General features: G+C 42.8%; 2 protein-coding genes and 2 long non-coding RNA genes across 4 annotated transcripts; 3 read left to right on the plus strand and 1 right to left on the minus strand.

Moving 5' to 3' along the window:
- The first annotated feature begins 9889 nt into the window (after nt 1-9889).
- LOC115182861 (tripartite motif-containing protein 16-like) lies at nt 9890-20062 on the plus strand. The gene is made up of 6 exons (XM_029744265.1): nt 9890-10752; nt 11185-11280; nt 17974-18207; nt 18915-19074; nt 19200-19259; nt 19491-20062. Exons 1-6 carry the CDS (start codon nt 10156-10158, stop codon nt 20009-20011), a joined length of 1668 nt encoding a protein of 555 aa, XP_029600125.1. The 5' UTR covers nt 9890-10155; the 3' UTR covers nt 20012-20062.
- Nucleotides 14986-16551, plus strand: LOC115182864 (uncharacterized). The gene is made up of 2 exons (XR_003873904.1): nt 14986-15407; nt 16282-16551. It is a non-coding gene; the product is annotated as an uncharacterized LOC115182864 (long non-coding RNA).
- A 7870-nt stretch (nt 20063-27932) lies between the features above and the next one.
- On the minus strand, nt 27933-30904 carry LOC115182862 (haptoglobin-like). Its single transcript, XM_029744266.1, has 4 exons — nt 30756-30904; nt 30315-30427; nt 28883-29151; nt 27933-28697 (listed from the first exon to the last, which is right to left on the minus strand). The coding sequence occupies exons 1-4, from the start codon at nt 30758-30760 to the stop codon at nt 28134-28136; spliced, it is 951 nt and encodes a 316-aa protein (XP_029600126.1). The 5' UTR covers nt 30761-30904; the 3' UTR covers nt 27933-28133.
- A 14707-nt stretch (nt 30905-45611) lies between these two features.
- On the plus strand, nt 45612-51288 carry LOC115182863 (uncharacterized). The gene is made up of 2 exons (XR_003873903.1): nt 45612-45650; nt 50213-51288. It is a non-coding gene; the product is annotated as an uncharacterized LOC115182863 (long non-coding RNA).
- Nucleotides 51289-72089: the final 20801 nt, after the last annotated feature.

A 72089-nucleotide genomic window follows, 5' to 3' on the forward strand; every position in this document is an offset into this window, starting at 1 on the left:
CCACAGGTTCTAGAACAGCTTCTATCCCAGTTCTATCTGCCTGTTAAATCAGTTTCTGGACCACAGGTTCTAGAACAGCTTCTATCCCAGTTCTATCTGCCTGTTAAATCAGTTTCTGGACCACAGGTTCTAGAACAGCTTCTATCCCAGTTCTATCTGCCTGTTAAATCAGTTTCTGGACCACAGGTTCTAGAACAGCTTCTATCCCAGGTCTATCTGCTTGTTAAATCATAAACCTAAACTGTTGTCATCAGACTATTACATCATGACTGAACCTTTTGGTTCCTTTTCTGATCTTTTACCACTTTGCATTTTTTATGATATATTTTACTGTTTGTGTTTGTACCACAGGAGGTTGGTGGGACCTTATTTAGGGAGGACAGGCTTGTAATGGCTGGAGTGGAATAAGTGGAATGGTATCAAACACGTGGTTTCCATGTGTTCCATTTCATTCACTCTGTTCCAGACATTATTATGAGCCGTCCTCCCCTCAGCAGCCTCCTCTGGTATGTACTGTCCTGTATGTGAGAGAGATCCAACAAGGAATTACAATGTATGTATTACTTTTAATACCTGCAAATGGCAAATAAACTACTGGAACTCCTTATGAATGTCTGCAGCCGACAAGAGGTGAAAATATTACCGGAATATTCTGCAAAATGTTGATGAAGACGTTACTCAATCGACCCAAAACAACATGCAGTCTTTCCACAAGACTCCCATGAAGTTATAGTGTGACGTTATGAGTCGACGTTAAAGTAACATTCTCACAACATACTGCACTTGTTTTATCCTGTTTTAGATGTATCCTCTGTGTAAACATTTAAACTCTTACAATAACACCGTTAAAATACCAATGTGATCATTTCTTGTCTTTTATGTTGGAAAAACAAATTGTACAATTATATGTGGACATACGCTCCATAGTTATACAAGTATACATGGATATATTGTACTTTTCATAATAAAACATACTTGAAACAAGAAAAAGCATGTTAATTGTGAAAACAGTTTAGTTATTGGTTTTACATCGTCTCTGTCAGGTTGAAGTTAACCTGCGACTGGTTACATGAAACAAATATGAACTGAAATACAAATAATTAAATATGTACAACAGAGTGTTGTGATGCAGGGTTACTATAGCAACAGAGTGTTGTGATGCAGGGTCACTATAGCAACAGAGTGTTGTGATGCAGGGTTACTATAGCAACAGAGTGTTGTGATGCAGGGTTACTATAGCAACAGAGTGTTGTGATGCAGGGTTACTATAGCAACAGAGTGTTGTGATGCAGGGTCACTATAGCAACAGAGTGTTGTGATGCAGGGTTACTATAGCAACAGAGTGTTGTGATGCAGGGTCACTATAGCAACAGAGTGTTGTGATGCAGGGTTACTATAGCAACAGAGTGTTGTGATGCAGGGTTACTATAGCAACAGAGTGTTGTGATGCAGGGTCACTATAGCAACAGAGTGTTGTGATGCAGGGTTACTATAGCAACAGAGTGTTGTGATGCAGGGTTACTATAGCAACAGAGTGTTGTGATGCAGGGTCACTATAGCAACAGAGTGTTGTGATGCGGGGTTACTATAGCAACAGAGTGTTGTGATGCAGGGTCACTATAGCAACAGAGTGTTGTGATGCGGGGTTACTATAGCAACAGAGTGTTGTGATGCAGGGTCACTATAGCAACAGAGTGTTGTGATGCGGGGTTACTATAGCAACAGAGTGTTGTGATGCAGGGTCACTATAGCAACAGAGTGTTGTGATGCAGGGTTACTATAGCAACAGAGTGTTGTGATGCAGGGTCACTATAGCAACAGAGTGTTGTGATGCAGGGTTACTATAGCAACAGAGTGTTGTGATGCAGGGTCACTATAGCAACAGAGTGTTGTGATGCAGGGTCACTATAGCAACAGAGTGTTGTGATGCAGGGTTACTATAGCAACAGGGTGTTGTGATGCAGGGTTACTATAGCAACAGAGTGTTGTGATGCGGGGTTACTATAGCAACAGGGTGTTGTGATGCATGGTTAATATAGCAACAGTGTTGTGATGCGGGGTTACTATAGCAACAGGGTGTTGTGATGCAGGGTTACTATAGCAACAGTGTTGTGATGCGGGGTTACTATAGCAACAGGGTGTTGTGATGCAGGGTTACTATAGCAACAGAGTGTTGTGATGCAGGGTTACTATCTCTGCTCTCTCTGCTCTCTCTCTACTCTCTGCTCTCTCTCTGCTCCCTGCTCTCTCTCTGCTCTCTCTCAGCCTGCTCCCTGCTCTCTCTCTGCTCTCTCTGCACTCTCTCTGCTCTCTGCTTTTCCTGCTCTCTATGCTCTCTGTTCTCTCTGCTCTCTCGTCTCTCTGCTCTCTCTCTCTCTCTTTTCTCTGCTGCTCTCTCTTTTCTCTGCTCTCTCTGCTCTCTCTCTGCCCTCCCTGCTCTCTCTCTGCTCTTTCTGCTCTCTCTCTCTGCTCTCTCTCTGCTCTCTCTCTCTCTCTGCTCTCTGCTCTCTCTCAGCCTGCTCCCTGCTCTCTCTCTGCTCTTTCTGCTCTCTCTCTCTGCTCTCTGCTCTGCTGCTCTCTCTCTGCTCTCTCTCTCTCTGCTCTGCTGCTCTCTCTTTTTCTCTGCTCTCTCTGCTCTCTCTGCTCTCTCTCTCTGCTCTCTCTCTCTGCTCTCTCTCTCTGCTCTCTGCTCTCTCTCTGCTCTCTAAGCCTGCTCTCTGCTCTCTCAGCGTGCTCTCTGCTCTCTCTCTCTTCTCTCTCTCTGCTCTCTGCTCTGCTGCTCTCTCTCTGCTCTTTCTGCTCTCTCTCTCTCTACTCTCTCTCTGCTCTCTTCTCACTCACTGCTCTCTGCTCTCTCTCTCTATTCTCTCTCTCTGTTTTCTGCTCTCTCTCTCTGCTCTCTCAGCCTGCTCCCTCTCTCTGCGCTATCTCTCCCTCTGCTCTCTCTGTTCTCTGCGCTCTCTCTCCCTCTGCTCTCTCTGTTCTCTGCTCTCTGCTCTCCCTCTGCTCTCTCTGCTCTCTGTTCTCTGCTCTCTCTGCTCTCTCTGCTCTCTCTCTCCCTCTGCTCTCTCTGCTCTCTCTCTCACTGCTCTCTCCCTCTGCTCTCTCTCTCTGCTTTCCCTGCACTCTCTCTCTCTGCTCTTTGCTTTCCCTGCTCTCTCTGCTCTCTCAGCCTGCTCTCTCTCTCTCTTCTCTCTGTTCTCTGCTCTCTCTGCTCTCTCAGCCTGCTCTCTGTTCTCTGCTCTCTCTGTTCTCTGCTCTCTCAGCCTGCTCCCTCTCTCTCTTCTCTCTCTTCTCTGCTCTCTCTGCTCTCTCTGCTCTCTCTCTCTGCTCTCTCTGCTCTCTCTGCTCTCTCTGCTCTCTCTCTGTTCTCTGCTCTCTCTCTTTCTGCTCTCTCCCTCTCTGCTTTCGTGTTTTTGGTTATGCCAGATTAAGTGATATGACATGCTATCCTATAAAATCCTTTCTCTGTAATTAATATCACCTGATTAGCTAATCATGTAAATGTAATTAACTAGAAAGTCGGGACACCACGGAAGAGTGTTTATAGAGCCATTATCTTCCGAATAAACTCTTAACCTGATGGGGATAGGGGGAAGTATTTGCACGGCCGGATAAAAAACATACCCGATTTAATTTGGTTACTACTCCTGCACAGTAACTAGAATATGCATATAATTAGATTTGGATAGAAAACACTCTAAAGTTTCTAAAACTGTTTTAATGGTGTCTGTGAGTATAACAAAACTCATATGGCAGTCAAAACCCTGAGACAAATCCTAACAGGAAGTGGAAATCTGATGTGTGGAATCACTTTCAAGCCTTTGCCATTGAAACTCACAGGGACTTATTAATCATTTAGCACTTCCTAAGGCTTCCACTAGATGTCAACAGTCTTTACAAAGTGGTTTGAGTCTTCTATGGTAGAAACTGACCCAAAGAGAGGCTTGGGAAGTTGGTCACAGGGGGAGGGCTATTACTACTATGACGTCGGCGCCCATGGGAACCCTTTTGTTCCGAAATGTTTAGTAAGACAATGCAATCGTCCGCCTTGAATATTATTGAAGCTCTGGTTGAAAAAGGCCCTAAAGATTTATGTTATACAACGTTTGACATGTTTGAACGAACGTAAATATATATTTTTTGCACATTCGTGACGACATGTCCCGCGCGCTTCAGTGCATTATGAGTAGCCTTTGGAACGCGCTAACAAGAAGGAACTATTGGGACATAAATTATTAACTTTTTCGAACAAAACTACATTTGTTGTGGACCTGGGATTCCTGGAAGTGCCTTCTGATGAAGATAATCAAAAGGTAAGGGAATATTTACAATAGTATATTTGATTTTAGATGGTTCCAAGATGGCGCTAACCTGTATCACCTAGCCTATTTTTCTGAGCATATCACGTTGTTTATTGCAAAGTGTGATTTCCCAGTAAAGTTATTTTTAAATTTGGCAATGCGGTGCCAAATGGCCAAGAGGAGAAGACTGAGGGACACATGATGGAGGCAATGTCTGAAACCTATCGTCTTCACTCTTTTGAGTACCGGACTCCGGTTGCTTGGATGGATAGTCATGCTGTAGAGCGTGACCATTCTGGACTTCCTCCAGATGGTACCTAAGGGTGGTATTCTGCTGCATGGCAGAGTCCACTTGAGTACTTAGAGTACTGATTTTGGACACGTGAGTGTCGCACTTGCTCCTTTCGGCTATAAAAAATGATACAGCTGTCTTTCATAAGATCAAACTGAACTAACTGCTATCTTGAAATGTTGAAAAAGTGTTTTTAAATAGGCATCCTATCATTTGAAAATTAGTCGAAAGGCTAAGTGATTCTCCTCCTGACAAGAAGTTGACAGTCTTCAAACATAGTGCAAAAAAAGTGGGCATGAACATAGAATATTTTTGGGTCAAAAAAAATAATATACAGCTGTCTTTAGTGAGATCAAACTGAACTAACTGCTATCTTGAAATGTTGAAAAAGTGTTTTTAAATAGCTCAGTCTTATCACTCAATATGAGTCAAAATCTGTCACTTCCAGGAGTGCTCATTTTGTCAAAAATGAAAAAAATAACCCAACTCAAACATCTGCTACCTTGAAATGTCCAAAAAAGGTATTTAAATGGGCCTACCAGACATCTTCTGGAGAGAAGAAGGCTCGATCTTCTCTCAAGAAGGACAATCTTCATACCATAAGATAGTTCTTCTTGAGAGAAGATAATGAGACGGTCGGGTAGAGAAGACCAGACAAATGGTCCACCCACACAGACCTTGTGGTGAAGAAATCAGAACAGCACCTCTTCAACCTCCGGAGGCTGAAACCACAGTGTCGCAACCACAGGGCTCTCCAGAGGGTGGTGCGTTCTGCCCAACATATCACCGGGGGCAAAGTGCCTGCCCTCCAGGACATCTACAGCACCTGGTGTCACAGGAAGGTCAAGAAGATCATCAAGGACCTCAGCCACCCAGAGGACCTCAGCCACCCAGAGGACCTCAGCCACCCAGAGGACCTCAGCCACCCAGAGGACCTCAGCCACCCAGAGGACCTCAGCCACCCAGAGGACCTCAGCCACCAGAGGACCTCAGCCACCAGAGGACCTCAGCCACCCAGAGGACCTCAGCCACCCAGAGGACCTCAGCCACCAGAGGACCTCAGCCACCAGAGGACCTCAGCCACCAGAGGACCTCAGCCACCAGAGGACCTCAGCCACCAGAGGACCTCAGCCACCAGAGGACCTCAGCCACCCAGAGGACCTCAGCCACCAGAGGACCTCAGCCACCAGAGGACCTCAGCCACCAGAGGACCTCAGCCGCTGGACACTTTAATAATGTTTACTGTTTTACCCACTTCATATGTATATACTGTATTCTAGTCCTGGTTCATCCTATATAACTACTACTGTCCACTTCATATGTATATACTGTATTCTAGTCCTGGTCCATCCTATATAACTACTGCTGTCCACTTCATATGTATATACTGTATTCTATATAACTACTGCTGTCTACTTCATATGTATATACTGTATTCTAGTCCTGGTTCATCCTATATAACTACTGCTGTCCACTTCATATGTATATACTGTATTCTATATAACTACTGCTGTCCACTTCATATGTATATACTGTATTCTAGTCCTGGTTCATCCTATATAACTACTGCTGTCTACTTCATATGTATATACTGTATTCTATATAACTACTACTGTCCACTTCATATGTATATACTGTATTCCAGTCATGGTTCATCCTATATAACTACTGCTGTCCACTTCATATGTATATACTGTATTCTAGTCCTGGTTCATCCTATATAACTACTACTGTCCACTTCATATGTATATACTGTATTCTATATAACTACTGCTGTCCACTTCATATGTATATACTGTATTCTAGTCCTGGTTCATCCTATATAACTACTGCTGTCCACTTCATATGTATATACTGTATTCCAGTCCTGGTTCATCCTATATAACTACTGCTGTCCACTTCATATGTATATACTGTATTCTAGTCATGGTTCATCCTATATAACTACTACTGTCCACTTCATATGAATATACTGTATTCTATATAACTACTACTGTCCACTTCATATGTATCTACTGTATTCTAGTCCTGGTTCATCCTATATAACTACTGCTGTCCACTTCATATGTATATACTGTATTCTAGTCATGGTTCATCCTATATAACTACTACTGTCCACTTCATATGAATATACTGTATTCTAGTCATGGTTCATCCTATATAACTACTGCTATCCACTTCATATGTATATACTGTATTCTAGTCATGGTTCATCCTTAAAACAAGTCAAAATGAGGCTCAGTAGTGTGTGTGGCCTCCACGTGCCTGTATGACCTCCCTACAACGCCTGGGCATGCTCCTGGTGAGGTGGCAGATGGTCTCCTGAGGGAACTCCTCCCAGACCTGGACTAAAGCATCTGACAACTCCTGGACAGTCTGTGGTGCAATGTGGCGTTGGTGGATGGAGCGAGACATGATGTCCCAGATGTGCTCAATTGGATTCAGGTCTGGGGAACGGCGGGCCAGTCCATAGCATCAATGCCTTCCTCTTGCAGGAACTGCTGACACACTCCAGCCACATGAGGTCTAGCATTGTCTTGCATTAGGAGGAACCCAGGGCCAACCGCACCAGCATATGGTCTCACAAGGGGTCTGAGGATCTCATCTCGGTACCTAATGGCAGTCAGGCTACCTCTGGCGAGCACATGGAGGGCTGTGCAACCCCCAAAGAAATGCCATCCCACACCATGACTGACCCACCGCCAAACCGGTCATGCTGGAGGATGTTGCAGGCAGCAGAACGTTCTCCACGGCGTCTCCAGACTGTCATGTCTGTCACGTGCTCAGTGTGAACCTGCTTTCATCTGTGAAGAGCACAGGGCGCCAGTGGCGAATTTGCCAATCTTGGTGTTCTCTGGCAAATGCCAAACGTCCTGCACGGTGTTGGGCTGTAAGCACAACCCCCACCTGTGGACGTCGGGCCCTCATACCACCCTCATGGAGTCTGTTTCTGACCGTTTGAGCAGACACATGCACATTTGTGGCCTGCTGGAGGTCATTTTGCAGGGCTCTGGCAGTGCTCCTCCTGCTCCTCCTTGCACAAAGGCGGAGGTAGCGGTCCTGCTGCTGGGTTGTTGCCCTCCTACGGCCTCCTCCATGTCTCCTGATGTACTGGCCTGTCTCCTGGTAGCGCCTCCATGCTCTGGACACTACGCTGACAGACACAGCAAACCTTCTTGCCACAGCTCGCATTGATGTGCCATCCTGGATGAGCTGCACTACCTGAGCCACTTGTGTGGGTTGTAGACTCCGTCTCATGCTACCACTAGAGTGAAAGCACCGCCAGCATTCAAAAGTGACCAAAACATCAGCCAGGAAGCATAGGAACTGAGAAGTGGTCTGTTGTTCCCACCTGCAGAACCACTCCTTTATTGGGGGTGTCTTGCTAATTGCCTATAATTTCCACCTGTTGTCTATTCCATTTGCACAACAGCATGTGAAATGTATTGTCAATCAGTGTTGCTTCCTAAGTGGACAGTTTGATTTCACAGAAGTGTGATTGACTTGGAGTTACATTGTGTTGTTTAAGTGTACCCTTTATTTTTTTGAGCAGTGTATATAAATATATACACACATATATATATACACACATATACACACAGTATATACTCACAGTATATATATTTATATTCCAGGACTCCAACATTGCTCATCCTAATATTTCTATATTTCTTAATTCCTTTACTTTTTACTGTCACGTCCTGACCAGTAATAGGGGTTATTTGTTATTGTAGTTTGTTCAGGACGTGGCAGGGGGGTGTTTGTTTTATGTGGTTCGGGCTATGTATTTAGGTAGAGGGGTGTTTGGTTTATGTGGTTCGGGCTATGTATTTAGGTAGAGGGGTGTTTGGTTTATGTGGTCCGGGCTATGTATTTAGGTAGAGGGGTGTTTGGTTTATGTGGTCCGGGCTATGTATTTAGGTAGAGGGGTGTTTGGTTTATGTGGTTCGGGCTATGTATTTAGGTAGAGGGGTGTTTGGTTTATGTGGTTCGGGCTATGTATTTAGGTAGAGGGGTGTTTGGTTTATGTGGTTCGGGCTATGTATTTAGGTAGAGGGGTGTTTGGTTTATGTGGTTCGGGCTATGTATTTAGGTAGAGGGGTGTTTGGTTTATGTGGTTCGGGCTATGTATTTAGGTAGAGGGGTGTTTGGTTTATGTGGTTCGGGCTATGTATTTAGGTAGAGGGGTGTTTGGTTTATGTGGTTCGGGCTATGTATTTAGGTAGAGGGGTGTTTGGTTTATGTGGTCCGGGGTTTGTTAGTCTATGTTCTATGTTAGTGTATTTCTATGTTCTGTCTTGTCTATTGTAGTTCTATGTTTAGTTAATTGGGGTTGGACCTTCAATTGGAGTCAGCTGGTTATCGTTGCCTCTGATTGAAGGTCCTATAATTAGGAGTTTGTTTTGTCATGGGGGTTTTGTGGCAGATTGTTGCTGTGTATAGCTTTGTGCCTTACTGGCCTGTTCTTTGTCCTTTAATAAAAGAAGATGAGTGTACATTTTCCCACTGCGTCTTGGTCTAAACCCTACGACACCAGTGACATTTACATTAGGGTGTATTGTTAGATACTACTGCACTGTTGGAACCAGGAACACAAGCATTTCACTACACCCACAATAACATCTGCTAAATATGTGTATGTGACCAATAACATTTTTATTTGATTGTATTTTTGAAAGTGTTACATAATTCTCAATCCGCTTTGCGTGGTGCCTAAAAACAGCACTTAGCCGTGTTACTGTATATTTGTGAAAGTGTTACATAATTCTCAATCCGCTTTGCGTGGTGCCTAAAAACAGCACTTAGCCGTGGTGCTGTATATTAACCATATACTGTCACCACTTCCACCGAAGTCGTTTCCTCTCCTCGTTCGGCGGTCGGCGTCACCGGTCTTCTAGTCATTGTCGATCCACTTTTTTAATTTTCCATTTGTTTTGTCTTGTTTTCTTACACATCTGGTTTCCATTTCCATCATGAATTGTTGTGTATTTAACCCTCTGTTCCCCCCATGTCCTTGTGTGGAATTGTTTGTTTGTAAGTGCTTGTACTCTGTTACTGGTGCGCATCGGGTTTTATTCCCATGTAGGTTCGTTTTGTATTAAACTGCTCCGGCTATTACCTATCTCTGCTCTCCTGCGTCTGACTTCACTGCCACCAGGTACGCAATCCTTACATATACCACACCTCCTCAGGCCTTATTGCTTATTAGAACACATACGTGTATTATAAGGCATTATAAAGGTCATTAAAATAATTATAATATGTACTTCATAGAAACTGTTACCCTTTATATTCTGATAACTCACATTTTAAGATTCATTATTTCATTTATTCCATGTTAAGGGCTCTAACCAAGGAACAAGACTATTTGTCTCCCTCTTGCTGTTGCATGCAGTTCCTCTCTCTCTTCCTCCCTCCCTCTAACCCCTCCCTCCCTCTAACCCCACCCCTCTGGCAGAACCAGGAAGTCCATCCCCCTTCACAAACTCTCTTCTGAGGAAACGAAACTGATCTGAGTCTCTGTGTCGTCTGTCTGTGTGAGAGTGAACAACTGTCCAAATGGCTCAACAGGGAGTTCTGCTGGACCAGGACCAGTTCTGTTGTTCTGTCTGTCTGGATCTACTGAAGGAACCAGTCGCCATCCCCTGTGGACACAGTTACTGTAGGAGCTGTATTGAGGGCTGCTGGGATCAGGATGTTCTGAAAGGGGTCTATAGCTGTCCTCAGTGCAGACAGACCTTCAGTCCGAGGCCTACGCTGAGTAAAAATAACATGTTGGCTGAGCTTGTGGAGAAACTGAGGAAGACAGGACTCCAGGCTGCTCCCCCTCCTGCTCTGTGCTATGCTGGACCTGGAGATGTGGCGTGTGATATCTGCACTGGGACCAGAAAGCAGAAAGCCATCATGTCCTGTCTGGCATGTCTGGCCTCTTACTGTGAGACTCACCTCCAATCTCACTACGAATCTCCTGCTTTCAAGAAGCACAAGCTGGTCAAAGCCACCGCACAACTACAGGAGAAGATCTGCTCTCATCATGACAAACTGCTGGAGGTTTACTGTCGTACCGATCAGCAGTGTATCTGTTATCAGTGTGTGATGGATGAACATAAAGGCCATGATACAGTGTCAGCTGCAGCAGAGAGGACTGAGAAACAGGTAAGACCAGAACAACTTGTTGGTGACTGTCTGATAAACAAAGAATTAAAGATACAGTAGGAACTAAGGCTGTTTGAATATGAGATCATTGAAATGAAATGGATCCTCAGCAGAACAAATATGAACACAAACCTTGAGTATATTGATATGTTAACCCAGATTCTCCAGATGTATCACCATTTTATAATGTCAAACACTATTATCATTCTGAATGGCCTTTTATGAGTCCAAAGTTCAGTCTCAACCTGTTGATACATGTAGTCCTACCATAAAAACTATAATCATTCACATAGCAACAAATAAATATCATTTAGTAAATGGACCATCCATTTTTTAGACCTTCCTCTCTATGGGCCCTATGTCACATTACTATACTATTGATCTACTGGACTAATAAAGCTTGATAGCTCATTGAAGAATGATTCTCCACAGAGGCAGCTGGGGATGAGTCAGCGGAAGGTCCAGCAGAGATTCCAGGAGAGAGAGAAGGAGCTGAAGAATCTCCAAAAAGCTGTGAAGTCTCTCAAGGTGAGTATTGTTGACCAGAGGAGACATACCATTTTACCTGTCTCCTCCAATCAGAGAGAGAGAGAGAGAGAAATAGCGGGGACATTCTCCAATCCCACTATCAGACTGCTTAATGGTACCGACGGGATATGAACCCAGGTCTACGGCTGGAGAAACCAACATCTTGACCATTACTTCACGAGGACATTCCCCATTGGGCCGATACTGATTTTGAAGTCCTAAGGGGGGCTACCTCATCACATAACCATGAGTAACCATGACTGACTCATGTCCCCTATACATTAACATGGAGCTCTCTCTCTCTCAATTCAATTCAAAGATCTTTATTGGCATGGGAAACATATCTTTACTATACCAAAGCAAGTGAGATAATAAACGATCATGAATGAACAGTAAACTTTACACAACATTTATTTTCAAAAGAATAGAGACATTTCAAATGTTATAATTCAAGAGCAAACAGAGAGAGCCGTGCGCCAGACTGAGTTCTGGAGGTGAAATGGAAATGAGGGAGAGTTAAGTGAGGTAGAAGGTGTGGAGAAGAGCTCAGAACCAGAGAAGTATTTGGTCATATGAGATTTGACTTCAGAAGAGTTCCAGGGTGTGTTGAGTGGTGGTGTCCCGTCCTCCCAGGTCGTTGGCCTGGTGCAGGAGCAGATAGGGTCAAAGTAGTGGAATGGGGGTAGTGGGTTTTTAATGAGTGTAGGGTTAGTTGGCCTGGTGCAGGAGCAGATAGGGTCAAAGTAGTGGAATGGGGGTAGTGGGTTTTAATGAGTGTAGGGTTAGTTGGCCGGGTGCAGGAGCAGATAGGGTCAAAGTAGTGGAATGGGGGTAGTGGGTTTTAATGAGTGTAGGGTTAGTTGGCCTGGTGCAGGAGCAGATAGGGTCAAAGTAGTGGAATGGGGGTAGTGGGTTTTAATGAGTGTAGGGTTAGTTGGCCTGGTGCAGGAGCAGATAGGGTCAAAGTAGTGGAATGGGGTAGTGGGTTTTAATGAGTGTAGGGTTAGTTGGCCTGGTGCAGGAGCAGATAGGGTCAAAGTAGTGGAATGGGGTAGTGGGTTTTAATGAGTGTAGGGTTAGTTGGCCTGGTGCAGGAGCAGATAGGGTCAAAGTAGTGGAATGGGGTAGTGGGTTTTAATGAGTGTAGGGTTAGTTGGCCTGGTGCAGGAGCAGATAGGGTCAAAGTAGTGGAATGGGGTAGTGGGTTTTAATGAGTGTAGGGTTAGTTGGCCTGGTGCAGGAGCAGATAGGGTCAAAGTAGTGGAATGGGGTAGTGGGTTTTAATGAGTGTAGGGTTAGTTGGCCTGGTGCAGGAGCAGATAGGGTCAAAGTAGTGGAATGGGGTAGTGGGTTTTAATGAGTGTAGGGTTAGTTGGCCTGGTGCAGGAGCAGATAGGGTCAAAGTAGTGGAATGGGGTAGTGGGTTTTAATGAGTGTAGGGTTAGTTGGCCTGGTGCAGGAGCAGATAGGGTCAAAGTAGTGGAATGGGGTAGTGGGTTTTAATGAGTGTAGGGTTAGTTGGCCTGGTGCAGGAGCAGATAGGGTCAAAGTAGTGGAATGGGGTAGTGGGTTTTTAATGAGTGTAGGGTTAGTTGGCCTGGTGCAGGAGCAGATAGGGTCAAAGTAGTGGAATGGGGTAGTGGGTTTTAATGAGTGTAGGGTTAGTTGGCCTGGTGCAGGAGCAGATAGGGTCAAAGTAGTGGAATGGGGTAGTGGGTTTTAATGAGTGTAGGGTTAGTTGGCCTGGTGCAGGAGCAGATAGGGTCAAAGTAGTGGAATGGGGTAGTGGGTTTTAATGAGTGTAGGGTTAGTTAGAAGTGTGTTTTTTAGTATTATCATAATTTCCCCTTTTCCCATTTTGTATCCCAAAATATCATGGATTTATATTATAGTCCAGTTGAGGCAGGTGAGATGCCTTTGGATATACGACGTAATAAATTGTCATTAGCTTATTGGGTTGAAAGGCTGTGAGGTTGAGCATCCCACTGCTACTGTTCTAGATGACTGTTGGGAATATACTAGTAGACAAGGCAGTGGTTTTGGTTGGACAGTTGGAAAGCTTGCTGATGAGAGTAGTTTCAGGGAGTTGGAGGTTGGCCCTTTCTGTGGTGATAGGGGATGTTCCTCCATGGTTACTCCCAGATCCTGTTGTTGATCTAACCTTGGTAGACAAAAGGAAATGATTGGGTCAGAAGTCAGTGATGAAGGGAAACTGGTTGACAATTACATTGGTAGAAGTTGTTATGCTTTTTTTACCTCTTTTCACAGATGGATCCAAGGTGCCAGATAGTGGGCACACAGGAGCAGGTGTTTACCTTCCTGAATGTGATGTGCAGATATGTAGAAGACTAACAGATGAACTGTCAGTGTACTCAGTTGAACTGTTGGTGATAATAGTTGTCCTCCAGTGGGTGGAGGACGTACAACCTGTTGGAATTATAGTATCCTCAGATTCTCTGTCTGTATTGAATAGTTTATCATCTGGTAAATCTATTAGGAGTGACCTACTATTGGAGGTATAGATGTTATTATGGAGAATTGAGAGAATGGGTCTAGTAGTGAGATTCTGCTGGGTCCCAGCACATTCAGGTGTGGAATGGAATGAAATTGTAGACTAGTTAGCTAAAATAACTTTAAAACAAGATATAATATATATTAATGTTCCACTGGGTAGATGTGAGGCCAAATGTGAGATCAGAGCCATTTTGATAGATGTGTGGCAGAAGAGATGGGAGTCTGAGCACAAGGGACGGCATTTATATGCCCTCCAAAGAAAGGTCGGTGGACCAAGGTTCAAAGGTCAGATTAGGAAGGAAGAGGTGGTGTTTACTTGATTGTGCTTAGGACATTGTACATTGAACTGGTCCTTCCATCTGGTTGGCAGCATGTGAATGGTTTGTGTCTGGAGGGTATTGCCAATGAAACGGTGGAGCATGTGTTGGTATATTGTTGTAAGGATGTTGAAGAGAGGGAAAGATTGAAGTGTAGGGTCATTGAGGTTGGACGGGGTTGGATGGGGGTTTGGAAGGGATTTGGGGGATGGGGGAGGGTCTATTAGAAGTTACTAGGGATCTTTTTTATTTTCTCAGAAGTACTGAGTTAGGTAGGAGGATTTAGAAATGGTGTAAACCGTGATTGAACACACTCCAGCACAGTAGGTGGCGCCATGCTCCTTTAACGTTGGTTTGAGGACCTCCATTATACCATAGAAGAAGAAGAAGTTGGTAATGTGAGGTTTTGTGGTTCGTGAAGAAGCAGCTATTCTTTTGCCTATTTTCCAAATGTATTTTCTCATGGTGGGAGGGTTTGTTTATTGGTTTCCGCTGTTTATCGGTTAGAGTTGAGGAGGGAGTAGGGTAGTTTGATGTCCTCAACCGAGTGGAGAAGAAACGCTGTCTCTTCAGGTGCGTTGTGGAGAATGGTGTGGAGGAATTATTGATCCTGGTCGGTGAACAGGTGGGAGAGGAACATATACACTCTGTATCCAGAATGGTGTGGAGGAATTATTGATCCTGGTCGGTGAACAGGTGGGAGAGGAACATATACACTCTGTATCCAGAATGGTGTGGAGGAATTATTGATCCTGGTCGGTGAACAGGTGGGAGAGGAACATATACACTCTGTATCCAGAATGGTGTGGAGGAATTATTGATCCTGGTCGGTGAACAGGTGGGAACATATACACTCTGTATCCAGAATGGTGTGGAGGAATTATTGATCCTGGTCGGTGAACAGGTGGGAGAGGAACATATACACTCTGTATCCAGAATGAACAAGGCGGGGGTTGTGGTAATGTAAAAGGTGAGTCTTGTTGCCCGGCTAGTTACCAGTATGATTTATGTGAGGGGGGGGGGGGTGTTGGTGCTGATTTCGACAAGAGTAGTGGTGTCTAATCTGCCTCCGTTTATTACCACCGAACAGATCCGTAAAGAGTTGGTTCGTTTTGCTAAATGTGGAAGTGTTTTTCTGAACGAAATTCAAGGTTAAACAGGGGAGGGGTGGTACACAGGGTTTGTTAGCACAGAGGAGCCCAGTGATATAATATTATATATATAATATTACTATATATCCCAGCTGTTTGCTGTGGTTTTGAAGTAATTCTCTTCCAGCCCGCGTTAACCTTGTAGGTTTACCTCAGGTAACTTATTATTAACTATCCTTGTAGGTTTACCTCAGGTAACTTATTATTAACTATCCTTGTAGGTTTACCTCAGGTAACTTATTATTAACTATCCTTGTAGGTTTACCTCAGGTAACTTATTATTAACTATCCTTGTAGGTTTACCTCAGGTAACTTATTATTAACTATCCTTGTAGGTTTACCTCAGGTAACTTATTATTAACTATCCTTGTAGGTTTACCTCAGGTAACTTATTATTAACTATCCTTGTAGGTTTACCTCAGGTAACTTATTATTAACTAACCTTGTAGGCTTACCTCAGGTAACTTATTATTAACTATCCTTGTAGGTTTACCTCAGGTAACTTATTATTAACTATCCTTGTAGGTTTACCTTAGGTAACTTATTATTAACTAACCTTGTAGGTTTACCTCAGGTAACTTTTTATTAACTATCCTTGTAGGTTTACCTCAGGTAACTTATTATGAACTATCCTTGTAGGTTTACCTCAGGTAACTTATTATTAACTATCCTTGTAGGTTTACCTCAGTTAACTTATTATTAACTATCCTTGTAGGTTTACCTCAGGTAACTTATTATTAACTAACCTTGTAGGTTTACCTCAGGTAACTTATTATTAACTATCCTTGTAGGTTTACCTCAGGTAACTTATTATTAACTATCCTTGTAGGTTTACCTCAGGTAACTTATTATTAACTATCCTTGTAGGTTTACCTCAGGTAACTTATTATTAACTAACCTTGTAGGTTTACCTCAGGTAACTTATTATTAACTATCCTTGTAGGTTTACCTCAGGTAACTTATTATTAACTATCCTTGTAGGTTTACCTCAGGTAACTGATTATTAACTAACCTTGTAGGTTTACCTCAGGTAACTTATTATTAACTAGGTTACAGCTACTTGGTGAGGAAGCTCACTGTTCACCTGGTTATAGATTGTAATAGCCGACATGGATGGTTGGCGCAAAGCCTTCAAACGTTAAACATGTTCTGGTCATGGTTAACTGTATATATTTATTTTTTTATATAAAAAAAGGTGTAAATTCTCAACAAATCGCATGTCCCTGTTCTCTTTTTCAAGATGTGGCCGATTTAAACAGTCAGAAGAAAGAATAAAAAGAAATAACCTTTTTTATTTGTGTCTAAATGGCTGCTGGGTAATATGATAATCGTTGTAATCTGTTGGTTCGTAGACATCAAATAGAGAGAATGCTGCGCAGGTTCACTGAGTTGTAAACCTAATGGATTGGTGGAGCTCATTGATTTGTAGCTCTGACTCAGTTGCTACCTCAGATTATGAGCCTATCAAGTGTGGTGAATGAGGTATGTAGTTCCCACAGAAGACCACAGGGAGGAGCAAGAGAGATATAAACCCATACAGTTTATCTCTTTAAATACCCTGAACCTAACAATCAATCAAATGTATTTATAAAGTCCTTTTTACATCAGCAGATGTCACAAGTACGAAGAAAAAAAAAATGTATGAAATGAAAATGAAATGTATGCATTCACTACTGTAAGTCGCTCTGGACAAGAGCGTCTGCTAAATGACTAAAATGTAAATGTAAAAATCTGTACAGAAACTCTAACCCTACGTATAACCTATTTTATCCTGAACCCTAATTCTAGGGTAGGGTAGCCTAGAACCCCTTTAGAAACTATTATAGTAATAATATTATGTTAGTAAATACCATTATAGTACTAAATAGGTTCTATTGTTATTTTTTAAATAAAACCTATGTATAGTACTTAGCATTTAACTGTTTTTATTTTATTATATTTATTATTTAGAGGAGTCTGTCTAAATAATGAAAAGTTAAGTTATTGCCAGACTTTTTAATGAAACCTTTATTTAACCAGGTAGGCTAGTTGAGAACAAGTCCTTTATTTAACCAGGTAGGCCAGTTGAGAACAAGTCCTTTATTTAACCAGGTGGGCTAGTTGAGAACAAGTTCTCATTTACAACTGCGACCTGGCCAAGATAAAGCAAAGCAGTTTGACACAAACAACAACACAGAGTTACACATGGAATAAACAAACGTACAGTCAATAACACAATAGAAAAGTCTATATACAGTTGTGCAAATAAGATAAAGGGGGTAAGTTAATAAATAGGCTGTGGTGGCGAAATAATTTAGCAATTAAACACTGGAGTGATAGATGTGCAGAAGATGAATTTGCAAGTAGAGATACTATTAACTAACTGCTATCTCTCTGTCCCTCCCTCTCTCTCTCTCTGTCCCTCTCTCTCTCTCTGTCCCTCTCTCCCTCTCTCTCTGTCCCTCTCTCTCTCTCTCTCTGTCCCTCTCTATCTCTCTCTCTGTCCCTCTCTATCTCTCTCTCTGTCCCTCTCTCTCTCTCTCTCTGTCCCTCTCTCTCTCTCTCTCTCTGTGTCCCTCTCTCTCTCTCTCTCTCTCTCTGTCCCTCTCTCTCTCTGTCCCTCTCTGTCCCTCTCTCTCTCTCTCTCTCTCTCTGTCCCTCTCTCTCTCTGTCCCTCTCTGTCCCTCTCTCTGTCCCTCTCTCTCTCTCTCTCTCTCTCTCTCTCTTAACAGCGCTCTGCACAGGCAGCAGTGGAGGACAGTGATCAGATCTTTACTGAGCTGATCCGCTCCATTGAGAGAAGGAGCTCTGAGGTGAAGGAGCTGATCAGAGCCCAAGAGAAGGCTCAAGTGAGTGAAGCTGAAGGAGTCCTGGAGCAACTGAAGCAGGAGATAGCTGAGCTGAGGAAGAGAAGCACTGAGCTGGAGCAGCTCTCACACACAGAGGATCACATCCATTTCCTCCAGGTAACTAAACTGTCTTGTTACATGTGATATGAAATTAACTTCATGTGAAACTATTGATCTCAATCATTATGTTGTCCTCTCTGTCCCTCTCTCTCTCTCTGTCCCTCTCTCTCTCTCTCTGTCCCTCTCTATCTCTCTGTCCCTCTCTCTCTCTCTGTCCCTCTCTCTCTCTCTCTCTCTCTGTCCCTCTCTCTCTCTCTCTCTGTCCCCTTTCTCTCTCTCTCTCTGTCCCTCTCTCTCTCTCTTCTCTGTCCCTCTATCCTCTCTCTCTGTCCCTCTCTCTCTCTCTCTGTCCCTCTCTCTCTCTCTCTCTCTCTGTACCTCTCTCTCTCTCTCTCTCTCTCTCTCTCTCTCTGTCCCTCTCTCTCTCTCTCTCCCTCTCTCTCTCTCTCTCTCTCTGTCCCTCTCTCTCTCTCCTCCTCTCTCTCTCTCTCTCTCTCTGTCCCTCCTCTCTCTCTCTGTCCCTCCTCTCTCTCTCTCTCTCTGTCCCTCCTCTCTCTCTCTCTCTGTCCCTCCTCTCTCTCTCTTTCCCTCTGTCCCTCTCTCTCTCTGTCCCTCTGTTCCTCTGTCTCTCTCTCTGTCTCTCTCTCTCTCTGTCCCTCTCTCTCTCTCTCTCTCTCTGTCTTTCTCTCTCTCTCTCTCTCCCTCTCTCTCTGTCTCTCTCTGTCTCTCTCTGTCTCTCTCTCTCTCTGTCTCTCTCTCTCCAGAGTTATCAGTCTCTCTCCAGTATCAGTGTATCTTCAGACTTACCCAGCATCGTTGTCCGTCCTCTTCAGTACTTTGGAGATGTGAGTGAGACTGTGTCTGAACTGAGAGAGAAACTAGAAGACTTCCTTAAAGGAGAATGGACCAAGATCTCCACTACAGGTGTGTTGAAAACAATCAGAACATCAACTTTAGACCATTGAAAGTTCCCTACTGGTCATATACATGTGGAATATGGTATGATGATAACATTCCCTCTCTCTGTCAATGTGTTTGTGTGTCTGTAGTGAATATAGTGGAGGTTGTTCTGCCTCCAGAGCCCAAGACCAGAGAACAGTTGTTACAATGTGAGTCTCTTTATAGTGAAGTAACTAACAGTCTCTTTTTACTGCCACTCCTAACAATCCCTCTAGAAATATATAACAATAGTAGATCTAATCAAAGACTGGGTATCTGTCTGACTCCTCATGTTTCTCTGGTTTGATCTCTGCTGTGCTCTAATCAAAGACAGGGTAGATACAGTATCTGACTTAACTTATTGTTCTGACTCCCCTCATTGGTCTCTGCTCTTCTCCCAGATTCCTGTCAGCTCACACTGGACCCAAACACAGCAGGCACACTCCTCTCTCTGTCTGAAGGGAACAGAAAGGTGACCTGTACAGACCAAGTCCAACCATATCCTGGTCATCCAGACAGATTCACCAACCAGTACCAGGTTCTGTGTAGAGAGGGTCTGACTGGGCGCTGTTACTGGGAGGTAGAGTGGAGTGGTGATGTTATTACAGCAGTCTCATATAAAGACATCAGCAGAACAGGGTCAGATAATAGATTTGGAGACAATAACAAGTCCTGGAGTTTATTGTGCTGTAGTGATGGTTATTATTGTTTCAGACACAATAATGTTGTGACTGAAGTATCAGGCCCTCAGTCCTCCAGAGTAGGAGTGTACCTGGATCACAAGGCAGGTACTCTGTCCTTCTACAGTGTCTCTGACACAGTGACCCTCCTCCACAGAGTCCAGACCACATTCACTCAGCCCCTCTATCCTGGGTTTTGGCTCTATAGTTATAATAGTACTGCTGAGCTGGTTAAACTGTAGTAGGGTCCACATAGATACTAGTCATGCTGGTGTAGTCTATAGCTGAGCTGGTTAAACTGTAGTAGGGTCCACATAGATACTAGTCATGCTGGTGTAGTCTATAGCTGAGCTGGTTAAACTGTAATAGGGTCCACATAGATACTAGTCATGCTGGTGTAGTCTATAGCTGAGCTGGTTAAACTGTAGTAGGGTCCACATAGATACTAGTCATGCTGGTGTAGTCTATAGCTGAGCTGGTTAAACTGTAATAGGGTCCACATAGATACTAGTCATGCTGGTGTAGTCTATAGCTGAGCTGGTTAAACTGTAGTAGGGTCCACATAGATACTAGTCATGCTGGTGTAGTCTATAGCTGAGCTGGTTAAACTGTAGTAGGGTCCACATAGATACTAGTCATGCTGGTGTAGTCTATAGCTGAGCTGGTTAAACTGTAGTAGGGTCCACATAGATACTAGTCACGCTGGTGTAGTCTATAGCTGAGCTGGTTAAACTGTTAAACTGTGTAGAGAGGGTCTGACTGGGCGCTGTTACTGGGAGGTAGAGAGGAGTGGGAGATGGGCTGTTATAGGAGTGACATATAAAGGAATCAACAGGAGAGGAGGGGGTAATGACTGTTGGCTTGGATACAATGACAAGTCCTGGAGTCTGTTCTGCTCTGACAACAGATACTCTGCCTGGCATAATAATAATCTCACTACCATAGACGTCCCCTCCTCCAGATCCCACAGAGTAGGAGTGTATCTGGACTGGCCAGCCGGCACTCTGTCCTTCTATAGAGCCTCCTCTGACACACTGACCCACCTGATCACATTCACCTCCACATTCACTGAGCCCCTCTATCCAGGGTTTAGGGTTGATTATGAATCCTCAGTGTCCCTGAAATAATAACTGGACACACACACACACACACACACACACACACACACACACACACACACACACACACACACACACAGGACACACACACACACACACACAGGACACACACACACACACACACACTGGACACACACACACACACACTGGACACACACACACACACACTGGACACACACACACACACACACACACACACACACACACACACACACACACACACTGGACACACACACACTGGACACACCACACACACACACACACACACACACACACACACCACACACACACACTGGACACACACACACACACACACACTGGACACACACACACACACACTGGACACACACACACACTGGACACACACACACACACACTGGACACACACACAAACACACACACACACACAAACACACACACACACACTGGACACACACACACACACACACACTGAACACACACTGAACACACACTGAACACACACACACACACTGAACACACACACACACACACACACTGAACACACACACACTCAACACACACACACACACAAACTGGACACAAAATGGACACACACACTCAACACACACCGGACACACAAACACACACACACACACACACACACACACACACTGGACACAAAATAGACACACACACTCTCAACACACACACTGAACAAACACACACAAACACATTCTGGACACACAAACACACACACACACACACACACACTAGACAAAAACATACACACACACACACATACACACACACACACTGGACACACACACACACTGGACACACACACACACACACACACACACACACACACACTGGGCACACACACACACACACACACACACACTGGTCAAACAAAAATACACACACACACACACACACACTGGACAAACAAAGTGGACAAACACACACACTGGACACACACACACACAAACACTGGATACACACAGACACACACACACTGGACACACACACTAGACAAACACACACACACACACACACACTGGACACACACACACACACTGGACACACACTGGACACACACACACACACACACACACTGGACACACACACACACACACACACACTGGACAAACACACACACACACACACTGGACAAACACACACACACACACACACACTGGACAAACACACACACACACACACACACACTGGACAAACACACACACACTGGACAAACACACACACTGGACAAACACACACACACACACACACACACACACACTGGACAAACACACACACACACACACTGGACAAACACACACACACACACACTGGACAAAACACACACACACACACACTGGACAAAACAAACACACACACACACACTGGACTCACACACACACACACTGGACACACACACACACACACACTGGACACACACACACACACACTGGACACACACACACACACACTGGACACACACACACACACACTGGACACACACACACACACTGGACACACACACACACACACTGGACAAACACACACACACACTGGACAAACACACACACACACTGGACAAACACAAACACACACACACACACACACACTGGACAAACACACACACACACACACACACACACACACACTGGACAAACACACACACACACACACACACACTAGACAAACAAACACACACACACTGGACTCACACACACACACACACACACACTGGACACACACACACACACACACACACACACACACACACACACACACACACACACACACACACACACACACACACACTGGACACACACACACACACACACACACACTGGACACACACAAACACACACACACACACACACACTGGACAAACACACACACACACTGGACAAACACACACACACACACACACACACACACACTGGACAAACACACACACACACACACACACTGGACAAACACACACGCTAGACAAACAAACACACACACACTGGACTCACACACACACACACACACACACACACACACACTGGACACACACACACACACACACACACACACACTGGACTCACACACACTGGACTCACACACACTGGACACACACACACACACACACACACACACACACACACACACACACAAACAGGACACATACACACACAGGACACACTCTCACACACACACATGCGCATCTTCCTATAATTGTGAGGACCTTGACCCATGACCTCTTACAATAACACCGTTAGTCTTTCCACAAGACTCCCATGACGTTATAGTGTGACGTTATGAGTCGACGTTAAAGTAACATTCTCACAACATACTGCACTTGTTTTATCCTGTTTTAGATGTATCCTCTGTTTAAACATTTAAACTCTTACAATAACACTGTTAAAATACCAATGTGATCATTTCTTGTCTTTTATGTTGGAAAAACAAATTGTACAATTATATTTGGACATACGCTCCATAGTTGTACAAGTATACATGGTTATACTGTACTTTTCATAATAAAACATACTTGAAACAAGAAAAAGCATGTTAATTGTGAAAACAGTTTAGTTATTGGTTTTACATCGTCTCTGTCAGGTTGACGTTAACCTGCGACTGGTTACATGAAACAAATATGAACTGAAATACAAATAATTAAATATGTACAACAGAGTGTTGTGATGCAGGGTTACTATAGCAACAGAGTGTTGTGATGCAGGGTCACTATAGCAACAGAGTGTTGTGATGCAGGGTTACTATAGCAACAGAGTGTTGTGATGCAGGGTTACTATAGCAACAGGGTGTTGTGATGCAGGGTTACTATAGCAACAGGGTGTTGTGATGCAGGGTTACTATAGCAACAGAGTGTTGTGATGCAGGGTTACTATAGCAACAGGGTGTTGTGATGCAGGGTTACTATAGCAACAGGGTGTTGTGATGCAGGGTTACTATAGCAACAGTGTTGTGATGCGGGGTTACTATAGCAACAGGGTGTTGTGATGCAGGGTTACTATAGCAACAGAGTGTTGTGATGCAGGGTTACTATAGCAACAGGGTGTTGTGATGCAGGGTTACTATAGCAACAGGGTGTTGTGATGCAGGGTTACTATAGCAACAGTGTTGTGATGCGGGGTTACTATAGCAACAGGGTGTTGTGATGCAGGGTTACTATAGCAACAGTGTTGTGATGCGGGGTTACTATAGCAACAGGGTGTTGTGATGCAGGGTTACTATAGCAACAGAGTGTTGTGATGCAGGGTTACTATCTCTGCTCTCTCTGCTCTCTCTCTACTCTCTGCTCTCTCTCTGCTCCCTGCTCTCTCTCTGCTCTCTCTCAGCCTGCTCCCTGCTCTCTCTCTGCTCTCTCTGCACTCTCTCTGCTCTCTGCTTTTCCTGCTCTCTATGCTCTCTGTTCTCTCTGCTCTCTCGTCTCTCTGCTCTCTCTCTCTCTCTTTTCTCTGCTGCTCTCTCTCTTTTCTCTGCTCTCTCTGCTCTCTCTCTGCCCTCCCTGCTCTCTCTCTGCTCTTTCTGCTCTCTCTCTCTGCTCTCTCTCTGCTCTCTCTCTCTCTCTGCTCTCTGCTCTCTCTCAGCCTGCTCCCTGCTCTCTCTCTGCTCTCTCTGCTCTCTCTCTCTCTCTCTCTCTGCTCTCTCTCAGCCTGCTCCCTGCTCTCTCTCTGCTCTCTCTGCACTCTCTCTGCTCTCTGCTTTTCCTGCTCTCTATGCTCTCTGTTCTCTCTGCTCTCTTGTCTCTCTGCTCTCTCTCTCTCTCTTTTCTCTGCTGCTCTCTCTCTTTTCTCTGCTCTCTCTGCTCTCTCTCTGCCCTCCCTGCTCTCTCTCTGCTCTTTCTGCTCTCTCTCTCTGCTCTCTCTCTGCTCTCTCTCTCTCTGCTCTCTGCTCTCTCTCAGCCTGCTCCCTGCTCTCTCTCTGCTCTTTCTGCTCTCTCTCTCTGCTCTCTGCTCTGCTGCTCTCTCTCTGCTCTCTCTCTCTCTGCTCTGCTGCTCTCTCTCTTTTCTCTGCTCTCTCTGCTCTCTCTCTCTGCTCTCTCTCTCTGCTCTCTCTCTGCTCTCTGCTCTCTCTCTGCTCTCTAAGCCTGCTCTCTGCTCTCTCAGCGTGCTCTCTGCTCTCTCTCTCTTCTCTCTCTCTGCTCTCTGCTCTGCTGCTCTCTCTCTGCTCTTTCTGCTCTCTCTCTCTGCTCTCTCTCTGCTCTCTTCTCACTCACTGCTCTCTGCTCTCTCTCTCTATTCTCTCTCTCTGTTTTCTGCTCTCTCTCTCTGCTCTCTCAGCCTGCTCCCTCTCTCTGCGCTCTCTCTCCCTCTGCTCTCTCTGTTCTCTGCGCTCTCTCTCCCTCTGCTCTCTCTGTTCTCTGCTCTCTGCTCTCCCTCTGCTCTCTCTGCTCTCTGTTCTCTGCTCTCTCTGCTCTCTCTGCTCTCTCTCTCCCTCTGCTCTCTCTGCTCTCTCTCTCACTGCTCTCTCCCTCTGCTCTCTCTCTCTGCTTTCCCTGCACTCTCTCTCTCTGCTCTTTGCTTTCCCTGCTCTCTCTGCTCTCTCAGCCTGCTCTCTCTCTCTCTTCTCTCTGTTCTCTGCTCTCTCTGCTCTCTCAGCCTGCTCTCTGTTCTCTGCTCTCTCTGTTCTCTGCTCTCTCAGCCTGCTCCCTCTCTCTCTTCTCTCTCTTCTCTGCTCTCTCTGCTCTCTCTGCTCTCTCTGCTCTCTCTCTCTGCTCTCTCTGCTCTCTCTCTGTTCTCTGCTCTCTCGCTTTCTGCTCTCTCCCTCTCTGCTTTCGTGTCTTTGGTTATGCCAGATTAAGTGATATGACATGCTATCCTATAAAATACTTTCTCTGTAATTAATATCACCTGATTAGCTAATCATGTAAATGTAATTAACTAGAAAGTCGGGACACCACGGAAGAGTGTTTATAGAGCCATTATCTTCCGAATAAACTCTTAACCTGATGGGGATAGGGGGAAGTATTTGCACGGCCGGATAAAAAACATACCCGATTTAATTTGGTTACTACTCCTGCACAGTAACTAGAATATGCATATAATTAGATTTGGATAGAAAACACTCTAAAGTTTCTAAAACTGTTTGAATGGTGTCTGTAAGTATAACAGAACTCATATGGCAGTCAAAACCCTGAGACAAATTCTGACAGGAAGTGGATACCTGATGTGTTGAACTACCTTTAAGCCTATGCCATTGAAACACACAGGGGCTTATTAATCGTTGAGCACTTCCTATGGCTTCCACTAGATGTCACCAGTCTTTACAAAGTGTTTTGAGTCTTATACTGTGAGATCTGACCGAACAAGAGCCTTGGAACGGTGATGGCCGATTAGACTCTGGCGCGCGAGTTCATGTTGGGTACTCTCGTTCCAATACGTTTTAAAAGAGAATGCAATCGTCCGCCTTGAATATTATTCATGTTCTGGTTAAAAAAGGCACTACTGATTTATGCTATACAACGTTCGACATGTTTGAACGAACGTAAATATTTTTTCTCCCTTCTTTCATGAAGAGAAGTCCGGCGGGCTTAGATCATGTGCTAACAACACGGAGCTTTTTGGACATAAATTATGAGCTTTTTCGAACAAAACTACATTTGTTATGGACCTGGGATTCCTGGAAGTGACATCTGATGAAGAGAATCAAAGGTAATGGATTATTTACATAGTATTTTCGATTTTAGATCTCTCCAACATGGCGGTTAGTCTGTATCGCAATGCGTATTTTTCTGGGCGCAGTGCTCAGATTATTGCAAAGTGTGATTTCCCAGTAAGGTTATTTTTAAATCTGGCAATCCGGTTGCGTTCAAGAGATGTAAATCTATAATTCTTTGAATGACAATATAATATTTTACCAATGTTTTCGAATAGTAATTATTTAATTTGTCGTGCTGATTTGACTGGCGGTTATTGGAGGGAAACGATTTCCTCAACATCAACGCCATAGTAAAACGCTGTTTTTGGATATAAATATGAACTTGATAGAACTAAAAATGCATGTATTGTCTAACATAATGTCCTAGGAGTGTCATCTGATGGAGATTGTCAAAGGTTAGTGCATCATTTTAGCTGGTTTTCTGCTTTTGGTGATGCCTGTCTTTGAATTGACAAAACATTACACACAGCTATTGTCAATGTACTCTCCTAACATAATCTAACTTTATGCTTTCGCCGTAAAGCCTTTTTGAAATCGGACAACGTGGTTAGATTAAGGAGATGTTTATCTTTCAAAGGGTGTAAGATAGTTGTATTGAATTATGACATTTAATTGTTTTCAAATTTGGCGCTCTTGATATTTCACCTGTTGTTGATAGGGTGTACCAGGGGTGGGACGCATGCGTCCCACATAGCCCCTAGTACATAGAGATTAAAGGAAAAAGCTTCTACCAGTCCGTGGTGAGTAATCCCAGTTCTGATGTCCAGAAGTTATTTTCGGTCGTAAGAGACGGTAGCAGCAACATTATGTACAAAATAAGTTAAAAAATAAGTTACAAACAACACAAAAAAATGAACAAAATAGCACAATTGATTACGGGCATGTAAAACATCAGCCATACTCTTCGGCACCATTTCTGAGATATCTCTTGTTGAAACTGAACAAATTGTGGTACAGCAGGCTGCTCCAAAGCAAGAGAGCTATTAACTAGTATTGAGCTGTGATGACAAGCCTTTTGTCTTCTGTATTTAAATTAGTCACTAACCAGGAGTGACATGACCTCCATTCCCCTGCTGGGAGGGATTCTAGACCCTCGTTTATGTAGCTCTATTTTAGAACAAGTTATTTCCTTCTTGAATGATTTTCATGACAAATCTACTAAAAAACCCTTGCTGGTCTCAACACAATATCCTCCTTGGCCAGATAACAATTTTCCTTAATAATTCCATTACTTAAATGAACTTTAAAATCGTCTCATGTCCTAGCTGTAGGCTACTTGTTTTAATGGCTCTAACATGCTCTCAGGTTCCAGCTTGTAGAGATTATCTAAAACATGTTTCCCAGCATTCTAAAATGAGTTGAAGAAAATGTGAATAAAAGTTATAAGGTGAAACATCGGAAACCAAACTTCTTAGGAGAGATTAATTTATTGAAAATCCTTTGAAATCAACATCGGAAGACACACTCAATCAGGCGGGGGCACACACTCAATGAAAGTCGAAACTTGAGAGAGTTTTACAAGATCAAGTCAGAAAATTACTTTGTTAGCAAAGGCATAATGGAGATTATGAGCCCCGGCTCTCATATCTGAAACTGTGCTGAGTGGAGGCTACAACTGCCTCGAAAACATCTCAGACATTACACTGGAGCGGAGACTGGCTGATTTCTCACTGTCACCCCTGAGGACACTGTTGATCCAAGGCATGTAGGCAGAGAGCTTCATGTAGACGGCGTATTTCCTCACGGCACAGGCCTTATCGAAGGACAGGATCCCTGCAGCATACACTCTGCCGTCTTTGGGGTCCTGGACTGCCAGGGCACCGCCTGCATCCCCAAAGCACACATTCTCCTGGTACTTGCTGGCTCCAGTACAGAACATGTTGTCGTCTATGGTTGGAGTGCTGCCACCGCGGTTGTACTCTGCCTTACAGAAGCTACGCGATGCCACAGGCAATACCAGGTGTTTCAGTGACTCAGCGGGGGTGAAGTGGACCCCCCAACCCCAGCCTGTGATGATGCCTTTCTCCTGGGCTGCCTCAGCCAGGTCCTCACCCCTCTCAGGCAGAGGGATGGGCATCACAGCCTCGCTCAGGGTGAATGGCTCCTTCAGCTGAATCAGAGCCAGGTCGTTGTCCCAGTCTGACACGCTCTGGAAGCCTGGGTGCAGAACCACCTAGAAGGGGAAGGGAATAATTCATAGGACCTTTTTTTTGACGATCTACTGTATTTGTGCTCTAACTACCTATAAGACTGAAAATGATGATGTAGGTGAGAGAGCCCAGTGCAGTTCTGCTTGCTGTAAATACTGAATTGTCTGTATATTGTTTGAAAGAGATGGTAATGGGTATACTAGCTCACCTTTTCTACAGCAACTTCTTTGGAGTCATTGGCTTGGGAGTATCGCGTGATGCCTAGGTACACCTTGGGGATGATTGGTTCTTTCCCCTGGGTGTCCTGCCTACTCTTCCTGACAAACAAGTTCCTGCCAGCGGTCAGGACCCAGCGGTCAGAGATTAGAGCTCCCCCAGCGAAGCCCCCGTTCATGACGTTTTTACTCAGATAGACCATGGCCTGCCAGGGGACATGAGGGGCCAGGGTGCCCCCAACCATACGCCTGAAGCGCAGGTCTGGGCAAGAAACACAACAACATTATTTCTATACAATCTCTATATGGTTAAAACATCCCCAACTCAGCACCACCTAGCACTTACTGCTGTGCAACTCAAACACAACCATAAAAGATTATTGCAGAAAAATGAAATGTGCCTCAATACAATTCCAGCCTTGGTTTTAGTTTGAGTTTGAGTTTGCTAAAATCAACACTATTCACTTGAATACACATAGCATTTGGTAGTAGCTTTCTGGAACCTTTTAGCTTTGACCTGACAAAAGTTCAGTAAATTCATTAATCATCTACTATTATCTAAAAAAAAATAAGTGTTGTCATGACTTGAGCCAGACAAGGCTAGCTTTCACAGAATTACCTTGGAGGTCACAATACGCAGAAACCTAGATGAGGATGGAATTAGTGTCATTTCTCTTCTCAAACATTTTCCTGAAACGTTTGATGGATTTTGAGGAATTTTACTTTTCAAGGCTTTCATGCTCTGTAGATTTTCCTAATGACATATTTTACCATCCAGCTTGGAGGAAGCTGAGACTGAGGATCTCTCCTTTCCTCCCTGCTTGCCTTCTCTTTGATCCCTGTCATCTCATGTGTGTCGCTGCTGAATCGATTTTTAAGATAATCGGGATAATAGCTGTGAGCCTTGAGACTTAACAAGGTTCTCACTTGAAAGTGATGGTGACATCCTCATTTTGGCCACAGCTACTGTATTCTCCAACAGGCTGAATAGGAACAGCTTGTGTCTGCTCAGCTCAGAGTTGCGTAAGGGGATCCATAGTGAAGATTGGCTTCAGAACATCCGATGAGAGTGACAGTGTAATTGAAATGTGAGTGATATCCTTACACGAACCAGTCACAATGGGCCAGCAAATATAATATGTTTCGGAAATAGACAAATTGCACGTGTGAAAACACACGTGTAATGTGTAAGTCCAATATTTTTGGGCGATATTCTGCATCAATGGTGTCACTAACACCCACCTTAACATAGACATGGGACAAGAAAGGTTGTCAATGCGCCTTGATCTTTAAAATTTACATGTTTTTGTTTGAAAACGTTTCATCCCTCTCACTTTGTTGACATTTCAATCTAAATCAGAAAAAGTAAGCCCGTTTTGGCATAAGGCAGGGAGTTGGTTATGTGTCAGTTAGACAGATAGCTACCTGAATTGTCTGACATCTCATCAATTGATTTGGTATCGGTTTTGATTTTGATTTTGATTTTGACCTGTTCCAGACAGACACAGGAGGCCGCGAGGAGCACTACCAGGGATGACCTGCGGACAGAAGGAACACATAAGTACAGTACACACACACAGAGCCAACTGACAGACAGCGCCCAAACACTCACTAGTACCACAACTAACGGTTCCTTTACTTAGGAAGTCTCTGGGCTTGCTTGTTAACCTATATTTAGAAAAGGTCTCTAGCTAGAGCAATTTGAATGTTTTTTGAAAGATTTAAGTAGCTGTGTTTCCCTGCCATTTTACAAAGATCCATTGTCCAAAGACATTTCAGAGATTCATTTGGATTGGTACTGCAATGACAACATTTGCCAGGCAACTAGGGTTTTGTTGAAGAAAGAATATGAAAAGTATAACATACCACATTTTGATGGAAATATCTGTTTATCAGTTTGTATGTTGAGCTGTGTCTCCTCTGTAAAGACGATGTAATCCGTGAGAAGTTATAGGACCAAGGCCTTATATCTGCTGAGGAGAGAACTCACCCCCTGTCTGCCCACCGCTGGGAATTTTGCTGGACACAGCTTCAGTTCTGATTCCCGAAAATCGGAGAGATTGCAAAATCTCTGTTCATGCCAACCCATTATTGGAATCGTGTCCAAACCCTAACCCTGACCCCATCTGGAGCTCAGCTACAGCCAACTAGTATCAGAGAAGACCATCTGAGGGATAAATCATTTCATAGGGTATGAATTATGAAATCAGAACAGGACACAGCACATCTATAATTTGTGTGTCAATTTGGTTTATTGAAAGTAAATGAGGTGCATATAAATGCCGCATCAGAGTGTGTTATTTAAAAAATGTGATACCGTCATAGTTGTTGTTGTTTGTTGTTGACTCACATTTGCTGTTTACGACTCACTTTGGTAACACTGTACTTGACATCCAGCGTCATAATATGTCATAACAGCTGACATAACTTGTCATAGCCTGTTATAATATGGTCATAACACTGTTATGACACATATTTGGACCTGTTGTGACATATATTGAGTTATTTTATGGCTGGTTATAACACCTACATAAGAGTGTCAAAACCCACAAAACCTACCACACAAGGCAAACCATTCCATTACACCATAGCCTACATGTCAACAGTATGTTTATGTTATATACAAATGTTTGAAATTGACCATATTCAATTATTGTAGTTGCTCACACATTGATGTCAGACATTTTTTTTATAAACAAAAACATTTATTTCACCTTTATTTAACCAGGTGGGCTAGTTGAGAACAAGTTCTCATTTACAACAGCGAGCTGGCCAAGATAAAGCAAAGCAGTGCGACACAAACAACAACACAGAGTTACACATGGAATAAACAAACACACAGTCAATAACACAATAAAAAAATCCAGTGTTATTAACACTGGAGTGATAGATGTGCAAGTAGAAATACTGGTGTGCAAAAGAACAAAAAAAGTAAATAAAACAATATGGGGATGGGTTGGCGCCCCCCCCCCCCTTGGGTTGTGCCATGGCGGAGATCTTTGTGGGCTATACTCGGCCTTGTCTTCGGACGGTGAGTTGGTGGTTGTAGACATCCCTCTAGTGGTGTGGGGGCTGTGCTTTGGCAAAGTGGGTGGGGTTATATCCTGCCTGTTTGGCCCTGTCCGGGGGTATCATTGGATGGGGCCACAGTGTCTTCTGATCCCTCCTGTCTCAGCCTCCAGTATTTATGCTGCAGTAGTTTATGTGTCGGGGGGCTAGGGTCAGTCTGTTACATCTGGAGTATTCTCTTGTCTTATCCGGTGTCCTGTGTGAATGTAAATATGCTCTCTCTAATTCTCTCTTTCTCTCTTTCTTTCTTTCTCTCGGAGGACCTGAGCCCTAGGACCATGCCTCAGGACTACCTGGCATGATGACTCCTTGCTGTCCCCAGTCCACCTGGCCATGCTGCTGCTCCAGTTTCAACTGTTCTGCCTGCGGCTACGGAACCCTGACCTGTTCACCGGACGTGCTTGTTGCACCCTCGACAACTACAATGATTATTATTATCTGACCATGCTGGTCATTTATGAACATTTTAACATCTTGACCATGTTCTGTTATAATATCCACCCGGCACAGCCAGAAGAGGACTGGCCACCCCTCATAGCCTGGTTCCTCTCTAGGTTTCTTCCTAGGTTTTTGGCCTTTCTAGGGAGTTTTTCCTAGGGAGTTTTTCCTAGCCACCGTGCTTCTTTCACATGCATTGCTTGCTGTTTGGGGTTTTAGGCTGGGTTTCTGTACAGCACTTTGAGATTTCAGCTGATGTACGAAGGGCTATATAAATACATTTGATTTGATTTGATTTGTAGGTAGTTGGATGGGCTATTTACAGATGGGCTATGTACAGCTGCAATGATCGGTAAGCTGCTCAGATAGCTGATGCTTGAAGTTAGTCAGGGAGATATACCGTTGAAGTCGGAGGTTTACATACACCTTACCCAAATACATTTAAACTCAGTTTTTCACAATTCCTGACATTTAATTCTAGTAAAAGTTCCCTGTCTTAGGTCAGTTAGGATCACCACTTTATTTTAAGACTGTGAAATGTCAGAAAGATAGTAGGGAGAATAATTTATTTCAGCTTTTATTTCTTTCATCGCATTCCCAGTGGGTCAGAAGTTTGCATACACTCAATTAGTATTTGGTAGCATTGCCTTTAAATTGTTTAACTTGGGTCAAAGGTTTTGGGTAGCCTTCCTCAAGCTTCCCACAATATGTTGGGTGAATTTTGGCCCATTCCTCCTGACAGAGCTGGTGTAACTGAGTCAGATTTGTAGGCCTCCTTGCTCACACACGCTTTTTCAGTTCTGCCCACAGATTTTCTATCGGATTGAGGTCAGGGCTTTGTGATCGCCACTCCAATACATTAACTTTGTTGTCCTTAAGCCATTTTGCCACAACATTGGAAGTATGTTTGGGGTCATTGTCCATTTGGAAGACCCATTTGAGACCAAGCTTTAACTTCCTGACTGATGTCTTGAGATGTTGCTTCAATATGTCCACATAATTTTCCTACCTCATGATGCCATCTATTTTGTGAAGTGCACCAGTCCCTCCTGCAGCAAAGCACCCCCACAACATGATGCTGCCACCCCCGTGCTTCACGGTTGGGATGGTGTTCTTTGGCTTGCAAGCCTCCCACTTTTTCCTCCAAACAGAACGATGGTCATTATGGCCAACAGTTCTATTTTTGTTTCATCAGATCAGAGGACATTTCTCCAAAAAGTATGATCTTTGTCCCCATGTGCAGTTGCAAACTGTAGTCTGGCTTTTTTTATGGTGGTTTTGGAGCAGTGGCTTCTTCCTTGCTGAGCGGCCTTCCTTTCTGAGTGGCCTTATGTTGATATAGGACTCGTTTTACTGTGGATATAGATACTTTTGTACCTGTTTCCTCCAACATCTTCACAAGGTCCTTTGCTGTTGTTCTGGGATTGATTTGCACTTTTTGCACCAAAGTACGTTCATCTCTAGGAGATTTTCACCAAAGTTGATTTGTCACGTGCGCTGAATACAGCAGGTGTAGACCTTACAGTGAAATGCTTACTTACAGGCTCTAACCAATAGTGCATAAAAGGTATTAGGTGAGCAACAGGTAAGTAAAGAAATAAAACAACAGTAAAAAGACAGGCTATATACAGTAGCGAGGCTATAAAAGTAGCGAGGCTACATACAGACACCGGTTTGTCAGGCTGATTGAGGTAGTATGTACATGTAGATGTGGTTAAAGTGACTATGCATATATGATGAACAGAGAGTAGCAGTAGCGTAAAAGAGGGGTTGGCGGGTGGTGGGTGGGACACAATGCAGATAGTCCGGGTAGCCATTTGATTACCTGTTCAGGAGTCTTATGGCTTGGGGGTAAAAACTGTTGAGAAGCCTTTTTGTCCTAGACTTGGCAATCCGGTACCGCTTGCCATGCGGTAGTAGAGAGAACAGTCTATGACTGGGGTGGCTGGGGTCTTTGACAATTTTTAGGCCCTTCCTCTGACATTGCCTGGTGTAGAGGTCCTGGATGGCAGGCAGCTTAGCCCCAGTGATGTACTGGGCCGTATGCACTACCCTCTGTAGTGCCTTGCGGTCAGAGGCCGAGTAGTTGCCATACCAGGCAGTGATGCAACCAGTCAGGATGCTCTCGATGTTGCAGCTGTAGAACCTTTTGAGAATCTCAGGACCCATATCAAATCTTTTTAGTTTCCTGAGGGGGAATAGGCTTTGTCGTGCCCTCTTCACGACTGTCATGGTGTGTTTGGATCATTCTAGTTTGTTGTTGATGTGGACACCAAGGAACTTGAAGCTCTCAACCTGCTCCACTACAGCCCCGTTGATGAGAATGGGGGCGTGCTCGGTCCTCCTTTTCCTGTGGTCCACAATCATCTCCTTAGTCTTGGTTACGTTGAGGGATAGGTTGTTATTCTGGCACCACCTGGCTAGGTCTCTGACCTCCTCCCTATAGGCTGTCTCGTCGTTGTCGGTGATCAGGCCTACCACTGTTGTGTCGACTGCAAACTTAATGATTAGGTTGGAGTCGTGCCTGGCCATGCAGTCATGGGTGAACAAGGAGTACAGGAGGGGACTGAGCACACACCCCTGGGGAGCTCCAGTGTTGAGGACCAGCGTGGCAGATGTGTTGCTACCTACCCTCACCACCTGGCCCGTCAGGAAGTCCAGGATCCAGTTGCAGAGGGAGGTGTTTAGTCCCAGGATCCTTAGCTTAGTGATGAGCTTTGAGGGTACTATGGTGTTGAACGCTGAGCTGTAGTCAATGAACAGCATTCTCACATAAGTGTTCCTTTTGTCCAGGTGGGAAAGGGCAGTGTGGAGTGCAATAGAGATTGCATCATCTGTGGATCTGTTAGGGCGATATGCAAATTGGAGTGGGTCTAGGGTTTCTGGGATAATGGTGTTGATGTGAGCCATTACCAGCCTTCCACTAACTGTTGCTACGGGTCGGTAGTCATTTAGGCAGGTTACCTTAGTGTTCTTGGGCACAGGGACTATGGTGGTCTGCTTTAAACATGTTGGTATTACAAACTCAATCAGGGACATGTTGAAAATGTCAGTGAAGACACTTGCCAGTTGGTCAGCACATGCCAGGAGCACACATCCTGGTAATCCATCTGGCCCCGCAGCCTTGTGTATGTTATTTTTTATAATTTTTTACCCCTTTTTTTCTCCCCAATTTCATGGTATCCAATTGGTAGTAGTGACAGTCTTGTCTCTTTGCTGCAACTCCCGTACGGACTCGGGAGAGACAAAGGTCAAGAGCCATCCTCCAAAACACAACCCAACCTAGCCGCACTGCTTCTTGACACAATGCACATCCAACCCGGAAGCCAGCCACACCAATGTGTCGGAGGAAACACCGTACACCTGGCGACCTGGTCAGCGTGCACTGCGCCCGGCCCGACACAGGAGTCGCTAGTGCGCGATGAGACAAGGATATCCCTGCCGGCCAAACCCTCCCTAACCCGGACGATGCTGGGCCAATTGTGCACTGCCCCATGGGCCTCCCGGTCGCTGCCGGCTGCGACAGAGCCTAGGCTCAAACCTCGAATCTCTGGTGGCACAGCTAGCACTTTAGACCACTGCGCCACCCGGGAGGCTAGCCTTGTGTATGTTGACCTGTTTAAAGGTCTTACTCACGTCGGCAACGGAGAGCATGATCACACAGTCGTCCGGAACAGCTGATGCTCTCATGCATGCCTCAGTGTTGCTTGCCTCGAAGTGAGCATAGAAGTGATTTAGCTCGTCTGGTAGGCTCGTGTCACTGGGCAGCTCGCGGCTGTGCTTCCCTTTGTAGTCTGTAATAGTTTGCAAGCCCTGCCACATAAGACGAGCATCGGAGCCAGTGTAATATGATTCAATCTTAGCCCTGTATTGACACTTTGCCTGTTTGATGGTTTGTCACAGGGCATAGCAGGATTTCTTATGAGCTTCCGGGTTAGAGTCCCACACCTTGAAAGCGGCAGCTCTACCCTTTAGCTCAGTGCGAATGTTGCCTGTAATCCATGGCTTCTGGTTGGGGTATGTACATACAGTTACTGTGGGGACGACGTCCTTGATGCACTTATTGATAAAGCCAGTGACTGATGTGGTGTATTCCTCAATGTCATCGGAAGAATCCCGGAACATGTTCCAGTCTGTTCTAGCAAAACAGTCCTGTAGTTTAGCATCTGCTTCATCTGACCACTTTTTTATTGACCGAGTCACTGGTGCTTCCTGCTTTAATTTTTGCTTATAAGCAGGAATCAGGAGGACAGAGTTGTGGCCGGATTTACCAAATGGAGGGCGAGGGAGAGCTTTGTATGCGTCTCTGTCTGTGGAGTACAGGTGATCTAGAATTTTTTTCCCTCTGGATGCACATTTAACATGTTGATATAAATTTGGTAGAACTGATTTAAGTTTCCCTGCATTAGTCTCTGGCCACTAGGAGCACCGCCTCTGGGTGAGTGGTTTCCTGTTTGCTTATTTCCTTATACAGCTGACTGAGTTCCAGCTTTGTGAAATCATGTGAATTCCACTTGGCTGTTGACAGAGGGAGAGAGAACAGGTAGCCTAGTAGTGTAAAGTTGAGTAAACAAGTAGTCATGCTTCTTGTCTCTCAACAACATTAGGAAAAGTCCAGCCTTGCAACTAAAGAATTTGCTGGTGTTGGGGAAAGAAATTGTAGTATTATGTGACTTTCTTCCACTGGGAGATCTGGTCATTATCTGATGTATTCAATTCTGAGTTTGCATCCCAATATTACACTTTATATACGTCATAGAATACTGAATATAACAAAACTGTTAGACATAGAAACACCGGATTTTCTGCATAAAAAAAAAATCGAATAATGTTTATAAATGATTAAATTATGAAAAATAAGAATATCACTCCACCCGTGAGGCCACTAGATAATTTGAGTGCAGGACAGGGCTACTACCACATCCCAGTTGAAAGCACCTTCTGACATGCATCAGTGTGCGATCTCATTCTTACTCGTTGGAGTAGTTTGTTCATAGCCATCCTCCTTTTTGTCCGTGTAAAATTATTTTGCTATAGTATCGATTAAATGTAAAATGAGAGGCTTTCATTGACAAACAGAAAAAAAGCTGCAGTGCTTTGTAGCAAAGAGGTGAGCGTACAACGTACAGTATGTTGTCGTGTACTTATATTGCTGTAGATCTAGGGATTGATACTGGCTGAACAGTATCATGTACCTCATCAGTGTAATTAAAGCATATACAACAGCCATTGTTAATAGGAACTGTGTCAGGGCTAACGAGTTAGCAGATTGTCTCTCAGATGGTCTCATCGGTATCATTCATTCATGTTTCTGAAACAAGTGGGCGGGCTGGCATAACGCAATGACTGATGTAAGGACAGAGGGATGGATTGCCTGGCACTGTAATGCTGTTGATGTCTCTGAACTGTCATGCTCTTAGTGCCTGATGTTACATAAGACTGGTAACGTCATTGTGGCTCTATGTCACACTGTCACAGCCACTGATTGTCCTTAGGCCTTGTGATTCCAGACTGGAACCTGTGTGTTGTGTTGGGTATCACACTACAGGACAGGACATGATGTACAGGTACGTGTACAGATAAAAACACCCATCTGCCAGCAGCCATTACATTACATTTAGCATTTCACGTGTGTGTGTGTGTGTGTGTGTGTGTGTGTGTGTGTGTGTGTGTGTGTGTGTCAAATCAAATGTTATTTGTTACATGCGCCAAATACAACAGTGAAATGCTTACTTACAAACTCTTTCCCAAAGATGTAGAGTTTTAGATAAAATGATAAAAAAAGCGAGAAATAAAACACACAAGCATGAAGCTATATACAAGGAGTACCAATACCATATCAATGTGCAGGGATACGTGGTAGTTGAGGTAAATATGTACATGTACAGGAGGCTGGGGCTCCCGAGTGGCACAGCGGTCTAAGGCACTGCATCTCAGTGCAAGAGGTGTCACTACAGTCCCTGGTTTGAATCCAGGCTGTATCACATCCGGCCGTGATTGAAAGTCCCATAGAGCGACGCACAATTGGCCCGGTGTCGTCCGGGTTTGGCCGGGTAGGCTGTCATTGTGAATAAGAATTTGTTCTTAACTGACTTGCCTAGTTAAATAAAGGTTAAATAAATATACACTGCTCAAAAAAATAAAGGGAACACTTAAACAACACAATGTAACTCCAAGTCAATCACATTTCTGTGAAATCAAACTGTCCACTTAGGAAGCAACACTGATTGACAATACATTTCTTTCACATGCTGTTGTGCAAATGGAATAGACAACAGGTGGAAATTATAGGCAATTAGCAAGACACCCCCAATAAAGGAGTGGTTCTGCAGGTGGGGACCACAGACCACTTCTCAGTTCCTATGCTTCCTGGCTGATGTTTTGGTCACTTTTGAATGCTGGCGGTGCTTTCACTCTAGTGGTAGCATGAGACGGAGTCTACAACCCACACAAGTGGCTCAGGTAGTGCAGCTCATCCAGGATGGCACATCAATGCGAGCTGTGGCAAGAAGGTTTGCTGTGTCTGTCAGCGTAGTGTCCAGAGCATGGAGGCGCTACCAGGAGACAGGCCAGTACATCAGGAGATGTGGAGGAGGCCGTAGGAAGGCAACAACCCAGCAGCAGGACCGCTACCTCCGCCTTTGTGCAAGGAGGAGCAGGAGAAGCACTGCCAGAGCCCTGCAAAATGACCTCCAGCAGGCCACAAATGTGCGTGTGTCTGCTCAAACGGTCAGAAACAGACTCCATGAGGGTGGTATGAGGGCCCGACGTTCACAGGTGGGGGTTGTGCTTACAACCCAACACCGTGCAGGACGTTTGGCATTTGCCAGAGAACACCAAGATTGGCAAATTCGCCACTGGCGCCCTGTGCTCTTTACAGATGAAAGCAGATTCACACTGAGAACGTGACAGACGTGAAAGAGTCTGGAGACGCCGTGGAGAACGTTCTGCTACCTGCAACATCCTCCAGCATGACCGGTTTGGCGGTGGGTCAGTCATGGTGTGGGGTGGCATTTCTTTGGGGGGCCGCACAGCCCTCCATGTGCTCGCCAGAGGTAGCCTGACTGCCATTAGGTACCGAGATGAGATCCTCAGACCCCTTATGAGACCATATGCTGGTGCGGTTGGCCCTGGGTTCCTCCTAATGCAAGACAATGCTAGACCTCATGTGGCTGGAGTGTGTCAGCAGTTCTTGCAAGAGGAAGGCATTGATGCTATGGACTGGCCCGCCCGTTCCCCAGACCTGAATCGAATTGGGCACATCTGGGACATCATGTCTCACTCCATCCACCAACGCCACGTTGCACCACAGACTGTCCAGGAGTTGGCGGATGCTTTAGTCCAGGTCTGGGAGGAGATCCCTCAGGAGACCATCCGCCACCTCATCAGGAGCATGCCCAGGCGTTGTAGGGAGGTCATACAGGCACATGGAGGCCACACACACTACTGAGCCTCATTTTGACTTGTTTTAAGGACATTACATCAAAGTTGGATCAGCCTGTAGTGTGGTTTTCCACTTTAATTTTGAGTGTGACTCCAAATTCAGACCTCCATGGGTTGATAAATTGGATTTCCATTGATTATTTTTGTGTGATTTTGTTGTCAGCACATTCAACTATGTAAAGAAAAAAGTATTTAATAAGATTATTTCTTTCATTCAGATCTAGGATGTGTTGTTTAAGTGTTCCCTTTATTTTTTTGAGCAGTATATATATAAATATAATAATAAGAGTGAAAAGTAGCAGCAGTGCATATGCTGGGTGTGAGTCTGTGGTGGCGTGTGTGTGTGTGTATGTGACATCAGCATGCGTGAGTGTGTTATGTGTGTGTGTTGTGTGTGTGGATAGAGACATGTGTATGTGTATATAGCCAGTGCAGGTAGAGTCAGTACAGATAGTCTGAGAAGCTATTCAGCAGTCGAATTGCTTTCAAGATAGAAGCTATCTTGGAGCCTGTTGGTCTGAGACCCGTTGCTCCGGTAGCACAGAGAACAGTCCATGTGCTTAGGTGGCTGAAGTCTTTGGCAATTTCCTGGGCCTTCCTTAGACACCGCCTGGTATAAACGTCCAGGATGGCATGGAGTTCGGCCCCAGAGAAGTACTAGGCTGTCCGCACCACCCTCTGTAGAGCCTTGTGGTCAAGGGCGGTGCAGTTGCCATACCAGACGGCGAAGCAGCCAGTCAAGATGCTCTCATTGGTGCAGCTTTAGAACTTCTTGAGTATCTGAGGACCAAATCTGTGTGTGTGTGTGTGTGTGTGTGTGTGTGTGTGTGCGTCTTTTTTGTTATTGTTTTTGTTTTGTTGTTGAAACAGAGGAGAGGAGACTCCGGCAGCGACGTCAGAAAATTGCAGTACATATTGTGCTGTTCTATCACGCATGCAATAATGTCAGAGGGAAAAACAGTGTTGGTTGTTTGCAGTAACTTCTTTGTTGTTGTAATCCCAAACGGATGTGGCAGTTTCACCAATTAAGGATTCCAGCTGTAGCCCTTTCCTGCAGTCAAATGACCTAGTGGCCTCAAAAAGGAGGATGGTTATGAACAAACCACTCCTACGAGTGGAGTACTTTTGTTTCAAAGTAGATTTGTTTGACTACCAAGAAACACTCTGTGTGACACTGATGTAGTCCTCTGCAGTAAAAGGTTTTTAAAGCAGGAGAAAGAGACGAGTTGGTGCACTGTTACCAGCCTTTACTCTTCAGCTGTATGGTTACACTTTCACGTTGCTGTACTATGCATTACTGTACTATGCATCCTCTCTATTTTCGCTGCAGCACAAATCAGGATAGCTATGTCTGTCTATACAAAGGTCTTAGTCATGAATGTTTCAAGCTATTCACGTTGATTCAATCACTGCTATTCAATACGGAATCAACAAAGGTTTACACCACACACTGATTGCCAATCAGAGGATGGTGAACTGTCCCTTTGAACCAGGTGACTCAAATGCCTGAGTCATATGTGATCATATAACATTCAAAACCTCCTGAGATCAACAAGTTATCACATAGTCTTGAATGACAACTACAGGAATTTTGTAACTCTGGACGTCATTCATTTCTTTGATATTTTATTTTGAAAGAATATTTCAAATCCATTGCTCTGAGTCATAAGAGTTCATTGTATTTCAGTTGAATTAATTGTATTCACAAGTGCTGCTCCCATTGAGGAGCCTCTCTATCTATGTAAATAGTGTTGTGTATTTTTCCAGACCCTTAATAAAAAATTGTACTCTTCTGAATAGCAGGAGTCAGGCAAGTGGGCTGTGGACTTTCTTGACGTCTTTTAGTTTGATTGACTCCACCAAGGGGCAAAGATATAATCCTGTCAACAGTTTAAATTATAGATTTGTTGCTTCAGAGTGCAATCATTTATGATGCTTACGCATTTGACCTTCACTGTCCTCAAGTCTCTGTCAGACCACATACAAACAGACATCTGTTGTTAGATGTTCGTTACAAATATGAAATATTAAATCAGTGACTTTCTATATATTTCTGTGTTGGTATCAAAGCAGAGCACAGCTTGTGTGAGCAGACAAAGGTGCTCAGGCAGCAGTCTGGAGGACTGGCTGCTGGCTGCTTGTCAACAACTTTTCAATACATCTATTTATGACCTTAGTTTAACTGTTGTACCCCATCAGAATGCAAAATATAATCTTGTTTAACTCCATTGTTTGTAAACAATGTGAATGTAAACAAACACTGTATAGCCTCAAAACATGGTTAAAACTATAACTTTGTGAATGTAAACAAACACTGTATAGCCTCAAAACATGGTTAAAACTATAACTTTGTGAATGTAAACAAACACTGTATAGCCTCAAAACATGGTTAAAACTATAACTTTGTGAATGTAAACAAACACTGTATAGCCTCAAAACATGGTTAAAACTATAACTTTGTGAATGTAAACAAACACTGTATAGCCTCAAAACATGGTTAAAACTATAACTTTGTGAATGTAAACAAACACTGTATAGTCTCAAAACATGGTTAAAACTATAACTTTGTGAATGTAAACAAACACTGTATAGCCTCAAAACATGGTTAAAACTATAACTTTGTGAATGTAAACAAACACTGTATAGCCTCAAAACATGGTTAAAACTATAACTTTGTGAATGTAAACAAACACTGTATAGCCTCAAAACATGGTTAAAACTATAACTTTGTGAATGTAAACAAACACTGTATAGCCTCAAAACATGGTTAAAACTATAACTTTGTGAATGTAAACAAACACTGTATAGCCTCAAAACATGGTTAAAACTATAACTTTGTGAATGTAAACAAACACTGTATAGCCTCAAAACATGGTTAAAACTATAACTTTGTGAATGTAAACAAACACTGTATAGCCTCAAAACATGGTTAAAACTATAACTTTGTGAATGTAAACAAACACTGTATAGCCTCAAAACATGGTTAAAACTATAACTTTGTGAATGTAAACAAACACTGTATAGCCTCAAAACATGGTTAAAACTATAACTTTGTGAATGTAAACAAACACTGTATAGCCTCAAAACATGGTTAGAACTATCACTTTGTGAATGTAAACAAACACTGTATAGCCTCAAAACATGGTTAAAACTATAACTTTGTGAATGTAAACAAACACTGTATAGCCTCAAAACATGGTTAAAACTATAACTTTGTGAATGTAAACAAACACTGTATAGCCTCAAAACATGGTTAAAACTATAACTTTGTGAATGTAAACAAACACTGTATAGCCTCAAAACATGGTTAAAACTATAACTTTGTGAATGTAAACAAACACTGTATAGCCTCAAAACATGGTTAAAACTATAACTTTGATACCGTGGAAGGTCAGTCCTTGCATTCATAACTCTGTCTATAATTTTGAAAGTGGTTTCATTTCTCCAGTGCCATCCCTCATCCCTTTACTAAAACGTTGTTATGGTTCAAACTGCACATTACCATTGGCTACATCAGAGTGCTTCTGAGACAGCATGGAATAATTCACAAATGACAAGAGGAGAATCTACATAGTAAAGCACTCGTAGCAAAAATATCAATAACACCACTCTCAGTACAGATGCTATGACTCTACCTGACAGCCATGTGGTTGAAAATACAGTACATTCTTACCAGAGTGCCGTACCTTTAAAGAGATAGGGTGTGCTGTGCTGTGGGGGACCATATGTTGTGTTGTCTCTCTTGTTTTGATGTGTGTTTTGTCCTATATTTATATTGTTTTTATTTTTTATTTTTAATCCCAGGCTCACGTCTCTGCAGGAGGCCTTTTGCCTTTTGGTAGGCCGTCATTGTAAATAAGAATTTGCTCTCAACTGACTTACCTAGTTAAATAAAGGTTCAATTAAAAATAAATATGGTGAGAGGACACCAAGGGACTTTGCAGATCATAATGAGGTATGGGGTCATTAAGTGGGAGGGGAAAAGGGTGGGTGGGGTGCTGTGACTGACCGAGAAAATGGGCGGAGGGCATGGGAAGGCAATGGGAGCAGTGCTTCCCAGGTCTGACATTGTGATGTCAGCGTAGTAATCTACCGATCAGCTGCATTCCCCAGTTGTCTCTCATTGTGGGTCATATGACCATAGAATTATGAATTAGAATACTAGAATAGTTATTTAATAGGATCTCTATACATATTATTCAGCTGGAGTGGACCGACAAACTCATTAGCTAGCTACATCGCCTCATGAGAAACAAAAGTCATTTCAGAAAATTAGTCAAATTAACCGCATGGGTGAGCTTACTTTCATTCAGAGCATAATTTAGTTACATGGAGAGTTTTTCTCCTGGAATTTCTATTTTGCATCAGGCTATGTCACTACATGCTGATTAGCTTTTAAAAGAAGATAATAAACTGTCTTTTCTCTGGGTATTGTTTTGTTATCTTGTCTGTGTAATTCAAGGACAAGTTGACTGAGTGTGATCGTGGAGGGAAGACACTGTGCTGAAAATATACATATAAATAGCAACTGTCAGGCCCATTGACTGCACTGATACAGGTGGAGACTGTTGTATTATTCATTACATGAGCTTGAAGCCACAACAGACAGTGAAGTCATATGTTTGTCCCACTCCATTAACAGTCAGCACGCCATTTTAATTTAGCCTTCTGGATTTGTAGGTATGTGGACTCCATACCACACAAATGCATTATAAGACAAGACAAACATGGACATGCTAGGGGGAATGCTTTGACGTTGCCAGATTATCCAAATCGGAAAGAAGAATGACCTTGTTATATTGCTATGAGATTGAGTGTGTGCATTTATATGACGTTCATTTATATATTGTTAACAATTATGTGGTAAGTCATTAATAGTTCACCACCCCAGTATTACAATCTAGTGATTAAAGAAGTGTTTACCTGGCTAGGTGGATCTAATCTACCGTTGACTGCAAGCTGTTGTTATTTTATTGTGATAAGTTATTATGATTGGGTGAAGCAGCCATGAATGCTCAGTGCATACACATGAAGTGCAGTGATAGTGGAGGGGGGAGTTGACTAGGATGGTGCCTCCCTGAAGGCTGCGGCAGGGCCGTGGCAGGATGTGACCCATGCCAGGGCCCCTAAGCGATATGCTGCTACCTCATCAACTGGAGCTGGGCTGACGGTCGCCAGCGTATGCTCTCTGCTCTACAAGGGCATGGACTCTGGCGGGGGGATTAAGAGTGCACTGCCAGGGGTGGAAGAATGAGAGAGGAACAGAGTAGAGAGGGGGAGAAAGGAGAGAAAGGGGGAAGAGGAGAGAGCGAGTAGGGGAGGGAGAGAGTGCCCAAACAAGGAAGCCAGGGGAAAGAATACAAGCCACAGAGAGAGAGAGAGAGCTAGGTAAGGGTTAGTCACGTGTCAAACTCATTCCACAGAGGGCCAAGAGTCTGCAGGTTATCCCTCCACCCTTGTACTTGATAGATTAATTAAGGTCACTAATTAGTTAGGAACTCCCCTCACCTGGTTGTCTAGGTCTTTATTGAAAGGAAAAACCAAAAACCCGCAGACACTTGTGAATCGAATTTGACACCCCTAGGCTAGACGTTGTTGACTGTGGAGTTGTTGACTGTGGAGTTACTGGAAAAAGACTGACTGAGGGAGAAAAAAAGAGCTAGACAGTGCCTAATTTGTAAATCAGGAGTTGCCGGAACAAGTGAGCACGAGAGGGGGGTGACCTGCATTGCATGCATATCATCACATTTGCGTAGTGGCATAGAGCAGTAAGTAGAGGCATTTACAGAAGTTGCCCACATGGGAAAAAAGGTTTGTGGCCTAGGGTCCAGAAAATGTTTGGCCTTTTTATAAACGCATTTAATGCAATTCTACGTCATTTTACGATTGGAGATTTTGGCACGATCTTTTTTAATGCTGCGTTCAAAACAACTGGGAACTCGGAGCTGGGCATTCTACGACTTCAGACTTCAGTGCGTTCAAGACAACTGCGAAATTGGGGAAATAACGAGCTCAGACTGGAAAAGTTTGTTTTGGATGGTCATCCAATTTGAAATTCCACATGGGGAACTCTGGCCTCTTCTAGAGCTCCGACTTTCCGACCTGACGATCACTGACATCATGATTCGGCTTATTTTTTTTCGAGTTCCAAGTTGTCTTGAAAGCACAAAATGATCGAAATGACAGGCAATTTAGACACTGACAAACTGAGAATCTGAGATCAATGAAAACGACATTGAATCCATCAATAGCCTAGGCCTATTTAATTTATTTCTCAACAGACAGCAGTAACCATAACTTTGTCAAATGTATTTCAACCCTTTGCGCGGCTCTATAAGGACATTATGAATTGCAATGCTGGAGAGATGAGAGTTGCAGGCTCATGTCTATCGGAGTAGAGAGCGGGAGAGAGAGATAATAGAAAGTGAATCTCATTGTAGTGAGAGATGGGGGGGGGGGGGATTAAAGAAGAGGCAACTCTAAAGAACTTTGATCACGTTTATTAGAATCTTTACATTGCAAAAAGTGACAATTATTTTTCATGCCAGAAGAGGTACCGGATCCGGACAAAACGAAACTGTTCCAAGACGGAGAGGTGCCAGATCCTGTTCCAGTAGGATCCGGCTAAAATTAAGCACTGGAGAGAGGGCAAGTGCTGAGCGATTAACCGAAATTTCGTATTTTTTTCTCCGGTTATTCAACAACTAATTGACCGATGTGGGTTCAATGACTTGAATTCCATTTAGTTCGTTATTTCTGTGATCCCAACGCGCCGTTTCTCCAGAGAGAAATCAAATCATTCACGAGAGAAATCAAGTCAAGAACTATGTGGGACACTGGGCTGAAGGGAGTTGTAGTTTTCATTAACCAAATATTCAACCTAGTTCAGCGCAAAAATGTCATAATTAACTACATTAACCACGTTTTTATCAACAGTTTTTAATTTGTTCGTTCGACATGGTGGGATATTTTTGTCTGTAAAATTAATTATGCGAGAAATGGCGGTGGAAACGCCTTTATGCTCAAATATTTATGTCATTTCCATCATATCGAAGTAAACTTGTCACGCGATGATATTGAGTGTGGCCCTCCCACTACTACTCAGGAAACCATGCAGTTTCTTAGGCAACAGATTAAGTATATTATGATGAATTTCACAGTGTTGAAAGTGCACGGTGATGAGCTTGGTGCTCCTTTCCAATAAATATCGAGGGTCTTATTCTGGTGACACGATGCTCAACTGCCCTTTTGACAAATACAAATATCTTATCCAAAATAATTGAATCATGTGTACTAGCCAGTGGCAACCCGTCATTCAGGGCAGGTGAGGCAGATGTCTTTCTTGCTATCCACAAAAACATTGTGCCATCTGGTTTGCTTAATATAAGTATTTTGAAATTATTTTTACTTTAGCAATTCCATTTATTTTAAGTATATTTAAAACCAAATACTTTTAGACTTTTATTCCTGAGTGGCGCAGCGGTCTAAGGCACTGCATCTCAGTGCAAGAGGTGTCACTTCAGTCCCTGGTTTGAATCCAGGCTGTATCACATCCGGCCGTGATTGAGAGTCCCATAGGGTGGCGCACAATTGGCCCAGCATCGTCCGGTTTTGACCAGGGTAGGCCGTCATTGTAAATAATAAATATTTGTTCTTAACTGACTTTCCTAGTTAAATTAAAATAAAAATCTAATGACTGAAGTCGTATTTTACTGGGTGACTTCCACTACTACTAGAGTCATTTTCTATTAAGGATCTATTCTTTACTTTTACTCAACTATGACTATTGAGTACATTTTGCACCTCTGCAAGCTGGCTGTTCTTTCCAGCTCGGACAGAGAGACACTTTTACGCCTGCTACTTTAGGTTAGATACACACAGACCGCATAAACCACATAGGAGATGTACACAACACAACAATGAGAGAGGGATAGAGACAGTTTGTGAAAGTATGCCTTATCTCAGCCTGGTCTCATAGACTAGACGTAACATAGTAAATGTAAATCCGGGACCTCCAAATTAGTATGATGTGTTATGTTTGGTATGGTTACATAAGACAGAAGGTTAATTATGGCAAAAACAAAAGTTGGGTGGTTGGTCGGGGTGGTTGGGTCTAGCAACCCAAAGGTTGTGTATTTGAATCTCATCATGTACAACTTTAACATTTTTGCTAATTAGCTTTTTAGCTACTTTGCAACTACTTGGCATGTTAGCTAAACCTTCCCCTAACCTTATCCCTTTAACCAAACTCCTAACCTCAACCCTAACCTTAACCCTAACAATAACCCCTAACCCTATCCTCTAGCTTAGCTAACGTTAGCCACCTAGTTAAGGTTAGTGTTAGCCACCTAGCTAACGTTAGCCACCTAGTTAAGGTTAGTGTTAGCCACCTAGCTAACGTTAGCCACCTAGTTAAGGTTAGTGTTAGCCACCTAGCTAACGTTAGCCACAACAAATTTGAAGTTTTGCAAATTCATAACATATTGTACAAATTGCAATTAGCAACATATCATACGAATTGTAATTCGTAACATCATACTACATTGAACAAAAATATAAACTCAACATGTAAAGTGTTGGTCCCATGTTTCATGAGCTGAAATAAAATATCCCAGAAATGTTCCATACGCACAAAAAGCTTATTTCTCTCACATTTTGTTTACATCCTTGTTAGTGAGCATTTCTCTTTTGCTAAGATAATCCATCCACCTGACAGGTGTGGCATATCAAGAAGCTGAATAAACAGCATGATCATTACACAGGTGCACCTTGTGCTGGGGGACAATAAAGGGCCACTCTAAAGTGTGCAGTTTTGTCACACAACACAATGCCACAGATGTCTCAAGTTTTGAGGGACCGTGCAATTGGCATGCTGACTGCAAGAATGTCCACCAAAGCTGTTGCCAGATAATTTAATGTTAATTTCTCTACCAGAAGCCACCTCCAACGTTGCTTTAAAGAATTTGGCAGTACGACCAACCGGCCTCTCAACCGCAGACCACGTGTATGGCGTTGTGTGGGCGAGAGGTTTGCTGATGTCAACGTGTGAACATAGTGCCCCATGGTGGCGGTGGGGTTATGGTATGGGTAGGCATAAAATACAGACAACAAAAAAATGGCAATTTGAATGCACATAAATACCGTGACGAGATTCTGAGGCCCATAATGAGGCCAATATTGTTTTACGTATCTGTGACCAACAGATGCATATCTGTGTTCCCAGTCATGTGAAATCCATAGATTAGGGTCTAATGAATTTATTTAAATTGACTGATTTCCTTATATGAACTGTAACTCAGTAAAATCTTTGAAATTGTTGCACATTGCATTTATATTTTTGTTCAGTATAATTGAAGTGTCCCAGATTTCGTTTACTAAGTTACATCTACCCCCCAGTCCAGGTTGGTTATCTACTTTGAAGAGCTAGTGAAATAATTTTGTCAGACAGCTCTGCAACATACTTAGGCAGGCTTGCCTAGCTGAATAGGATGACTAAAGACAGTACAGTACAGGGTGCGCAGAGATAACTTTGTCTGGCTAGCTGCTACTGCCTGAGCAGAGATGAGATGATGACTTTAAGGAATTAAAAATAATAAAGCCATCAAATAAAACGAAGTAATATACACAACTGAAATATTGTATTATTTCATAGCAATTTCCTATTTTTCTATTGATGTCAACCCAATGTGGACCTGACAGAAATAATTGAATGTGAATGTTCACTGTTGTTGGCTTTAGAATTTCAATTAAAAAGCTCTAAAATCATTTGAATGTCATTATTTCATAATTCATTTAATTTAGAAAAAAATTATCGTAAACAAAATAAAAAAACATAATTATTTTTTTATAATCGAACCCAAAACCGAATCGAGCTCAAAAAACACTTATCGCTCAGCACTAGTTCCATGTAGAACCCTCTGTGGAAATGGTTCTACATGGAACCTCAAAGTTTCTATCAGGAACCAAAAGTGTTCTACTTGGAACCAAAAAAGGTTAGTCAAATGGTTCTCTTATGGGGACAGATAGCACCTTTTTTATGAGTGTAGAGAGCGCACAAGACATAGGGCATATAAGTCGCTTGGAGTGGTGAGAGACAGAAGGGGGAGGGAAAGTGTGGGGGAAAGAGACTGGGAGAGAGAAGCTGCTCTGTGTGGACTGTAGCTTGCAGCTGTAATTGTGGAAGAGCGAGAAAGCGTGCTCATGTGAGAGAGACTCAGAGACTACTAGAGAGAGAGAGAGAAAACAAAAGAGGTTGAGAGAGAGTGAGTGAGAGACAGACAGACAGATAGCGAAGGCTGAAACACAGAGAGTGAAGTAAATAAAGAATGCAAGAAAGACAGTACAGTGACGCAGTGCTTCTCTGTCTACTGTAGGTGTACGAATTCTGTGGAGGCAGCGTGATACAAGGACTATACATTTCCTGTCTCCTATCAGCCGGATTTACTCCGAAAAGGGCATCAATGACCATTGGACCATATACTTCTCCACAATATTGCAGGCACTAAAGGTGGACTTTTAACAAGTGCAGTGACAATGCAGGTGAGATTCTCTTGATTGTTTATATACTGTACATGTGTTCAACTGCATGTTGTACTGAAATTATAGTGTTTGGTTTGCTAGACTTGAAGTAAGCCTTTTTATTAAAATGAATCACTTGTGGTGCATGGCATTTCTATCTGTTTATAATCGGGAAAACTGAATATCTACTAGATGCCGAGTTATGTATATTTCATACGCTTGCAGACTGTATGTTATGTTTGCGGTAAAAAAATATTCAACAGCTTCTGTCTGAAGCCAGATGATGTGTCGACAGAGGCTGTGTTGTTTAGTTTAATTGTGGTAATGAGCTGTTACTATGCATTTACTTATAATCTGAGATATATTTGATATGGCTTCCAGGTAAAAAACAAAAAACAAAGATGTGCTTTGGAAAGTGAACTTTTATGATTGAGTGTAGAGAACAATGACGTTCTGTGTCTCTGTATCGCTCTTCTTTCCCCTCTCTCATACCGTACACACAGATACAGTCACACTCACAATATGTGTTGCTTTGTTCACTAAGTCCTGTGCTGCTGGCTCTCCCTAGCTGCAGACAGCAGGACAGTTGATGGAGTGACGTGCTCTGGGTGGGGTGCCTGTTCATTAGATGAGTGTGATTGAGACCACAGTATATTGACAGGGAGTAGAACGATGAGACTACTGTACATGGTTAACAAACACAACAAAGATCAACAGAGCAAGCGAGGAGTCACCTATAGATCTACGGATAGCTGGATTCAGGAATAAAGCGCCTTTCACAGTGCTCTTCACACATCCTGTAACAGCAAAATAAAATGGATTGATAGAGAAAGTAAGAGGTAGATGAGAGAAGGTGTGGAAAGAGAAGGCTGGGAAGAGATATGCAGTATGGGGGAGTCGTCATAGATTGAGTGGACTTTGGAGAAGGGTAGAAAAGAGATAAGGAGACGAGGGAGTGTGAGAGAGATGAAGGAGTCACTGCTGTGTTCTAGTACAGCTAGGCCATGACAGTAAAGACAGCCCTGGCTTGGGGGGACATCGAGTAGAGATGGCCAGTCCATTATTCCTGCTCCAGGGTGGGAGCCCTGACCTAGCCCCTAATCCAACAGCCTTCCCTATGCCTCGCCTCTCACCCAAGGAGATCGCCACGGCTCTCCTCACACAAACAAACACACATCCACTGCATGCATGACAAACACAAGCTTCATAAGCCCCGTGGTCAGTCAGCCCTCCTTACCCAGCTAGCTACCACTGCTCCTGAAACGTTCACCACACACTTCTGCCTACCACTTAGGCATTTTACTTTGCACAGACGCCTGTATATCCATTTTAATTTGTATCAAGGGCATTTGTTAGTCTATTGTTATACTGCTTCTCTTTTGTCATTTGCATTGGTTTGTGAGATTTGTTTTGTTGTAAAACTAAAAGATTGTGCGGATGAAGTCATGTCTTGCTGTGAGGATCAGTTGGGTAGTTGTTGTGACAGTGTCCCCCACAGCCTCAGGCATTGCTATGGGCACACAGGGGACATTTCCGCCTGTCATCTCCACTTTAGTTACAACCAAAGACGTTTAACAAGGGTACAGATCTTGTACCTCCCGAAGCTTAAAAGATAAATCTGTATGCCATCAAACAAAATGCTTTTTTTCTTTTGTTCAGCATTTTGATTTCAGGTCTTAGTCGTGCTTGATCCTCATATAATTGAGATGGAATGCACAGTGTAAGGCTCAGTTTAATTTATAATAATAGCTGTAATCAGATTTTCTATGTCCCCACAGTTTTGAATTGGTCCACACAGGGATCTTACCAGCTATAAATCTCAGTTATGTGCAGTGGTGGAAAAAAGTACTGAATTGTCGTCCTTGAGTAAAAGTAAAAATACCTTTAATAGAAAATTACTCAAGTAAAAGGGAAAGTAAAAGTCTAAAAGTATTTGGTTTTAAATATCAAAAGTAAATGTAATTGTTAAAATATACTTAAGTATTAAAAGTACAAGTATAAATCATTTCACATTCCTTATAGAGTGGAGTTGGTATCGCAGTTGAGAAAATACTTTCAGACAAAAAGCTTAAAAGCGACTGCCCCTAAAAACCAACGACTCCCTTTGAAAACGGGTGATGTGGCATCAGAAACATTTATTATAGTGTAAAAATGTACTACAAAGTGTAGCTAAACAGAATAACTTTGGTCATACCCAGTCAGCACATGACGTCCAAGGACGTCGAATTATGGGCGATATCAGGTCTGTCTGTTGTGGCTGCTATTTCACCCTAAAATAGTCATCCCAAATTGGGCTGTGTATAACTATGTAAATGTCTCTCGGACAAGGTGACTTTTATCAATATACACTCTAAAAAGTAAAGGTTCCTGGAGTATCCTTTAGGGGTTCTTGAAATTGAGACTGTGGGGGAACCCCTAAAAGTTATTTGAAGAACCTTTTGTGGGAACTCCTATAAGTTCTTCGAAGAACCCCTTATCATGGTTCCTCAAAGAACCTTTTGGGGTTAATTTTTTAACTCCCAGCAAACCAGACAGCACCATTTTTTTATTGCCTTTTTTTTTTACAGATAGCCAGGGGCACACTCCAACACTCGAACATCATTTAAAAACAACGCATTTGTGATTAGTGAGTCTGCCAGAGTTAGAAGGGATGACCAGGGATGTTCTCTTGATAAGTGTGTGAATTTGACCTTTTTCCTGTCTTGCTAAGCATTCGAAACATAACAAGTACTTCTGGGTGTCAGGGAAAATGTATGAAGTAAAAAGTACATTATTTTCTTTAGGAAGGTAGCAAAGTAAAAGTAAAAGTTGTCAAATATAAATAGTAAAGTACAGATACCCCCCAGAAAATGACTTAAGTAGTACTTTAAAGTATTTTTACTTGAGTACTTTACACCACTGGTTATGCGTCATTATATAAGAGCATTAAATATTGCAAGTTGAGCTTCCACCTCCCATTATGGCCTGTAGAGTAAATTGCTGCTCTTAGTTGAGCTAATTAGTCATGGTGATTGGTCTATAGGCATGGTTCATGATGAACAAAACAATGCAGCCTCTCTGTCCATGTTGGATTCATTAGCTTCATTCAGCCTGTTGCACACACACATACGTCTGCGTGCGAGGATTGCATGGAGAGAAGAAAAAAAAACGTTGAATGTGCCGTGAAGGTTAAGGGCTCCATTATTTTGTGTGCATTATATTAAACATGTGAGGCCTGTCACTTAGGCTGGTCCTGCTGGGCCATACCGATAGTTCCCATGGCACTCATCCTCGATGTTAATCAAAAAAAAAAAATGGACTCTGGTTTGTGAGGTGAACTAACCTTCCTACTTGGCTTGCAGAGACAAGGTGCTGTCAATTTAACCTTTTATTTTGACTAGGCAAGTCAGTTAAGAACAAATTCTTATTTACAATGACAGCCTACCAGGGAACAGTGGGTTAACTGCCTTATTTAGGGCAGAATGACAGATTTTTTACCTTGTCAGCTCAGGGATTCGATCCAACAACCTTTCGGTTACTGGCCCAATGCGCTAACCACTAGGCACTAGGCTACCTGACACCCCAAATAAACTGGATGTAATTAGCTTGAAGAATACTGTCAGTCCCTGGAGAACCCTTGATCTGTGTCCCTAACGTAAGATGAAGTGGGAGGAGCTGCAGCTGCAGTCAATATTAACTGGGCTGGGCTATTTTTACCCCATTTTGTTTTTCCACTGAATTGGTCTTTTAACCCAAATATATATGAATTCTAGTCAATGGACACAATAAGCAAAAATGTGTGAGATGTTTGAAATGATTCCCTTTGTTTTGGGCAATGATAACTAGGACTGTAAATGTAGGAGAATTGTGAATTGTTTTCACTCAGTCGGATTCACAATGTTATTTTACGCATTTCCACATTCACATTTTTTTATTGAGTTTTCTTGCTTTCTGCTCACTGCAGCCAGTGTAAAAATCCATGGTCTTGTTGCGCTGATCTGTCAGTGTTCCCTCCAATTGACTTTTTCTTGCTAGATGTCTGTCTCTCTTGATATCTTCATGCACACCAGTCAAGGGGATATTGTGTAGGAGATTGAAAGGCAAAGGTATGTAGTTGTCAGCTGAAACCAAAATCTGGTTCTGAACATTGGGTACTCTTGGACTATTCGTTTCAAAGACAAGCATAAAAATGTTACGCAATAACAAGATTTAGAAGGAACATCTTACCTCATACAAAAGGTACCTCTGAAATATGGACTATTTGATTACATACAGTCAAGTCCCAAATTATTGGCACCCTTGAGAAAGATGAGCAAAAAATACAATATAAAATATATAATACAAATACTACTAATTCTACAGTATTTGAATGCAAAAAAGGGAAAATTATATTATTTTATACTAATGCAAGTGCTCAGAGCAAGAGATTTTGTTAAACAAGTAATACAAAATTATCAAAATGATTGGCACCCCTGTTTTTAATACTCTAGCATCCTCCCCTTGCGAGGATAACAACACAGCCTTAAACACTTTTTTTATGATGATTGGAGAACACATTGGGATGGATCTTAGACCACTCCTCCATACAGAATATTTCCAGATCCTTGATATCCTTCGTCTGCGTTTATGGACTGCCCTCTTCAATTCAAACCACAGGTTTTCAATGGGGATCAAATCCTGAGACGGCCATTCAAAATGTTTATTTTGTGGTCAATGAACCATTTCTTTGTGGATTTTGATGTGTGCTTGGGGTTATTGTCTTGCTAAAAGATCCACTTGCGGCAAAGTTTCAAGATCCCTCCCAAATGTGTTCTCCAACCTCATAAAACATTTTCGAAAAAAAGCTCAGTGTCGTTATACCTGTATTGAAAACAGGGGATTCAGGAGAAAGATATGATCCCTTATTGATGTCACCTGTTAAATCCACTTCCATCCGTGTAGATGAAAGAGAGGAGACAGGTTAAAGAAGGTTTTTTAAGCCTTGAGACAATTGAGACATGTACTGTGTATGTGTGCCATTCAGAAGGTAAATGGGCAAGACAAAAGGACATCCAGCCAACTTGACACAACTGTGGGAAGCATTTGAGTCAACATGGGCCAGCATCCCTGTGGAATGCTTTCGACACCTTGTAGAGTCCATGCTCCAACGCATTGAGGTTGTTCTGAGGGCAAAAGGGAGCGGGGGGATCCAACAACTGAAAAAACACATTTTGCCCCAGGGATCCGTGGAAGTTTAGAGGGTGTAATACAATACAATGTAATATTATTAATCTACAATGTTTGTTATTAAACCTTGGGCAACATGAGCCTATTGGTCTCAATACTTCAATACTATATTTTTTTTACATAAATGCACTGTAATTTAAAATAATTGTCCAGTGAAAATCAAACTTTTAAAAGTTAATGTTCTGTTAACTCATACCCAAATAATTTTGACTATACTCGTATTTGTGGCCGAAGCATTAATTGGAGAAAAAATACTTTAAAAAAGCCACCTCAAACTTGTATCTCAAACAGACCGTTTCAAAAATGCTTTTTAAATGAGATTTAAACATAATCGGTTCAAGGACATACATCTGGTGTATTAGAAGCATTTATTGGTACCATGATTGACTTTCTATTTATTTATTTCACTATTATGGGGGATCCTGTTTTCTGCTAACAATGCCTGCAGTGGTGCGGTCGGCCGTGAACTTCCATGGCTTCAATGAGAGGTGGCAGTCTGTCACGTCTGCTCTCGCTCCTTCCCTCCGGTGTTTGACGTCGCCGGTATACTAACCGCCGGTCCTGGGATCCATCATTACGAGCACCTGCACGTTGTCATGAGGCAAACCTGGACTCCATTACCTTACTTATTACCACCCCTATATCTGGCCCTCCCTTAGGTTCCTTCCCCAGTCAGTATTGATCCTGTGTACATGCAAAGACGCTACTGTTATGTTGTCTCGTTTGTTGTTTTATTAAACGTTTCACCTGCTTCTCAACTTACAGTGTCTTCGTTACACAGTCGTTTTCTCTCTGCCTCATGACAACATGTGTAGAACTGCAGGATATTAGCGTTATAGTTGCAACAAGAAACATTTCTCTGCCCCATGACAACATGTGTAGAACTGCAGGATATTAGCGTTATAGTTGCAACAAGAAACATTTCTCTGCCCCATGACAAAATGTGTAGAATGCAGGAAATTAGCAAGTTTTTTTCCCTCCAAGAGGCAGACCTTTAAAATGTTCATTCCCAGGGCCCGAGACTTGGTTTGTCCGGCCTTGCACACGAAATCATGGTAAAACTCCTTGTATGATATTTTTTTATCTCACTCGAGTTGTGTTCTGATTATGAGGGGGTCACTGATGAATTTGCTATCACAAAAAAGTTTGAGAACCCCTGGCCTAGTGGTTAGGGAAGGGTTAGCTAACATGCTAAGTATCCTAACCATCCTTTTTAATTTTCACATGTAGCGAGCGAAGTGTTCGTGTTGTCCAACCAACATGCATAGTAGCTGAGTCAGACAATATAGTTTTCATGTTTCATAATTATCCTATTTCTCAGTGACACTTTTTTTGCACTATGTTTGAAGGCTGTCAGCTTCTTCTCAGGAGGAGAATCACTTAGCCTTTCAACTAATTTTCAAATGATAGGATGCCTATTTAAAAACACTTTTTCAACATTTCAAGATAGCAGTTAGTTCAGTTTGATCTTATTAAAGACAGCTGTATCATTTTTTTATTCATTTTGACATATTGTTTGGGACCACTTTCTTTGCTCTGTTTGAAGGCTGTCAGCTTCTTCTCAGGAGGAGAATCACTTAGCCTTTCAACTAATTTTCAAATGATAGGATGCCTATTTAAAAACACTTTTTCAACATTTCAAGATAGCAGTTAGTTCAGTTTGATCTTATTAAAGACAGCTGTATCATTTTTTTATTCATTTTGACATATTGTTTGGGACCAGTTTTTTTGCTCTGTTTGAAGGCTGTCAGCTTCTTCTCAGGAAGAGAATCCCTTAGCCTTTCAACTAATTTTGGGTTAGTTCGACTAATTTTGGGTTAGTTCTCTCAAGAAGAACTAACCCACCCGGTGTATCCAGTATAAACTAACGGTGTACCCCCGGTGTATTCAGTATAAACTAAAGTTGTACACCCGGTGTATCCAGTATAAACTAACGGTGTACACCAGGTGTATCCAGTATAAACTAACGGTGTACCCCCGGTGTATTCAGTATAAACTAAAGTTGTACACCCGGTGTATCCAGTATAAACTAAATGGTGTACACCCTGTCTATCCAGTATAAACTAACGGTGTACACCCGGTGTATCCAGTATTAACTAACGGTGTACACCCGGTGTATCCAGTACAAACTAAAGTTGTACACCCGGTGTATCCAGTATAAACTAACGGTGTACACCAGGTGTATCCAGTATAAACTAACGGTGTACACCCGAAGCTTCCAGTCTGTTATTCGAACTCAATCAGCATGACAGAGTGATCTCCAGCCTTGTCCTCGTCAACACTCACACCTGTTAACGAGAGAATCACTGACATGCTGGTCCTTTTGTGGCAGGGCTGAAATGCAGTGGAAATGTTTTTTTGGGGGGGATTCAGTTAATTTGCATAACCCCCTCCTACTGCAGTACATCCAGGAGGAGGTAGGATTACACTACCCACAACCCCCTCCTACTGCAGTACAAACAGGAGGATGTAGGACTACACTACCCACAACCCCCTCCTACTGCAGTACGTACAGGAGGAGATAGGACTACACTACCCACAACCCCCTCCTACTGCAGTACATACAGGAGGTAGGACTACACTACCCACAACCCCCTCCTACTGCAGTATCTACAGGAGGAGGTAGGACTACACTACCCACAACCCCTCCTACTGCAGTACATACAGGAGGAGGTAGGACTACACTACCCACAACCCCCTCCTACTGCAGTACATCCAGGAGGAGGTAGGATTACACTACCCACAACCCCCTCCTACTGCAGTATGTACAGGAGGAGGTAGGACTACACTACCCACAACCACAGTTCCCTAAAGGCAGGGTTGGGTAGGTTAGTACCCTGTTAGAGGGTTGGGTAGGTTAGTACCCCGTTAGAGGGTTGGGTAGGTTAGTACCCTGTTAGAGGGTTGGGTAGGTTAGTACCCTGTTAGAGGGTTGGGTAGGTTAGTACCCCGTTAGAGGGTTGGGTAGGTTAGTACCCCGTTAGAGGGTTGGGTAGGTTAGTACCCTGTTAGAGGGTTGGGTAGGTTAGTACCCCGTTAGAGGGTTGGGTAGGTTAGTACCCCGTTAGAGGGTTGGGTAGGTTAGTACCCCGTTAGAGGGTTGGGTAGGTTAGTACCCTGTTAGGGGGTTGGGTAGGTTAGTACCCTGTTAGAGGGTTGGGTAGGTTAGTACCCTGTTAGAGGGTTGGGTAGGTTAGTACCCTGTTAGAGGGTTGGGTAGGTTAGTACCCCGTTAGAGGGTTGGGTAGGTTAGTACCCCGTTAGAGGGTTGGGTAGGTTAGTACCCCGTTAGAGGGTAGGGTAGGTTAGTACCCCGTTAGAGGGTTGGGTAGGTTAGTACCCCGTTAGAGGGTTGGGTAGGTTAGTACCCTGTTAGAGGGTTGGGTAGGTTAGTACCCTGTTAGAGGGTTGGGTAGGTTAGTACCCTGTTAGAGGGTTGGGTAGGTTAGTACCCCGTTAGAGGGTTGGGTAGGTTAGTACCCCGTTAGAGGGTTGGGTAGGTTAGTACCCTGTTAGAGGGTTGGGTAGGTTAGTACCCCGTTAGAGGGTTGGGTAGGTTAGTACCCTGTTAGAGGGTTGGGTAGGTTAGTACCCCGTTAGAGGGTTGGGTAGGTTAGTACCCCGTTAGAGGGTTGGGTAGGTTAGTACCCTGTTAGAGGGTTGGTGGGTTAGTACCCTGTTAGAGGGTTGGGTAGGTTAGTACCCCGTTAGAGGGTTGGGTAGGTTAGTACCCTGTCCTCAGGACCTTTACCATAATCTATCAGTCTCTGTGTGTGTGTGTGTGTGTGTGTGTGTGTGTGTGTGTGTGTGTGTGTGTGTGTGTGTGTGTGTGTGTGTCAGGATGACATCATCAATGATGCGGTGGGTTTCGTGGCGGCAGCGAAGATGCTGAGGGAGAGGGGGGCGGGGACGATCATCGCCGTGGCAACGCACGCCATCCTGTCCGCGGACGCTCCCAGGATCCTCCAGGAGTCAGTCATTAGTCAGAGAGGAGAGGAGGTACCCCCTGTATATAGCCTCATTACTACCTGGTACCCCCTCTATATAACCTCATTACTACCCGGTACCCCCTGTATTTAGCCTCATTACTACCTGGTACCCCCTGTATATAGCCTCATTACTACCTGGTACCCCCTGTATATAACCTCATTACTACCCGGTACCCCCTGTATATAGCCTCATTACTACCTGGTACCCCCTGTATATAACCTCATTACTACCCGGTACCCCCTGTATATAGCCTCATTACTACCTGGTACCCCCTCTATATAACCTCATTACTACCCGGTACCCCCTGTATTTAGCCTCATTACTACCTGGTACCCCCTGTATATAGCCTCATTACTACCTGGTACCCCCTGTATATAGCCTCATTACTACCTGGTACCCCCTGTATATAGCCTCATTACTACCTGGTACCCCCTGTATTTAGCCTCATTACTACCTGGTACCCCCTGTATATAACCTCATTACTACCCGGTACCCCCTGTATATAGCCTCATTACTACCTGGTACCCCCTGTATATAGCCTCATTACTACCTGGTACCCCCTGTATATAGCCTCATTACTACCTGGTTCCTTCCTCTATATAGCCTCATTACTACCTGGTACCCCCTGTATATAGCCTCATTACTACCCGGTACCCCCTGTATTTAGCCTCATTACTACCCGGTACCCCCTGTATATAGTCTCATTACTACCCGGTACCCCCTGTATATAGCCTCATTACTACCTGGTACCCCCTGTATATAGCCTCATTACTACCCGGTACCCCCTGTATATAGCCTCATTACTACCTGGTACCCCCTCTATATAGCCTCATTACTACCTGGTACCCCCTGTATATAGCCTCATTACTACCCGGTACCCCCTGTATTTAGCCTCATTACTACCCGGTACCCCCTGTATATAGCCTCATTACTACCCGGTACCCCCTGTATATAGCCTCATTACTACCTGGTACCCCCTGTATATAGCCTCATTACTACCCGGTACCCCCTGTATATAGCCTCATTACTACCTGGTACCCCCTGTATATAGCCTCATTACTACCCGGTACCCCTTGTATATAGCCTCATTACTACCTGGTACCCCCTGTATTTAGCCTCATTACTACCTGGTACCCCCTGTATATAGCCTCATTACTACCTGGTACCCCCTGTATATAGCCTCATTACTACCCGGTACCCCCTGTATTTAGCCTCATTACTACCTGGTACCCCCTGTATATAGCCTCATTACTACCTGGTACCCCCTGTATATAGCCTCATTACTACCTGGTACCCCCTGTATATAGCCTCATTACTACCTGGTACCCCCTGTATATAGCCTCATTACTACCTGGTACCCCCTGTATATAGCCTCATTACTACCTGGTACCCCCTGTATATAGCCTCATTACTACCTGGTACCCCCTGTATATAGCCTCATTACTACCCAGTACCCCCTGTATATAGCCTCATTACTACCTGGTACCCCCTGTATATAGCCTCATTACTACCTGGTACCCCCTGTATATAGCCTCATTACTACCTGGTACCCCCTGTATATGTGACAGGTTACAGGAAATACTCATAGCCTGTTATACATTAAAAAGTATTAGTAAGTTCATAGTATGTGAGGATCTTAAAACATCTAAGGTTAAAAAGATCATGCATTCTGTATTAGTTGATAGAGATGGATAACATTCATATAATTGTGTTAAAAAGTTAAAAATCCATCAAGCGTACAAAAGGTAAGAATTGTAAAAGGAATGTGTAAACCGTTATATTGATTACTTTATTTTGTGGTGCCAAATTTAAGGGGAAAAGTGTTAATCTGTGATCTACTAAATGCTCTTTAATCCACGAGCCTGAGATCGATTGCTCTGGTCTCCACCCAAGTTCGCGGGGAAATTGCGGTCTTTTCCTCATTACAGTAAACGTTCTCATTGAGGAAACAATACCGTATCACACTCGTGATTATTTCTCCCCTTTTCCAGGTACGTTATTGATGATAAAACAGAGTCATTTAAATGTAATAAGTCGCTAACAAGTCAAGAGTGTTTAAGGTGTGTCTTGGTAACATCTTGAGAAAGTTAGAGTTACGTTTGCAGAGTAATATGAGCCCTGCTCGGTTGCAGCTAAGGCTTCGTACTGAGAGTAGCTGCCATTTTATGTCGATCGTGAATGAACATGTGAATGAACATGTGCGTTGCTAATAAGATATGTTGCGGTGTTATTTGTGTAAGGGTTTTACAAACACTTTATTGACTGTTGATAAATTGAGTTATGGTTTACTGAGTTAAAACGTGCTTGACAGTTATATTGAAATGAGTGTATGTTTCAGTGAATTAGTGTATACTGTTGTGACTTGAATAAGCCTTGTACCCTACAACACTAGCTCTTTCCTGTAGATCTGTTGTTTTGTAAAATGTGTTACCTTTGTAAAATGTGTTACTTTGGTAAAATGATTACAGTAAAAGTTCTCGTTGAGGAAACAATACCGTATCACTCTCGTGATTATTTCTCCCCTTTTTCAGGGGCGTAACATATATAATGAACAGACTAGGTCTATACTGCTGCTACATGGTGTAACAATACAGTGCATTCGGAAAGTATTCAGACCCCTTCACTTTTTCCACATTTTGTTACATTACAGCCTTATTCTAAAATGATTAACACTACCGTTCAAAAGGTTGGAGTCACTTAGAAATGTTCTTGTTTTTGAAAGAAAAATACTTTTTTTGTCCATTAAAATAACATCAAATTGATCTGAAACACAGTGTAGACATTGTTAATGTTGTAAATGACTATTGTAGCTGGAAACAGCTGATTGTTTATGGAATATCTACATAGGCGTACAGAGGCCCGTTATCAGCAACCATCACTCCTGTGTTCCAATATCACGTTGTGTTAGCTAATCCAAGTTTATCATTTTAAAAGGCTAATTGATCATTAGAAAACCCTTTTGCAATTGTTAGCACAGCTGAAAACTGTTGTGCTGATTTAACAAAGCTTTTGTAAACAGTGTTGTTGCATAACAATCAGGCAGTAGAACAACAATAATCATCACCCTCTTGACCAATCTTTCCTCCCCTTAACATTGGGTTGATTCAGACCCTGTCAGTGTACCAGGTGGACATTGGGTTGATTCAGACCCTGTCAGTGTACCAGGTGGACATTGGGTTGATTCAGACCCTGCCAGTGTACCAGGTGGACATTGGGTTGATTCAGACCCTGTCAGTGTACCAGGTGGACATTGTGTTTGATTCAGAGCCTGCCAGTGTACCAGGTGGACATTGGGTTTGATTCAGACCCTGTCAGTGTACCAGGTGGACATTGGGTTTGATTCAGACCCTGCCAGTGTACCAGGTGGACATTGGGTTTGATTCAGACCCTGTCGGTGTACCAGGTGGACATTGGGTTTTATTCAGACCCTGCCAGTGTACCAGGTGGACATTGGGTTGATTCAGACCCTGTCGGTGTACCAGGTGGACATTGGGTTTGATTCAGACCCTGCCAGTGTACCAGGTGGACATTGGGTTTGATTCAGACCCTGCCAGCATGGCCAGAAATGTATTCCAAGGTCAGTAACTTATAACCACAGAACCACCCCAGACCTTTCATGCATCACTAAAAACACCTAAGTATTAGATTTACTGCCATGGTCTAGTATGTCACTGCATCAGACACCATTCACAATGCTGGCTGAGGTACGAGTAAAACATGACATATTATTTCCTAACCATTCACAATGCTGGCTGAGGTACGAGTAAAACATGACATATTATTTCCTAACCATTCACAATGCTGGCTGAGGTACGAGTAAAACATTACTTATTATTTCCTAACCATTCACAATGCTGGCTGAGGTACGAGTAAAACATGACATATTATTTCCTAACCATTCACAATGCTGACTGAGGTACGAGTAAAACATGACATATTATTTCCTAACCATTCACAATGCTGGCTGAGGTACGAGTAAAACATGACATATTATTTCCTAACCATTCACAATGCTGGCTGAGGTATGAGTAAAACATGACATATTATTTCCTAACCATTCACAATGCTGGCTGAGGTACGAGTAAAACATGACATATTATTTCCTAACCATTCACAATGCTGGCTGAGGTACGAGTAAAACATGACATATTATTTCCTAACCATTCACAATGCTGGCTGAGGTACGAGTAAAACATTACTTATTATTTCCTAACCATTCACAATGCTGACTGAGGTACGAGTAAAACATGACATATTATTTCCTAACCATTCACAATGCTGGCTGAGGTACGAGTAAAACATGACATATTATTTCCTAACCATTCACAATGCTGGCTGAGGTACGAGTAAAACATGACATATTATTTCCTAACCATTCACAATGCTGGCTGAGGTACGAGTAAAACATGACATATTATTTCCTAACCATTCACAATGCTGGCTGAGGTACGAGTAAAACATGAAATATTATTTCCTAACCATTCACAATGCTGGCTGAGGTACGAGGAAGACATTTTACATTTTAGTCATTTTGCAGACGCTCTTATCCAGAGCAACTTACAGTAGTGAACAGTTCACTTAATTGTCCATTGAAATAAATTTTGACAATTTAATCATTGCTACATTAAGGCCTGATTGCTGGAGTGCTGCAGAGATGATTGTCCTTCTGGAAGGTTCTCCCATCTCCACAGAGGAACTCTGGAGCTATGTCAGAGTGACCATCAGGTTCTTGTTCACCTCCCTGACCAAGACCCTTCTCCCACGATTTCTCAGTTTGGCCGGGCGGCCGGCTCTAGGAAGAGTCTTGGTGGTTCCAAACTTCTTCCATTTAAGAATGATGGAGGCCAGTGTGTTCTTGGGTATCTTCAATGCTGAAGACATTTTTTGGTTCCTCGACACAATCCTGTCTCAGAGCAATATGGACAATTCCTTTGACCTCATGGCTCGGTTTTTGTTCTGACATACACTGTCAACTGTGGGACCTTATATAGACAGTTGTGTGCCTTTCCTAATCATGTCCAATCAATTGAATTTACCACAAGTGGACTCCAATCAAGTTGTAGAAACATTTCAAGGAAGATCAATGGAAACAGGATGCATCTGGCTCAATTTCGAGTCTCATAGCAAAGGGTCTGAATACTTAAGTAAATACATTTGTAAAAATGTTTTAAAAAAATGATTTTGTTTTGTCATTATGGGTTATTGTGATGTCATTATGGGGTATTGATTATTCAATTATAAAATTATTCAACTTTAGAATAAGGCTGTAATGTAACTAAATGTTTAAAAAGTGAAGGGGTCTGAATACTTAATGAATGCACTGTATACCCCTTGCAGTTTTGTACACAGTCATGTGATACGTGGTATAGAAGAGTCCAATCTTAGGAGAGTACATGGGAGGCACTATAATGTGTGTCTGCAGGTGTCTATCTGGTTAAAACCACTGTTACAGGAGCCCCTCCACCCTCTGTTGGGATGGATCATGTCTACAGAGAAACCTAGATTCAAATACTTAGATTTGTGTGTATTGGGTATATGTCGTGAAATTGTTAGATATTACTTATTAGATTTTACTGCACTGTCGGAGCTAGAAACACAAGCATTTCACTACACCCACAATAACATCTGCTAAACACGTCTATGTGACCAATAAAATGTGATTTTGATTTGAATTAAACGTCCTATTTATCAAAGATGCTTTTGGCTGGAGTCAAAATGACTCCAAAGGATTTGAATTTGTTAAAAGTCCATATTGATACAGAAACACTAAACCATGATTTAGATGTATTAACAACCAGTTGATTGACAAAGTCATGAAAAATTGGAAGAATTGAATAAAATACATTTTGGCTATGATAAAAGATATGCCTCTGGGGTCAAAATGATCCATGTCAGAAGTATGGTTCAATGCAAATGTGTAGTGGGTGTAAAGTTTGCTTTAAATTCTCACTCATTAAACACGAATCAATTAACACATGCTTCTCTTTGAACGACTTAATATAATATTAAACTTTTCTGAAATAAATGAAAAATAAACGTTTGGTTCCTCAACTGCGTTGCCCTCCAGTCAGCAGATGGCGATGTGCGTCTTTTAGGTTCAGGCGATGCTGCCAGTGTGACGTATAATCTAGTGGACGGGACGCTCCTTCAACAACAACAGCTAGTCAGACACCTCGGTAGCTTTCTAGCAAACATAGCTACAACATTCACGCTCTTTACACTGGTTTTGGTGTATATTAGTCGCAGTGTTTTAAACACACTTCTATCGCATGTACTTGTTGGCCCATTTAATTATATATTTACGTTGTTTGTCAGCTAGCTGGTTTGCTAAGTTAGCTTAGAACTAGGCTAGTCGCTAATGCTAACTAGCTAACATCCCCGACCATGAGTTCACTAAGCTACTCTCCTCCTGCTAAAGAAGAGGTCTGCTGGACGGAGAAAGAAGCTCTAGTGAAAGAGGAGGAGGAAGAGAAAGATGTTACAATACAAAAACAAGTAGAGGGTGAGGCTGTTACCGTGAAAGAAGAAGAGAAAGACGTTACTGTGATAGAAGAAAAAGACGCGTTCAGAGTGAAAGATGAGGAGGATGTTACAGTAAAAGAAGAGAAGGAAAAGGTGGCTGCAGTTTTTGGAGTGAAAGAGGAGGAGGGGGAGATGACTGTCACATTGGAGGAAGAAGAGGAGGTTGGAGATCTGTTTAACACCAGTAAGTACCGTCTCTGCAGTCGTTGAACCAATATGCAGTAAAGGGGTTCTACACTTTAATGTTGTTCTGTAGGAATGGCTGAAGCTACACTGTAACGTGTAGAACATCAAGAGTGGACCATCAACAACACGTTAACAATTGATCAAATGCATCCAATGACAATGCCTGAAATACTGTAGTCCTCAATATCTCCTATTAGATTAGCCCAAGATGTTCTCTTAAAGGGGCAATCAGCAGTTGTTACATCCATTTTGGGACTTATACATTCATGATATGTACCCATTGTTTCTTGAATAAATCACTTATAAATGCCTCATGAGCTTAGTTCAACTGTCGTACCCCATCAGAACCCAAAATATAAGCTTTTTTTACTCCAATGTTTGTCAGTAAATATTAACAAACACTGTATATCCTCAAAACATGGTTAAAACTATAATGTTGATATCATGGATGGTTGCATTTCTCCAGCCCCATCCCTCAGCTTTTTACCGAAACGGGCAGGGAGTACGCTTTGTTATTGTTTCTACTGCTGATTGCTGCCCCCGTTACTCCTCAAGGTCCAAGGACTGCATGTTATTTTCAGAGGTAGACTGGCTCTGGCAGCTAAAATAGTAAAATATTCCACCTAAATGTGAATCGATTCTCAATTGCGATTCGTTTCTAGAAACATAAATCGCTGTACTTTCATATCACATCAAAATAATTTCATACAATACATCTAAATAGGTAACCAGTTGCGACGCCCCAGACCAAATTGGTTTCTCGTCATTTCTCCTTCCTTCAGGATTCTTTTTTCTTCTTTGGACTTTATATGGCGGTTGGCAACCAACTTTCAGGTGCATTACCACCACCAACTGGACTGGAGTGTGGACCTCAGTTCATCTTTTAATCACCCACGTGGGTATATACCAAGACAGTCATGAAGAGGGCACAACAAAACCTTTTCCCCCTCAGGAGACTGAAAAAATTTGGCATGGGTCCCCAGATCCTCAAAAGGTAATACAGCTGCACCATCGAGAGCATCCTGACCGGTTGCATCACCGCCTGTTATGGCAACTGCTCAGCATCTGACCGTAAGGCGCTACAGAGGGTAGTGCGAATGGCCCAGTACATCACTGTGGCCAAGCTTCCTGCCATCCAGGACCTATATAATAGGCGGTGTCAGAGGAAAGCCCACAGAATTGTCAGAGACTCCAGTCACCCAAGTTGTAAACTGTTTTCTCTGCCACCGCACGGCAAGCGGTACAGGAGCGCCAAGTCTAGGACCAAAAGCCTTCTCAACAGCTTCTATCCCCAAGCCATAAGACTGCTGAACAATTCATAAAATTGCCACTGGACATTTTACATTGACCCCCCACCCCCTCCCTTTTGTGCACTGCTGCTACTCGCTGGTTGTTTGTTACCTGCATACACTACACCCCCACCTTCATGTACAGATTACCTCAACTAGCCTGTACCCCTGCACACTGACTTGGTACCGGTGCCCCCTGTATATAGCCTCGTTATTGTTATTCTCATTGTGTTACTTTTTATTATTACTTTTTATTTTAGTCTACTTGGTAAATATTTTCTTCTTGAACTGCACTGTTGGTTAAGGGCGTGTAAGTAAAGCATTTCACAGTAAAGTCTAAGTTGGTGTCTTGACGGATTTGTAAAAAAACGGTTTGTCATAAAACACTATATATATATTTTTTAAATGTTGCTGACACCCCTCCCCAGAGATGTCTCATTGGGAATTAGATTTGATTACAAATCGCCCCTGTCTGTTACCACAGAAGGGTTCTGTCTGTCCCATTCCCAGCTAGGGTACGAGGCGCTTTGTCACCAGTACCTATGACTGGTTGATAGGTGAAACCTCCATGCTTATTATATAAAAAGTAATTAGGGGGAAACTATTTAGTAAACTGAAATAAAATAAGAAACCTGTTTGAAAAATGAAAACTATTCCAAAACTATCTTTGACTCAAACTAAAATAGCCTAAAATAATAACCAGCATGAATTATGTTCAGTTTGAATAATTTATATCTTAACTTTGGGCAAAAATAGAATTGGGTTTTAAATATTTTTGTGGTTTTAAAGCTTCTGAATCTGGTGGCTGGTAAATGCTGCCATGGGATGGCAATGTTTCAAATAGACCTAGCTTGTGTGTCATTATCACAAGCTATCACCAGAAATACTTCAAGAAATTAGGATATTGGAAACTCCTTTCAATTCGTATTAACATCTTAAAGACAAGAACATTGGCATTAATTACCCTCTGTGAACAAGAAGCACAACATTACAAATATTTTCAGAGACGTGAGATAATTAACTTGTTCTCTATAATATCGTATAGCTTTGCAATCGTAACAAGCAGACCAGAGAATCTTGTTTCTCATGGTCTTAGAGTCCTTAAGGTGCCTTTTGTCAAACTCCAAGCAGGCTGTCATGTTCCTTTTACTGAGGAGTGGTTTCCATCTGGCCATTCTACCATAAAGGTCTGATTGGTGGAGTGCTGCAGAGATGGTTGTCCTTCTGGAAGGTTCTCCCATCTCCATAGATAAACTCTGGAGCGCTGTCAGAGTGACCATCAGGTTTTTGGTCACCTCCCTGACCAAGGCCCTTCTCCCCCAATTGCTTAGTTTGGCCCGGGTGACCAGCTCTTGGAAGAGTATTCCATTTAAGAATGATGGAGGCCACTGTGTTCTTGGGGACCTTCAATGCTGCATACTTTTTTGGGGAACCTTTCCCCAGATCTATGCCTCGACACACTCCTGTCTTGGAGCTCTACGGACAATTCCTTCGACCTCATTGCTTGGTTTTTGCTCTGACATGCACTGTCAACTCTGGGACCTTATATAGACAGGTGTGTGCCTTTCCAAATCATGTCCAATCAATTGAATTTACCACAGGTGGACTCCGAACAAGTTGTAGATACATCTCAAGGATGATTAATGGAAAGAGGATGCACCTGAAAGCAATTTCGAGTCTCATAGCAAAGGGTCTGAATACCTAAGTAAATAAGTATTTTAGTTTTTTTTTACCTGATTTCACTTTTTCATTATTGTGTGTTGATTAATGAGGATTATATTGTGTGTTGATTAATGAGGATTATATTGTGTGTTGATTAATGATGATTCTATTGTGTGTAGATTAATGAGGATTCTATTGTGTGTAGATTAATGAGGATTCTATTGTGTGTTGATTAATGAGGATTCTATTGTGTGTTGATTAATGAGGATTCTATTGTGTGTAGATTAATGAGGATTCTATTGTGTTGATTAATGAGGATTCTATTGTGTGTTGATTAATGGTTGGTTTCTCAAATGATTGCTCCTTTGCACCCCAGTATCTGAACTTGCACATTCATCTTCTGCACATCCTACCATTCCAGTGTTTAATTGCTATATTGTAATTACTTTGCCACCATGGCCTATTTATTGCTTTACCTACCTCCCTTATCCTACCTCATTTGCACATGCTATATATAGATTTTTCTACTGCATTATTGATTGTATGTTTGTTTGTTCCATGTGTAACTCTGTGTTGTTGTTTGTGTCGAAGTGCTTTGCTTTATCTTGGTCAGGTCGCAGTTGCAAATGAGAACTTGTTCTCAACTAGCCTACCTGGTTAAATAAAGGTTAACTTCTTGGGGCTATGTGGGACGTTAGCGTGCCACCCGTGGCGCACCCTATCAACAGCAGGTGCATTTCAAGAGCGGCAAATTTGAAACCAAATAAATGTCAAAATTCAAATTTCTCAAACATACAACTAACTTACAGCCTTTGAAAGATAAACATCTTCTTAATCTAACCACGTTTACCGATTTCAAAAAGGTTTTACGGGGAAAGCATAAAGTTAGGTTATGTTAGGAGAGTACATTGACAATAGCTGTGTGTAGTGTATTGTCGATTCAAAGACAGGCGTCACCAAAACCATAAAATCAGCTAAAATTATGCACTAACCTTTTACAATCTCCATCAGATGACACTCCTAGGACATTATGTTAGACAATGCATGCATTTTTAGTTCTATCAAGTTCATATTTATATCTAAAAACAGTGTTTTACTATGGCGTTGATGTTCAGGAAATCGTTTCCCTCCAATACCGGCAGTCAAGTCATGACAACAAAATAATTAATTAATATTAGAAAACATTGGTAAAATATTATATTGTCATTCAAAGAATTATAGATTTACATCTCTTGAACGCAATGGACTTGCCAGATTTAAAATTAACCTTACTGGGAAATCACACTTTGCAATAATCTGAGCACTGCGCCAGAAAAATACGCATTGCGATACAGACTAACCGCCATGTTGGAGAGATCGAAAATACTATGTAAATAATCCATTACCTTTGATTCTCTTCATCAGATGTCACTTCCAAAGAATCCCAGGTCCATAACGAATGTAGTTTTGTTCAAAAAAGCTCATCATTTATGTCCAAAAACCTCCGTGTTGTAGCACATGATCTAAGCCAGCCGGACTTCACTTCACTTCAAGAACGGAAAAAAAATATTTTCGTTCGTTCAAACATGTCAAACGTTGTATCGCATAAATCATTAGGGTCTTTTTTAACCAGAACATGAATAAAATTCAAGGCGGACCATTGGGTTTTCTTTTAAAACGTTTCGGAATGAGAGTACCCACCATCAAATCGCGCGCCAGGTGTCTAATGGGCCATCGCCGTTCCAACGCTCTTCTTCAGTCAGATCTCACTGTAGAACACTCAAAACACTTTGTAAAGGCTGGGGACATCTTGTGGAAGCAATAGGAAGTGCCAAAATATTCCTCCTTCCCTTTGTTTTTCAATGGTATAGGCTTAAAGTCAATTCAACACATCAGGTATCCACTTCCTGTCAGAATCTGTCTCAGGGTTTTGCCTGCCAAATGAGTTCTGTTATACTCACAGACACCATTCAAACAGTTTTTGAAACTTTAGGGTGTTTTCTATCCAAACCTGAACAATAATATGCATATTCTAGCTTTTGAGTTGGTGTAATAGGCAGTTAAAAATGGGCACATATTTTTTCAAAAATTCTCAATACTGCCCCCTATACCCTAACAGGTTAAATAACATTTTTTAAAAACAGTTGACCGACCAAAAAGGGACTTTAAGACTATAATTACTGTTCCCTGAAGGAGGGAAACGAGGTACAACACCTGTTTGGCCCTGCCCTTTCCTGGGTCGGTGAATAGCTGTATTAAATTAAAGGAATGAATCTCACCCTCACGCTCATCACCTGTTGAAGGCGGGGCGCGTATTTAATAGTATGTTGTACCTAGTTTCCCTCCTTCAGGGAACAGTAGTTATAGTCATAACGTGTGGATTTAATAGTATGTTGTACCTTGTTTCCCGCCTTCAGAGAACAGTAGTTATAGTCATAATGTTAAGCTTGTCATATGATGAACTTCAGCTTAAATACTGGATCTTGCTGTCAGACAGTTTTTTTGTTTTTTGAAATTAAGTGGCTTTTTATGTTACGCTGGGAAAACAGTTTTCGTGGGCACAGAAATCCAAAATCATTTCAGTTTGCTAACCTAGAGTCACCTTAACCTCTGGAGGTGGGACGCTATCGTCCCACCCACGGTTCACACTATTCAACGGCCAGTGAAAAATCAGAGCACCAAATTCAAAATGTCATAATTCAAAGTTCTCAAACATAGGACTATTTTACACCATTTTATAGATACACTTCTCCTGAATCGAACCACTTTGTCCGATTTCAAAAAGGCTTTACAGTGAAAGCAAACATTAGATAATGTTAGGAGAGTACATAGACACAAATAACCACACAGCCATTTTCCAAGCAACTAGATGCATCACAAATACCCAAAACACAGCTAA

The sequence above is a fragment of the Salmo trutta genome, unplaced genomic scaffold (genome assembly GCF_901001165.1).
Source record: "Salmo trutta unplaced genomic scaffold, fSalTru1.1, whole genome shotgun sequence".
NCBI lineage: Eukaryota > Metazoa > Chordata > Actinopteri > Salmoniformes > Salmonidae > Salmo > Salmo trutta.

What these genes read in the sequence shown, in the direction of transcription:
- LOC115182861 (XM_029744265.1), top strand. Translation starts at nt 10,156, where the DNA reads ATGGCTCAACAGGGAGTTCTGCTGGACCAGGACCAGTTCTGTTGTTCT. An exon ending in GACCAAGATCTCCACTACAG is followed by an intron (nt 19,075 to 19,199) that starts GTGTGTTGAAAA and finishes GTGTGTCTGTAG; the next exon opens with TGAATATAGTGGAGGTTGTT. An exon ending in CAGAGAACAGTTGTTACAAT is followed by an intron (nt 19,260 to 19,490) that starts GTGAGTCTCTTT and finishes CTCTTCTCCCAG; the next exon opens with ATTCCTGTCAGCTCACACTG.
- LOC115182862 (XM_029744266.1), bottom strand. An exon ending in TGAGATGTCAGACAATTCAG is followed by an intron (nt 29,152 to 30,314) that starts GTAGCTATCTGT and finishes TTTCTTGCCCAG; the next exon opens with ACCTGCGCTTCAGGCGTATG. An exon ending in AAGAAGTTGCTGTAGAAAAG is followed by an intron (nt 28,698 to 28,882) that starts GTGAGCTAGTAT and finishes TTCCCCTTCTAG; the next exon opens with GTGGTTCTGCACCCAGGCTT.